The sequence below is a fragment of the Prionailurus bengalensis genome, chromosome X, assembly GCF_016509475.1.
Source record: "Prionailurus bengalensis isolate Pbe53 chromosome X, Fcat_Pben_1.1_paternal_pri, whole genome shotgun sequence".
NCBI lineage: Eukaryota > Metazoa > Chordata > Mammalia > Carnivora > Felidae > Prionailurus > Prionailurus bengalensis.
Window position 1 is genome coordinate 112,443,835 of NC_057361.1, and position 53,062 is coordinate 112,496,896.

The following is a 53,062-nucleotide window of genomic DNA, read 5'->3' on the forward strand; positions in this document are numbered from 1 at the left end:
TATTCCACGCCCTGGTGAGCAGGACCGGCAAATGTCATCCAAAGGGTACACGAACTGCTCTTACATCATGCCTTGTGCTTTCCTTGTGCTTTATTCTTGTTGATGCTGTTCGCTTTTTTCTAGAATTTCATCTCCATATTCTTTTTTTAATGTTTATGTATTTTGAGAGAGGGAGAAAGAAAGAGAGAGACAGAGCACGAGCAGAGGAGGGGCAGAGAGAGAGAGAGAGAGAGAGAGAAAATCCCAAGCAGGCTCACACTCAATGCAGAGCCAAAGGTGGGGTTCGATCTCACAACTGTGAGATCATGACCTGAGCTGAAATCAAGAGTTGGACGCTAAACTGAGTGAGCCACCCAGGCGCCCCTTATCTCTATGTTCTTTACAATTCCACTGTTGCTTGTAAAAATCCCGTCTGTTTCAGGCCAAAGGCAAACCTAAATGTGAAATAGAGGCTTATGCAGAATATCAGTTAAGGAAGTAAGTGTTCATTAGTTCCAAGTTCCATATATTATATTACCTTCCTATAGTATCTAAGAGCACTATTTGCACGACATCAGCCAGAAAATATGATGAAGACTCAAAAATGCTGGCTATTTGCTATGAGAATGGTACTAGGACTCTGCTCTCAGGATATACAGAGAGCAAAGGTCATGAATTTTGACTGCCCTCTATCCTCACAACATTGGGCTAGCAACCTATATCCACTATCTCATTCAATCCTCAAAAGCATGGTCAGAGTTTGGGAGCCCTTCCCCTGACATTTTTTTAAATTAAGATTTTGTTTTTAAATAATCTCTACACCCAATATGGGGCTCAAGCTCCCAAGCCCAACATCGAGAGTCGCATGCTCCGCCAACTGAGCCGGCCGGGTGCCCCATTTGACTGATGTATTTTATTTTATTAATTTTTTTTATTTTAGAGGGAAAGAGTGCATGAGCGCAGGAGAGGAGAAGAGGGAGAGAGAGAGAGAGAGAGAGAGAGAGAGAGAGAGAGAGAGAGAATCTTAAGCAGGCTCCACGCTCAGTGCAGAGTATGACACGGAGCTCAATCCCATGACCTTGGGATCATGACCTGAGCCAAAATCAAGAGTTGGCCACTCAACTGACTGAGCCACTCAGGCACCTGTTGACTGAAGTATTTTAAAACAAATTCAAGACATATTATTTTATCCATGGTCACCGTATTATGTGTCATTAAACCATAAGGATATACCAATCACAATTAAATAATAATTCCCAGGCCAATGAATAGAAATCATCTAATTTCATCTAATTCCAACTTCATGTTCAAATTTCTCTCAATTGTTTTGTTCACATGAAGATCCAAATAATACCCACATATTTAATTGGTTTTTTATATCTCTGACGTATCTTTTATTCAGTAGTCCCCTCCTGACACCCCTTTTTATTGATTTGTTTTAAGAGTAAGTTTCTCTCTTTTTTCTTGAAGAATCTTCCACATTCTGGGTCTGGCCAGTTACTTCGTTGTGCTATCATTTTATTTGTGCCTCTCTTTCATGTATATCTTAAAACCTAGGAGTTACAGGTAGATGATACTGCTTTTTTGCTCTCTTCTCTTTAAATATAAAAGGGGAGAAAGAAGAACCTCTGAGAATCCTCTCACCTCACAGACAGTGAGAAAGACATATTATACCTTTTGATCCAAACTTTCCTTACCTCTTCTATAATACGGATTCTCTGATTACTTTGCTGGTTTATGTCTCTACCAAGGTATAGGGGCCTTTCCTGATATAGGGACCCTCAATTTTCTGCATATGTACCTATGCTGAAGAGCGTGTAGGCTGTGATATAATACATTCCATATCCTGCACTGAGACAATGTGCATGGAGTCATCTGGCACAATACCAAAGACGTGCCAAGTTCATACATGTTAGCTGATGCCAAAGCTAAGTAAATTCCTCCCTCCCTCCCAATAATTGTATCTCTAGTTATTTAAATAATCATTTTCTGGATTGCGGTAAACTAAATCCTCTAGAATCCACCACATTATATAAACTAAGATATTTTCTGTATTAGGTGTGGAATGAGAATACCTCTTCTTACTCATTGGCACAGGCAATTTCAACTTCAAGAGAATTTTGTGATTGTCTAGTACCCAAAACTTGATCAGAAAAAAACAACAAATAAATAACCAAACAACAACAAAGATAGTCAAAAGGCTGAAGGCCCAGCACACAACTTAGGAGAGTGAAGTTAATGTCTTAAGTTGGTTCACATATAACAGTTGTAGGAAACATGAACACTCCGTGTAATTACCACGAGTTTGTCATTACACATGCTGACCAGCTATATTCTAAAATACATAGTGAACGCCACGCTGTGAGGTATAGAACATTAAATGCATCTTAGAGTAGATTATCATCTTGACCTGAAGAATATAAATAGAGTAGATTTTTTTCCTCTTTCTTGAGTAGAGTCAAAATTTGCTGCTTGGATGGGAATGCGAGCTGGTGCAGCCACTCTGGAAAACAGGATGGAGGTTCCTCAAAAACCTAAAAATAGAACTACCCTACGACCCAGCAATGGCCCTACTAGGCATTTATCCAAGGGATACAGGTGTGCTGTTTCGAAGGGGCACATGCACCCCCATGTTTATAGCAGCACTATCAGCAACAGCCAAAATATGGAAAGAGCCCAAATGTCCATCGATGGATGAATGGATAAAGAAGATGTGGGATATATATACAATGGAGTATTACTCGGCAATCAGAAAGAAGGAAATCTTGCCATTTGCAACGACGTGGATGGAGCTGGAGGGGATTATGCTAAGTGAAATTAGAGGAAGACAAAATCATATGACTTCACTCATAGGAGGACTTGAAGAGACAAAACAGATGAACATAAGGGAAGGGAAACAAAAATAATATAAAAACAGGGAGGGGGACAAAACAGAAGACTCATAAATATGGAGAACAAACTGAGGGTTGCTGGAGGGGTTGTGGGAGTGGGGATGGGCTAAATGGGTAAGGGCATTAAGGAATCTACTCCTGAAATCATTGTTGCACTAGATGCTAACTAATTTGGATGTAAATTTTAAAAAATAAAAACTAAAATTAAAAAAGAAAAAAGAAAATAAAAAAATTTGCTGCTTGGAGAGAACTAAGGATTACTATTATAAACTTTGTATTATATATATATAATTTATATATATATATATATATATATATATATTACAGACTTTGTAGACAAAACCCAGTGAACCCTGACGTGAGGAATGCATTCAGCAAACCACAAGCACGTCAGGCATCAGCATCTAATTTTGTGATTAACTGACCTCGTGATATCTCTTTTATTCTATTTTCTTTTGTTTAACTTTTTGTGCTCCCCAAGCATATTTCTAAGCTCCTTGAAAGCAGAGACTACTCCAGTTGAGTGAATGAAGGAAGACATGGACTGTCTGAGAATACATTAACTTAAAAAAAACCTTTTAATGTTTATTTATTATTGAGAGACAAAGAGGGACAGAGCATGAGCAGGGGAGGGGCAGAGAGCCAGGGAGACACAGAATCCAAAGCAGGCTCCAGGCTCTGAGCTCTCGGCACAGAGCCCGAAGCGTGGCTCGAACTCACCAATTGTGAGATCAAGAGCTGAGCCAAAGTCAGGTGCTTAACCGACTGAGCCACCCAGGAGCCTGTCATTAACATTTTTTTTTTTTTATAAGTAGGCCCTATGCCCCATGTGGGGCTCGAACTTGCCACCCTGAGATCAAGAGTCACAAACTCCGTGACTGAGCCAGCCAGCCACCCCTCATTTGTTAACTTTTTATTTTTATTTACTTTTAAAAGTTCATTTATTTCTTTATTTTGAGAGAGAGAGAGAGAGCGCTAGTGTGCGTGTGCAAGCAGGGGGCGGGGGACAGGCAGAAAGAGAGGGGGAGAGAGAATCCCAAGCAGGCTCGCACAGGGCTCAATCCCATGAGCTGTGAGATCGTGACCAGGGCCCAAATCAAGAGCCAGGTGCCCAACTGACTGAACCAGCCAGGTGTCCCTCATTTGTTAATTTTTTAAAGCAATATTGTTACATGGCTCAGCTAATGCTGGTGAAACGGATGAAAAGGCACAGTTCTTGTCCTAACTGGGCTCACTTCTTTGAATCCCTCATCAACCCATTCCTGGGAGCTGAGGAGAAGCCCCCAGAGCTTCATGTGCTCTGAACCCAAAGTAACAGCCCCCAAGATTGACTCTATCCAGAGGAGGGTCCACTCTGCCCCAAGACGGTGAGGAGGACACCCAAGAACTCTGTATGTTCCTGGCAAGTACTCCAACCTTTGCCTTACATGCCAACACTTCCTGCCTCACCACCATGATCTATTTTGAGACCTTCAGATCAATCACCACAAAAAACCCCGGAGAACCCTTGGACCTCATCAGCCCCTCATCAGTCCATTCATAGGACTCTTCATATCCTCTTTTCTAAATCCATCTTCTAAACAACTCAACTCCTGTGACCTTCCACTGTGTTCTCTTCCACTGTTTCATAGAAAGACTAAGAAAGAAATTCCAAAGATGTTCATTAAGGACAAAATGAATGAAAGGACCTTGAAATACAGGTAGGAACGTCATGGTCAGACATAGAGGCAAAGTGTATTCCACACAATGGGACTACAATGGCTGGGTATTGGGGGAATGAATGTAGACATCAAAGTGTATGATTTGTATTTTAACATTAAGGATGGACTCAAATAACCGGTTTAATAATCTTCAAAGTGTATGAAAAGTGAATTGATATATGGATTATTATACCCACCTCAGAAATAATATCAGTGAATGAAACAGTGTAAAGCAACACAAAGCCTATAAATCCTAGCAGGAAAGCATTTATGAGCATTCGGAGTGCAGTTAGAAGATCGCAGTACATGGGGTGCCTGGGTGGCTCAGTCAGTTAGGTGTCCGAATTCGGCTCAGGTCATGATCTCATGGTTTGTGGGTTCGAGCCCCGAGTCGGGCTCTGTGCTGACAGCTCGGAGTCTGGAGCCTGCTTCAGATTCTGTGTCTCCCTCTCTCTCTCCCGGTCCCCTGCTTGTGCTCTCTCTCTCTCTCTCTCTCAAAGGTAAATAAACATTAAGAAAAAAAAAGATCACAGTACAGCTTGCACATGCCCCTTCGGCAATCACACGAGACAGCCTACAAATGCTGTATATGTGGGGGAGCACACTTTGTCACGACTCCTTCAAATCAAGTGTTTGAACAAGGTAAGGATACATTTACATGCTTAGTGCAACTTGCAAGTCTTCATTTTTTTATGTATTCTGCTTTGTCAAAACCAAATTATGACTATAAACTCCTTACGTCTTCTAAGGCATCATATTTAGTTTAGGAAGAGGGTCCTCAATTAAAATATCAGTTGCATCTGTCCCCAAATGTCATAGGTGACTTTTTTGTTGTTTTCAATTGGCTTTATTTTATTAATTACAACGGCATCGACATAATGTAAAAAAAAAAAAAAGGACCATATATTTCTGCAAAGCCATGTTGAGTTTTTATTCTACATACAATACTTGGTGCATGTATGGATTTGCCTGCACAGATGAATTTTTTGAGGTTTCCATATATTGCTTTACACTCTTGCTTTCAGCTTTTATTACGGACAGATTTCATTAATTGTCAGCCGGGTGGTAATAAGCTTTCGAAAAACAAATGCATCTTTGTTAGGGATTCAAATGGCAGAACGCACATGCTGATATCGCTTTCATTTGACAGAAACAGTTCTCTGCAGCTTTAGCCTCACACAAAGACAGGTTTAGTCACGACAGTGTGAACACAACATCCGCTAAGCTCTAGGCAAACCATAGGAGCTCAACATATTTTACATTTAGATTGGGCATTATTTTTCTGTTTATACATGTCTGCACTCTCTATGAGGCCTTGCACATACCTTGTGATGATTATTTATGGGATGAATAAGGATATTATAATAAATAGGAGATAGAAAAAAAGCTAAAACCGAGTAAAACCTCTGTTTCCAATCCCTGATAATTGGGAGGGGAAGCCATTCAGAGAGTAGTCCAGTAGGGAAATCACTCACAAAGGAAAACCCTGCATGAATGATATCAAATCCATGTTTACATTTAAATGACTAGATTATGACCTCATCCTGAAGGACAATGTGAAAATTAATTAAAGAAAATCTCACTTATTTTTTTTTTCAACGTTTTATTTTATTTTTTGGGACAGAGAGAGACAGAGCATGAACGGGGGAGGGGCAGAGAGAGAGGGAGACACAGAATCGGAAACAGGCTCCAGGCTCCGAGCCATCAGCCCAGAGCCCGACGCGGGGCTCGAACTCACGGACCGCGAGACCGTGACCTGGCTGAAGTTGGACGCTTAACCGACTGTGCCACCCAGGCGCCCCAAGAAAATCTCGTTTAGAATGGAGTCTGGGGGTGAGCAGGGAGAGGTCTCATGACCTATTATTGATCAATTACAGACTCAACAGGAAGAGAAAGGCCTTGCACATAGCTACTGCTTTACTACCCCTACACCCCTGCAACAGCCCAACCAATGAGAGGCAGTCACAGCTCAACCAATGAGAAGCCACTTTACTTCCAACTCCCAGTTTACTCCAATGGACTTCTTGTTTACAACCGCCCTCCCAACTGCCCCCTTTCCTCTATAAAACAGCCCTTCCTCTGCTTTGTTCTCTGGACTTGCCCATGGTTTTGCCCTAGCTTGCTTGTTCCAGACTGCAATTCTGTGCTATTCTCGAATAAACCCATTTTTCCCGCTAGGATAACCGGCAGTTTTATTTTTAAGGTTAATAATGATTATCATAGTACACAAGATAAGTTAAAGAGCAGAAGTATCATTCAGTTTGGAATCAACACACCCTGGGAGATAACTATTTGTAATTTTTGCATGAGAACAGGGTAACCATATAAGGTGCAAGCAGAGAACTTGATTCTCCCCTCCTACATTTCACCTCCAAATTTGCTTAAACCTTCTCTGTGGGTCCAAACTGGGTCTCCACTCCTTGGATAATGATGATGATGATGATGATGATGACGATGATGGTGGTGGTGGTGGTTACTCTTATTATTTTGATTACTTTTAGATAGTAAAAAGTTCTATGGTCACTATAATCATACAGATAAGATAATTTCAGTAATTAAAATGTCCCGTTTCTTTTAACAGATTATTATTTGTAGGGATTATTGTATAATCCCAAACAATTTTGGGGGCCAAAGTCAGACTTCCCCAAAATGTGCCACTTTGGCACTTGATTATTTAAAACAAAACTTGCTTAAGAGCCTATGCAAGAAGGACACTCAGAATCTCCTCTGTCTCCCCCAAAACAGGAAATAAATTTCTTATGTGAAAGGTGCCCTTCCCATACCAGGAGGTAAAGAGACATACTTATCACCAGAGGGGGGAAATTCAGAGCCCAGAAGACTGTAGAAACAACTCTTGTTACCTTTTATTGATGTACTACCCCAACCCAAATTCTGTTTAGAATTTCTTACTAACTGAAGCTCCCAAAGTTAAGTTTTCTTTGTCCTGTCAATCCTTCACAGACTTACTGTCTCTTTGTCTAAAAGGGAAACTGCCTTAGTCATTTTCGAGGGTCTCAATTTCAATATTGGGCCTTCGTGTGCATGTAATAAAACTTTGGGGTTTTTTCTTTGTTAATTTGTATCATACAAATTTCATTCATGTTTGTGAAAGTAGGCTTCATGCCCAGCACAGAGCTCAGTGTGAGGCCTGAACTCAGAACCCTGGGATCAAGGCCCGAGCTGAGATCAAGAGTCCGATGCCCCACCGACTTGAACCACCCAGGTGTCCGTCATATAAATTTAATTCTCAATCCAGCTGGAAGACCTGGAGGGTAGAGGGGAATTTTGCTTTCCTTCACTATACACAAAATTAAGTCATGTCTCTGTACCAGTTTGGATCTACTTAAGTTGGAAATTCTCTAGCAGCAAAGTGGAGACGTGGTTGGCTTCTAATCTATTTTCCTGCCTCGCAATCTTTTTCTTTACACCTGTGCTTGCTGAATGGGGTCACACATCTCCAGGGTCAAAGTGGATAGGGGAAGGGTGAGTGTTGTGGATGGGAGAGTCTTATTTGAAGAGTTAGTGTCATGACTTGGCCTTGATGCTGTCTGGTCTGGAGGGATGTTGAGAGTTGCCGTTCATGGATTTCCTTGAGATTCTTCCTCTAGAGACATCTGATGGCCCCTCTTTCAACAGGGAACCTGGGCCAACACCTCTCCTCTGTTCCTCCCATAAGACACCCCCACTCCCTGTATCTGACAGTGCACCTTCAGCCTGTTTTTACTAAGCTTTTCCTGATCCTGGCAGTTGTCTTGGGTGGGGTTGTTATGCCCAGAATTCGTGATCCCCAAAGACCGCCAGGGAGCCGAGTCCGATGTAAAAGCAAAAGAGCCTTTATTCGAGCTAGCTCGAGCTCAATCCCCTACCTGCGCCGACGCAGCGGTGAGATACCGGGGAGAGAGAGCGAGTTTCAAAAGGACAAAGGTTTTATTGGGGCCTGGGGGCAGTTGGTGAGGTAATGGCTGTGGCCTCAGCCAATTGGCTGGGGAAGGGTCCGAGTCCTGTTAGGCAGGTGGGGGGGGGGGTGTTACTCAAGGGGAGGAGGCGTGGTCAAGGTGAAGGACGCAGAACAAGATGGAGACGGCCGGCGTAGGCCCGCCCTTTCAGGGTCCTTTCCCAAATGACCCAGTAAGGCTCCCACTCACATTCAGCCCAGGTTGGGAAACACCTCTCTTTTCTCCCTGCAGTCCCAACGGCGGGACAATTTTTCCTTCTTGTGGCCCTCTGCTGCTGACCCCTTTCCCCAATTTCTTGGCTAGAGGCCTTGTGTAGGCCTGAGTCCATGTATAAATTGGTGGAATATTTATGTGAAAAGAGAGTTGATCCTTTTATGAAAACTAGATTGAAAGTCTTTGGAGAGTCTGTTTACTATGCTGGAATTAAAAAATTTTTAAATAAATAATAAAAAAAGAAAGCCTTTGGAAAGTCGTCATCTAAAATTGTTGAATTGTGCGTGACAAAGAAAATGGCAAAAGATGGAAAGAATCCTAAAAAAAAATCAAGGAGGCCTTTGTGTTTGAGTTGTTTCCCAGGGGCTATAAGGTCTGCCTCCGTTTAAAGAGACCCACGCTGGAAACGGTGAGGTTGTATTATGAACGCTGGTTATGCAGGCAAACAATGAGGAAACACAACCGCAGGCCCTCAAGCAAAGCAGTGGCCTTGGCTGCCTAGCAAAAAGTTGGTGAGTAAATGAATATTTATATGTTTCAGGTTAAAATAAAATGCTTAATGGGGCACCTGGGTGGCTCAGTTGGTTAAGCCTCCGACTCTTGTTTTCGGCTCAGGTCATGATCTTGCGGCTCCTGAGTCCCAGCCCCCGCGTGGGGCTCTGTGCTGACCGCTCGGATTCTGTGTCTCCCTCTCTCTCTGCCCCTCCCCTGCTTGTGCTCTAGCTCGCCCGCGTGCTCTCTCTCTCTCTCTCTCTCTCTCAAAAATAAATAAACATTAAAAAGTTAAAATAAAATGCTTAATGTAGGCAGGTATCATTAGTTATATGATTTTGCATTTGAATCTGCATTTTCAATTATCGATCATCTACCCATCAATTCTGACTTTGTAAGTACAAAGTGCTTTCACTTTGCACAGAATACCCTTGCCTCAGGCGGTAGAATCAGGAAAAAGGTCTGTGAAGCAGCAAGAAAAAGACACAGCCTTCTCTTCAATTTCGGCTTCTCCCTTAAGCCATCCTCTTGTATCTGCTTTTCTTTTCATGCTCCGAATTTTGAAGTACAGTTGACCCTTGCACAACATGGGTTTGAACTATGCGGGTCAACCTATATGCAGATTTTTTTTTCTCCAATAAATACAGTACAGTACCGTAAATGTATTTTCTCTTCCTTGTGGTTTCCTTCTTTTTTTTTTTTCTTAAAAAGATGTTTCTTTATTTTGAGACAGAGAGAGAAAGAGAGAGCACATGAGCAGGGGAGAGGGGCAGAGAGAGGGAGAGCGAGAATCCCAAGCAGGCTCCACTCTCAGCGTGGAGCCTGATGCAAGGCTTGACGTGGGGCTAGATCTCATGAATTGTGAGATCATGACCTGGGCGGAAATCTAGAGCCGGATGCTTAACCAACGGACCCACCCGGGCGCCCTCTTGTGATTTCCTTCATAACATTTTCTTTCCTCTAGGTCACTTTATTGTAAGAATACAGTCTATAATACAGATAATATACAAAATACGTGTTGACTGTTTATGTTATCAGTAAGGCTTCCAGTCAACAGTAGGCTGTTTGTAGTTAAGTCTTGGGGGAGTCAAGACTGATACACAGGATTTCCACTTCACGGAGGGGTGGGCACCGCTAACCTCCATGTTGTTCAAGGGTCAACTGTTGGGGCGCCTGGGTGGCGCAGTTGGTTAAGCGTCCGACTTCAGCCAGGTCACGATCTCGCGGTCCGTGAGTTCGAGCCCCGCGTTGGGCTCTGGGCTGATGGCTCAGAGCCTGGAGCCTGTTTCCGATTCTGTGTCTCCCTCTCTCTTTGCCCCTCCCCCGTTCATGCTCTGTCTCTCTCTGTCCCAAAAAATAAATAAACGTTGAAAAAAAATTAAAAAAAAAAAGGGTCAACTGTATATTGGTTTATATATGTCTTCATATTTGCCCTTCACATTCTCTTAAAAAGTCAAGAGAGGCTAGTTGTTAGGAAGATAATTAAATTACACCAAAAATTATAAAACTTAGCAGCTCTTCTCAATATTCTTTCATTTAATTATTTTCTGGACCACTTGACAGAGTTGGCCACTCGTTCCTCAGTTCGTTTGCCCCCTGCATCGAGTTTTCTTCCAATTTCTCTGACTACTTATTTTTCCTCTTCTTGAGTGTTGTCTACTCATGTGCCCAACCCAGGATTCTTAGCTTTCGCCTCCTCCCTTCCTGTTGCTCACACTTATTGATTCAAGTCCATTGTTTTAATTTTCACTTCTAGGGTCATGCCACTGGCTTTTGTGTACTTGAAACTCAGAGCGCTGTACTTGGACTTTGGCAGGAGTTCAATAAAGGCTTATGGAATAAACTTCCAAATTTACTTTGTTAGCCCTGATTTTCTTCCAAGCTCCAAATCTACATATGAGGGAGCTACTACAGGGCGGTGGCCAGTTGGGCGGGCCATATGGTAAGATTGTTTAGGTTTAAACCTTGTTTCAGTTAGTCACAAGGATGTGGCTTAGAGAAAGCTACTTAGGTTTTCTAAGGCTCATTTTCTTGATCTAGAAGAGAGATACGGTAACAAAACCTGCCTCACAAAGATGACGTGAGTTTGGGGCAATGTAATGCATGTCAAGTGCTTAGCAAAGTGCCTGACACATAGCAAACCCTCTATAAATAGTAGCTTTGTTTAAGTGCTTGGTAAATACTGCCTCACTGACGTCTGTCCAAAACTTAATCCACTACCTTAAACTCAAAAGTTGTTTCTCTTTTTCTGCGTCCTACTTCAGTTAACAAAATTTCTACTGTTTCAGCCAGTGAGGCCAAGAATTGATTCGAGTCATTATCTACTTCCTTCTTGATCATCACATCTAATGAATTGCTAAGCCTTGTCAAAAAAAAAAAAAAAATCCAAAAATTAAATCTTCCAACTGAGCTGTGCTTTTCTTTCTTTTCACACAGTCATCAACCTAATTTGGGTCCTCATCATCCTTCACCTGGACCACTCCAATAGGCTCCAGACTGGGGTATTTGGGAAACTTGGGTTGATTCATAGAGTGCTAGCCCATAATAGTTTCCCTTTGCCTCTAATATGTCCTTTGTTAACGTTAAGAACAAAACTGCCAGTTATTTCACCAGCAAGGAAATGGGCTTATTTGGGAATGGGAGAGAATCGCAATTTGGAACAAGTAAGCTACAGCACAACCGTAGGCAAGTCTAGGGAACTAAGGCCAGGAGGGCTCTTTTATCAGAGGGAAGGCGCAGCTGGAAGGCTGTTGTAAACAAGAAGCCCATTGGAGTACACTGGGAGTTCCAAGCATAGTGGCTCCTCATTGGCTGAGCTGTGACTATCTCTAATTGCCTGGGCTGTTGCCAGGGTGGGAGGAAGCCTTCCTTGCTCCTGCTGGGATAGTAAAGCCCATCCATGTGCAAGGTCCCTCTCTTCCTGTTGGGTCTGTAAACGCTGATGAGTGGTTGGGAGTCAGAGGCTGCCCCTGCCAACCTCCCGACTCCATGTTAGTGAGGTTTCCCTTTATTAATTTTCACACCGTCCAATCGTTGCCAATAATGTTCCTATACAATATTTCTAAATGGCTCAAACTTTCAATGAATCCTTACTGCCTAGAGAATCAAGTCCAGGTTTCCAAACACTGAATGATCTGACCTCAACCCACCTTTTTAGTCTCTTGTCTCACTGCGTGGGCTTCTTAGGGGCAAGCAAATAACTGTGAGACCGTCACAGCTCAGCCAATGAGAAGCCACTATACTTCCAACTCCCAGTTTACTCCAATGGACTTCTTGTTTACAACCGCCCTCCCAACTGCCCCCTTTCCTCTGCAAAGGAGTCTTCCTCTAACTTGTTCTCTGGACTTGCCTATGGTTTTGCTGTAGCCTGTTTGTCCCAGATTGCAATTTCTCTGCTAATCCCAGATGAACCCATTTTGCTGGTACAATAACTGGCACTTTTATTTTGTAAGGTTACCAGGACAAAACCAAGAATCTGTCTGGATATGTTTAAAGGTTCTCTCTTTCACACATGTATTTGAGTAGAAGGGTGTAGGCTGCTGGGTGACCTGACTTAACTTGCACGTCTGTTGATGTTCTGCTAAGCAATTACCATGTCTGTGAGACTTCCTGTTGAAACAATAGATGTATGGCAGAGAGGAAAGGTGCTTTTCCTGCTTCTTTTTTTTTTTTCTCTTTCTTTTAACTTGTTTTATTTTTTATGTTTTAAAATTGACATCCAAATTCGTTAGCATCGAGTGCAACAATGATTTCAGGAGTAGATTCCTTAGTGCCCCTTATGCATTTAGCCCATCCCCCCTCCCACACCCCCTCCAGCGACCCTCAGTTTGTTCTCCATATTTATGAGTCTCTTCTGTTGTGTCCCCCTCCCCGTTTTTATATTATTTTTGTTTCCCTTCCCTTCTGTTCATCTGTTTTGTCTCTTCAAGTCCTCCTAGGAGTGAAGTCATAAGATTTTTATCTTTCTCTGACTGACTAATTTCACTTAGCACAATACCCTCCAGTTCCATCCACGTCGTTGCAAATGGCAAGATTTCCTTCTTTCTGATGGCCGAGTAATACTCCATTGTATATACATACCACATCTTCTTTATCCATTCATCCATCGATGGACATTTGGGCTCTTTCCAGACTTTGGCTACTGTTGACTGTGCTGCTATAAACATGGGGGTGCCTGGGCGCCTGGGTGGCGCAGTCGGTTAAGCGTCCGACTTCAGCCAGGTCACGATCTCGCGGTCCGTGAGTTCGAGCCCCGCGTCGGGCTCTGGGCTGATGGCTCGGAGCCTGGAGCCTGTTTCCGATTCTGTGTCTCCCTCTCTCTCTGCCCCTCCCCCGTTCATGCTCTGTCTCTCTCTGTCCCAAAAATAAATAAACGTTGAAAAAAAAATTAAAAAACAAAAAAAAAACATGGGGGTGCCTGTGTCCCTTCGAAACAGCACACCTGCATCCCTTGGATCAATGCCTCGTCGTGCAATTGCTGGGTCGTAGGGGAGTTCTATTTTTAGTGTTTTGAGGAACCTCCATACTGTTTTCCAGAGTGGCTGCACCAGCTTGGATTCCCATCCTACTCTCCTTTTAATATAATTGTTCATCCAGTCCTAAATCATTTTCCTTGATTTAGGTCATGATGGACTATACTTTGCCTTTAAGACAAATTTGCGAGACGGCTTTGTGGGTATCTGCATTTCCCCTGACAGTGCACATTCGAGAAGATTTTCTTTTTTTTTTTTTTTTTAATTTTTTTTTCAACGTTTATTTATTTTTGGGACAGAGAGAGACAGAGCATGAACGGGGGAGGGGCAGAGAGAGAGGGAGACACAGAATCGGAAACAGGCTCCAGGCTCCGAGCCATCAGCCCAGAGCCCGACGCGGGGCTCGAACTCACGGACCGCGAGATCGTGACCTGGCTGAAGTCGGACGCTTAACCGACTGCGCCACCCAGGCGCCCCTCGAGAAGATTTTCTATTGCCTACAACCTAGGCAAACAACCTTGTTATGTAAGCCCAGGAGGCATTATTCACATAGAATGGTGATGCCTCCAGAGGCACAAGGTAATACACATTTCCACCATACTAATTCTGAAAAACTCACTGATATGCTTTCTGTTAGGGGTTGAAATGTGCCTCCAACAATTCATGTTGAAATCCTAACCCCCAGACCCTCAGAATGTGAGTTTACTGGAAATAGGGTTGTTGCAGATGTAATTAGTTAAGATGAGGTCCTTCTGGACTCGGGTGGGCCTCTAATTCCATATGACCTGGTGTCCTTGTCAAAACGGGATGTGCGCACACAGGTATGTATACAGGGAAACCGACATGTGAAGGTGAAGGCAGAGATCACGGCGATGAAGAAGTAAGTGTGATGCTTAATGTTATGTATCAACTTGACTGGGTCACAGGGTACCCAGATGTGTCACCAAACATTATTCTTGGTGTGTCTGGGAGAGTGCTATGAATGAGATTAACATTTGAATTGATAGACTGAGTAAAACAAATTGTCCCCTAATGTGAGTGGGCCTCTTCCATTCCCTGGAAGATCTGAAGATAAAAAAACAGCTGGCCCTCCTATGAATATGAGGCATTTCCTCCTGCCTGCCTGAGCTATGAATTGGATCTTTTCTGGGCTTCCAAATTGGACTGAAACATTGGCTTGTCTGGGGTGTCAAGCCTGCTGCCTTTCAGACTACAACCTATACCTATGCCGTGAGCTCTCGGCTGACTGGACTTCTCAGCCTCCATAAGAACACAAGCCAATTCTGTTTCTGTTGCTTTTTGGTTTACTGTTTTAATTTATGCTTTTTTCTAATTGGGCTCCATGCCCAATGTGGGGCTCAAACTCACGATCCTGAGATCAAGAGCTGCACGCTCTACCGACTGAGCCAGCCAAGCATCCCATAAATACTGTTTATTAAGGCTCCCCACGACCTAATTCTTTCTCATAAATCTGACTCTATCAACCTACCTACCTACCTGTCTGTCTGTCCATCCTATTCGGTCTGTCTCTTCAGAGAACCCTGACTAATACTGTAAGAAATGCCAAATCTTGCCAGCAAGCTAGGCAAAGGCCTGGAACACGTTCTCCCTCCCAGCCCTCAGAAGGAACAACCCTGCCCACTCATGACCTCTGACTTCTCATCTCCGGAACTGTGACTCCATACGTTTCTGTTATTTCCTCCACCGAGTTTGTGGCAAACTAATGAACCTTCTGATGCTACAAGTTGCAGAAGAGAATTTAAAAAGCGGAGCCTGCTCCGCCCTCTCTCTCCCTGTCTCCTGGCTGGTCCCCGGGGCTGGCCATGTCGCCAGGGCACCCTCCCCGCTTAGCTTGCTTCTCGATGCCAAAGTCCTCACTCCCATGCCGACTTACCCAGGGGACTGTCGCGCCCTGCACCCTCTCCCCAGCATCTCTTCCAGGGGACCCCGCATCCCAGAACTGCCGAGATGGGCTGGGGCCTTCAGTCCAGTACATTCTCAGCTTCCAGCCACCACCACCACCGACTGCCAGGTTTTCCCCACCCGGCCAGATAAGGGCTTGGCCGGTCCAGACTTTGGGGACAGTGAGAAGAGTCATTCCCTTCAGGGGGCCCAGAGGGTGTGACATTCCCATATTAAAATGCCCTGTGCTCTGACTTTTAAAATATGAAATAGAACCAACAATGACGCAAGGCTGTCGTGTCTAAATGATAATCTGAGCATCAGAATAAGAAACCCCAAAGGAGTGTCCTCAACTTCCCGCCCTGCTGGTGGCCTGTTCTGAAACAATGTGTGTCCCTAGGCTAGTACCTGGGTTTTCCAGGGGAACCCAGAGGGTGTCTCAAAACCGCCTAGGGAGAGGAGTCTCCCTTCCTGGAGGGACCCTCCTCCACATCGAGGTTCCCTTTTGTCCCGGGTGAAAGGTGGAAGAGACCTGCCCCGCAGTGTGACCTCGCCATCCCCCGGTGTGGGAGAGCTCCTGCACTCCGTGTGACCATGAGTACGATCCCCTGTCCAGTGTAACTGACCTAAGAAGGCTGTTCGGGCAATAAGAACACATCGAACCAAAAGGAGGAAAACGCAGCTTTTATTTCAAGAGCTGACACGAGAGAGGTGTTTGTTATTTTAAATCAATTTTTCTTTCGCATTTTCAAGAGGTGGGGGCGGGGGTGGGGGTGAGCAGGCAAGACCCATGGTTGTTTGGAAGGGGCCACCTGCACCGGGGCGTGGCTCAGTCCAGCATCCACACCCACATGGACAGGTCCACGTCACTTCTGTGCCTCCCCAGCTGCCTATTCAGTAAAAAGCACAGGACATTTTGGGAAGGCCTGGGGCGTCTTGAGGGTCTAGTTGTCTTCTCCTCGTTGCTGGGTGCGGGTGTGCTGGGTTTCACTTCAGGTTTTTCTTTCTCCATGACTCGCTGACGCCACAGACGGCTTCACGAAGGAGCACGACTCCTGGAAAAGATGATGAAAGTCAATCGACCCAGGGGACCCGGGGGGCTCTTCCCCCCCCACCCCCCCCACCACATGCACCTGTTTCCAGGGTAGTCCTCAGAGATCGCTTTATCTGCCTTGTTCCCTGCAACAGGCGAGAACAGTTAAAGAGAATCCACTCCAAGCATTTCAAGAAGGAAAGGATCTAAGGCTGGGAACTAGGTGCTGACAGATCTAAGGCCCGGAGGAGCAAAGGACAAGGGCTGTGAGTGTGATGACAAACTGCGTTTGGAGACCGCACTCACCCCTAATACCTGACCTTGACCCCCACACCCCTGATCCCTACCACGACCCCCAGACTGCCCCCCCCAAAAGCTTTGTGCTGTATTTCTGAACCCGACGCAGTGCCCGTTTTATCCAGTAGGGTTGGGGGTCGTCAGGTGGGTGGGCGAGGTAACGTCACAAAGAACTATTACATGTTATTGGTGGATATGGACGTCTTACCTCTCAGACCACCGAGCTCGCTTCAGGAACGTCTGGAAGAGAGGTCAAGGAGTGAGAGAGAGGATTCTTCTCCTCCTTGTCTTATCCTTCCTGCCCTGAGCCCCAGGGCCTGACTGGCTAAGCCCAGAGGTGTCACGGTGACTCACAATGGCTCTCAGAACCTTTTGACCACACGCAAGTTCCGAGCGCGGGACACGATCACCTTGGTTACTACCGGTTCACGGCTGAAAACTGCAAGTGGGCCAGTGGTGCCGGGGCCGGGGGAGGGGGGGGGGTCAGTTGTCACCCACATTCAGTGACACCTGGATTAGTTGAGGACTATGAGAACCAGGTCAGACCTCCTTTGCCTGAGAGGCAGGGAGGGCCCAGCCTCCAAGCTATCGTCCCAAACCTAGTAGAACCACGTCAAGACACTAAGATCCAGAGTTCAGTCTCTAAAAGACCTCAGAAAGGGATGAGAACTATTATTAGTGTCCGACTAACACAAGACAGTGGCAAAACTGCCTTTGTCTTAATGGATTTCCTTAGGAGAACCAAAGTAAACACCCAGGAAGTAGATCAGGAAAGGTTGGCTGACATCAGTTAAACACATAAGAAAATAAGTTTTGTAGACACTTGTATTAGGAAATACAATACAAAGAAAATGTCTTATTCAAACACGTCATGAGCATTGTAAAATACCTACAAATATAATTAACTTAAAAAAAAAAAACCTAGGGAAAATGTCCATGAACCTTTTCATGAGCTTCCTGTTTGGACACTGAAATAACATTTTTATTTATTTTGGGGGGGGGGGAAAGGAAGGCTAATCTTTGAAATGTTATCGATTCTGCTCTAAATTCCCCTCTAAATGTGTGATTTCAGTGTGATCGCAATCATAAACCACAACAGGAATTTGAGTGTATACTTGGAACCAGTACCTGGGGTATACAATGACCTTGAAGAGAAAATGCGAGGGATTATCCAAACGGGGGAGTTTTCCCTACTGGATATTAAAACTTACTCTATAGGATTAGCAATGAAACAGGAATTGACAAACACGTCAGTGGAACAAACTGGAGAGTCTAGACATATTTTCATATAGATGTGGGGATCAAGTAAGTGATAAAGCTGGCGTTTCACATCAGGTGTCACCTTTAAGCAGTATGTCATGACTAAGTTGGTGTGTGTGTGTGTGCGTGCGTGCGCGCCCTTGCGTACCCATGTTGCGTGTATTCTTAAAGTGCGGAGGAGCTTCTGGGGCCACTTGTTATCTCTCCTAGAGGTAATTCTCGATCCCGTCAACTTTTACGGGCTTTTTCAGTCGTGCTTCTTCCCGAAGCCGGCTCTGGTGTCGACCAGTCATGGAGACAGGGCACGGAGAAGTCGGTCCCAGCGCGCCCTCGCCGAGCATCAAGAAGGCAGGCGAATACCTGAAACCCACCTGGGCCTGTTAAAACGTGCTGAGCTTTTTACTGGGGCGGCAGCTGGGGAGGCACAAGAAGGATGAGGCTCTGACCCGGTGGCCGTGGACACTCACACAACGGTCACCAGGGTGGACGTGGCCTTTGCCAAAAAGCCATGGGACTGACCCACCCAAGATCCTCGGGGGTCGTGAAAAATCCCAGGAGATGGTGTGGGTCCACGAATCCTTCCCCTGAGGAAACCACTCAAGTTGGAACATTGATTTCACTTCTCGTGGGTTCGTGTGTTGCTTGTTCTCGTGCTCTCCGTGCTTCCGACTCTGTGCCAGCCAAAGGCCACCAACGTGTCAAGTCCTGCTATTCACCCTCAGACGGCGTTTCCTAACTAACACGGCAGCGTCTGGGGGATTTGGAATCGAGAGGGGCCCCCTTTGGAGAGGCTGGAAAGGCTGCTGAGTTTACGAGCGAAAAGGCCTCACACCTCCAACTTACTAAGGAGACGGGTCTTGCAGGAGGCCGCTCGGAGGTCTCAGAGTGTGCGGGGGACAGTGGGAAGAAGTCAGAATCCAAATAAGTTTCGAAAGGGGGGGGCTGGGGGGAATGAGGACAGTTCTCCATGTGGGGGTCTAATGGTTGGAAACGGGGAGGGAGGCATATTCTGGCTGAGTCGCAGTGGGATGAACGTGCCACACCTGGTCCCCCTTTCCTACTTAGGCCTTCAGCCCGGGCCAGGCCCGAGCTGGGAGGCAGCGGAGGCATAAACATTGGCTTCTCTGGGGTGTCAAGCCTGCTGCCTTACAGACTACAACCTACACCTACATTGTCGTGGGCTCACTGCGGACTGGAGATCTTGGGACTTCTCAGCCTCCATAAGAACACAAGCCAATTCTGTTTCTGTTGCTTTTTGGTTTACTGTTTTAATTTATGCTTTTTTCTAATTAGGCTCCATGCCCAATGTGGGGCTCAAACTCACGACCCTGAGATCAAGAGCTGCACGCTCTACCGACTGAGCCAGCCAAGCATCCCATAAATACTGTTTATTAAGGCTCCCCACGACCTAATTCTTTCTCATAAATCTGACTCTATCAACCTACCTACCTACCTGTCTGTCTGTCCATCCTATTCGGTCTGTCTCTTCAGAGAACCCTGACTAATGCTGTAAGAAATGCCAAATCTTGCCAGCAAGCTAGGCAAGGGCCTGGAACACGTTCTCCCTCCCAGCCCTCAGAAGGAACAACGCTGCCCACTCATGACCTCTGACTTCTCGTCTCCAGAACTGTGACTCCATACGTTTCTGCTATTTCCTCCACCGAGTTTGTGGCTACAAGTCGCAGAAGAGAATTTAAAAAGCAGCCTGCTCTTTCCCCCTTGTAAAACTGAGTTCCCCAGTTCCCAATTGTTGCGAGGATAACAAACACCCAGAGGTTAACGCACTGTTCTTTTCTTCCACGTTTATGGCCGTTTTTAAAGCGGCTGTTATCTCTTAGGTGTTTTTTCTTTCCTATTCTATTTGCTTGTACCAGTTCATTCTGATTCCTGACGTTTCTAATGTGGCTTCATTTCAGCAATGGCTTTATTTCTTACTGTTTTTTTAAGAAGTATTTTTTATTTTATTTATTTATTTTTTTTTTATTTTAGAGAGAGAGCATTGCAGGAGGGGGAAAGGGGCAGAGAAAGGGAGGGAGGGAGAGAGAGAGAGAGAGAGAGAGAGAGAGAGAGAGAATCCCAAGCAGGCTCCATGCTCAGCACGGGGTCCAGAGGCATGGTTTGACCCATGACCCTGGGATCATGCCCTGAGCCAAAATCAAGAGTCAGACACTCAAACGGACTGAACCCCTATTTCTTCCTATTTTTACATGAACTTTGCCAGCTCATTGTTATCTGTTTATTTCCTTCTTTATCTTATCATTTCTCCTTTATTTTCATTTTTTCCATTATTTAAAATTTCTTAGTGCTATTAAAAAAAGAGTATGCGTAACTTTCTCTTACACTACCTGGTAGTGATTCTTTTCCCTAGAATGATACTTTCTCTGCCTTTTGTATTTTTTTGTTGTGTTACTTTGTTCCCTTTCTTCTTTCTTCCTTTCTTACTTTCTTCTGATAGCATCAACCCCCCATCTCATTTATTTAAACTTCTGCTTACTACTTGATTTCAATTACAGCAACCTTAACTCAGCCCGACACTGCTTAATAACAGATTGCGGGGCGGGGAGTGTGAACACAGGGAGGGTCACTGGTAGTTAAACAGGTAGTTCTTATGTGATTCCCACTTCTGATTTTACTCCCCTTTATGTTTTTATTTTTATTTTTAAGAGACAGAGAGAGTACTTGCATGCACGAGTGGGGGAGGGGCAGGGAGAGGGAGACAGGATCCAAAGGGGGCTCAAACTCACAAACCCTGAGAGCATGACCTGAGCCAAAGTCGGACACTTAACGGACTGAGCCACCCAGGCGCCCCCGATTTTGCTCGCTTTTGTTGGCGCTAGAATCTAGAGGGCTCCCTGCCCGCCCGCCTGCCTGCCCTAATGTCTCCTTCTCTTGTTTTTTTTTCAAAGTTTATTTATTTAAGTAATCTCTACACCCGACGTGGGGCTTGAACTCCCAGCCCCGAGATCAAGGCTTGCATGCTTCTCCAACTGCGCCAGCCAGGCGCCCCCTTCTTGCATTTAATGACATCTGTACGTCGTATAATACCTGCAGATCTTGTCAGAGCTCCGCATCCTTCCTCTATATGTGGTTTGTGTCTGATTCTATTCCTACTGTTATTGCAAATGGAATTTCATTCCCAATATTTTAACTTTTGGCCCACAGCTATCACAATGAGTCTCTACTCCCTAGTCTACAAAAAGCCACTGGGAGGCAAGTTGGGGAAACTAAAAATACCTGCTGAAACCTCATGGAGGAACACAGTATACAGCTCTAGGCAGCATGACTGAGTGCTTCCATCAGGACGTTTGAGCCACAGACCAGGGACAGCCCCAAGTCACTACGCCCTGCTCAGGTCTCAGCTTCCTTGCGTGTAACATGAAGGGGTTAGAGGAAGTCCGTTCTAAGCCTTCCACAGTTCTAAAATGTTACAACAGTAAATGTGATTGCATGAACCACAATTGAATTATTTCAGGGAAGAGGGACACTTTTTGAAAGGTTTCTCTAAGTGTGCTATGTGTAGGAGATTGAACAGGCAAAAGTATGTTGCCAACGTTTGTTTGTTTGTTTGACTGATGGCCTCACGTTGACCTGTGTCAATGAGAACTGCGTGTCCCAAGGAACAAAGTACTTTTTTTTTTCAACGTTTTTTATTTATTTTTGGGACAGAGAGAGACAGAGCATGAACGGGGGAGGGGCAGAGAGAGAGGGAGACACAGATTCGGAAACAGGCTCCAGGCTCGGAGCCATCAGCCCAGAGCCCCACGCGGGGCTCGAACTCACGGACCGCGAGATCGTGACCTGGCTGAAGTCGGACGCTTAACCGACTGCACCACCCAGGCGCCCCTGGAACAAAGTACTTTTTATGGCAATTTTGCTTCCAGAGAGAAGTCATAGTGTCAGAGTCTGTATTTGATGCTAATAGAACTTTTGTTCCTGGACAGATGTATGTTTTCTTTCACAAGATTCCTTCCGATTATAAGTGTATTCATAATGCACAAGCATCGTGTCCATTCACCATTCTGTTAAAGGGTCTCTGGTGTCCTTGAGAGCACAGGCCCCTTTACACACACAGGCCCCTCCTCTCTCCTTCCGGCCACTCTAATGTGGGGGGGGGGAGGGGAGGAGGGCAGCCAATTGAGTAGAGGGAAAGAGAGGTGGCCCACCCCTTGCTGGTTACATTTTCATTTCCTGTTCCTGTCCCCACCCCAGGAAGACAGAGGAGGGGTGGGCATTGTGTCCCCTCTTCCAGAGCATTTGGGAACGATGGAGGGTCTTCCCTGGCCATTTGGCGCTGCTTCTCCAGGCACTAGACAGGGGATGCTGTCAAGCTCCCCAGGAAGGACTCTTCTAGAAGAGGGTCTGAGCCCCTGGACAAACCAGAAGGCGGGAAGCTCCTAAGGGGGATGGGTGTGGACTTGGCTGGTCCTGTGCAGGGGGCCCAGGATCGACTTCTGGGGCCAATCTCTCTTTCCTTCCCCCTTTCTGGCTCCCTCTCCTCCTCCGTCTCGGTCTCTCTCTGCCCGCCGCCGCCCCTTTGGATGTCTTACTTGTGCTTCTGACTTCTGGAGACACAAATGACGCTGAAATGCATCCCTCCAGTAACATTGTGGTGGAGGGATGTCCCTCCAGTCCGATCTGCACACCATGGGGGCTCATGGGGAGGCCTCTGTGACCTCCAAGCCCCCCCTCTTCCCCCCTCCCCCTCACAGCAGGCCCCTCAGTGGCGGACCTGTCACATTTGCTACCGCAGTGTCACTGCCCAGGGCTGGGCCTCTGTGGAGCCTCAGCTGGGCTGCTGCTTGGCTCAGGCACCCCCGGGAGATGCAGGGTAGGCGGTGCCAGCCGCTGCACGGGGTCCCGAGTCCCAGGAGCGACGGTGCCACCTGCTGCACCGGGTCCAGAGGGTACATTGCGACGTCCCTCTGCGCCGCTCGTGCTGTCGCTCAAGGTGCTATCCGTGAGTTTCCTCCCTGTTGGAACGTGGCCCCCTGCGTCCCAAGGTTCGCGGCCCATAGCAGCTCCATTTGCTGTGAGTCGTGAGAGGTAGGATGCCAGAAGCCGCCCTCCAGGAACACTAGAGGCCGAGTCACGTTGCACTCGGGGAGGGCACAGGCTCGGGGCGGAGGTGGTGGGATGCAGAGGGCTTGAGTTGTCTTGCGTAACCCAAGGTCGGAGGCGAGGGGAGGAGCAGGCGCCCCGACCTGCGGGCAGGTGGGGGGAGGTGGGGGCCTTCCCCTACCAGCAGTGGGGCTGGGGTCAGGCAGCTGTCCTCACTGCCCGGGACAGTCTTGCCCGTGCCTCGCTGCTCCTGCACCTTCTCTCGCTGGTCCCTGGCTGGTCCCCTGAGCTGGCCTTGTACCCAGGGCGCTCTCCCCTGGGCCTCAGCTTGCTTCTCAATGCCCAATGTTCTCACTCCCATCCGACTTCCCTGAGGGACTGTCGAGCCCTGTAGGCTCTTGCAGGGGATCCGGGGCCCCGTACTGCCAAGATGGGCTGGGGCCTTCAGTCCAGTACATTCTCGGCTTCCAGCCGCCACTGCCTACCAGGTTTTCCCCACCCGGCCAGATAAGGGTCTGGCCGGTCCAGACTTTGGGGACAGTGAGAAGAGTCATTCCCTTCAGGGGGCCCAGAGGGTGTGACATTCCCATATTAAAATGCCCTGTGCTCTGACTTTTAAAATGTGAAATAGAACCAACAATGACACAAGGCTGTCGTGTCTAAATGATAATCTGAGCATCAGAATAAGAAACCCCAAAGGAGTGTCCTCAACTTCCCGCCCTGCTGGTGGCCTGTTCTGAAACAATGTGTGTCCCTAGGCTAGTACCTGGGTTTTCCAGGGGAACCCAGAGGGTGTCTCAAAACCGCCTAGGGAGAGGAGTCTCCCTTCCTGGAGGGACCCTCCTCCACATCGAGGTTCCCTTTTGTCCCGGGTGAAAGGTGGAAGAGACCTGCCCCGCAGTGTGACCTCGCCATCCCCCGGTGTGGGAGAGCTCCTGCACTCCGTGTGACCATGAGTACGATCCCCTGTCCAGTGTAACTGACCTAAGAATGCTGTTCGGGCAATAAGAACACATCGAACCAAAAGGAGGAAAACGCAGCTTTTATTTCAAGAGCTGACACGAGAGAGGTGTTTGTTATTTTAAATCAATTTTTCTTTCGCATTTTCAAGAGGTGGGGGCGGGGGTGGGGGTGAGCAGGCAAGACCCATGGTTGTTTGGAAGGGGCCACCTGCACCGGGGCGTGGCTCAGTCCAGCATCCACACCCACATGGACAGGTCCACGTCACTTCTGTGCCTCCCCAGCTGCCTATTCAGTAAAAAGCACAGGACATTTTGGGAAGGCCTGGGGCGTCTTGAGGGTCTAGTTGTCTTCTCCTCGTTGCTGGGTGCGGGTGTGCTGGGTTTCACTTCAGGTTTTTCTTTCTCCATGACTCGCTGACGCCACAGACGGCTTCACGAAGGAGCACGACTCCTGGAAAAGATGATGAAAGTCAATCGACCCAGGGGACCCGGGGGGCTCTTCCCCCCCCCACCCCCCCCACCACATGCACCTGTTTCCAGGGTAGTCCTCAGAGATCGCTTTATCTGCCTTGTTCCCTGCAACAGGCGAGAACAGTTAAAGAGAATCCACTCCAAGCATTTCAAGAAGGAAAGGATCTAAGGCTGGGAACTAGGTGCTGACAGATCTAAGGCCCGGAGGAGCAAAGGACAAGGGCTGTGAGTGTGATGACAAACTGCGTTTGGAGACCGCACTCACCCCTAATACCTGACCTTGACCCCCACACCCCTGATCCCTACCACGACCCCCAGACTGCCCCCCCCAAAAGCTTTGTGCTGTATTTCTGAACCCGACGCAGTGCCCGTTTTATCCAGTAGGGTTGGGGGTCGTCAGGTGGGTGGGCGAGGTAACGTCACAAAGAACTATTACATGTTATTGGTGGATATGGACGTCTTACCTCTCAGACCACCGAGCTCGCTTCAGGAACGTCTGGAAGAGAGGTCAAGGAGTGAGAGAGAGGATTCTTCTCCTCCTTGTCTTATCCTTCCTGCCCTGAGCCCCAGGGCCTGACTGGCTAAGCCCAGAGGTGTCACGGTGACTCACAATGGCTCTCAGAACCTTTTGACCACACGCAAGTTCCGAGCGCGGGACACGATCACCTTGGTTACTACCGGTTCACGGCTGAAAACTGCAAGTGGGCCAGTGGTGCCGGGGCCGGGGGAGGGGGGGGGGTCAGTTGTCACCCACATTCAGTGACACCTGGATTAGTTGAGGACTATGAGAACCAGGTCAGACCTCCTTTGCCTGAGAGGCAGGGAGGGCCCAGCCTCCAAGCTATCGTCCCAAACCTAGTAGAACCATGTCAAGACACTAAGATCCAGAGTTCAGTCTCTAAAAGACCTCAGAAAGGGATGAGAACTATTAGTGTCCGACTAACACAAGACAGTGGCAAAACTGCCTTTGTCTTAATGGATTTCCTTAGGAGAACCAAAGTAAACACCCAGGAAGTAGATCAGGAAAGGTTGGCTGACATCAGTCAAACACATAAGAAAATAAGTTTTGTAGACACTTCTATTAGGAAATACAATACAAAGAAAATGTCTTATTCAAACACGTCATGAGCATTGTAAAATACCTACAAATATAATTAACTTAAAAAAAAAACCTAGGGAAAATGTCCATGAACCTTTTCATGAGCTTCCTGTTTGGACACTGAAATAACATTTTTATTTATTTTGGGGGGGGGGGAAAGGAAGGCTAATCTTTGAAATGTTATCGATTCTGCTCTAAATTCCCCTCTAAATGTGTGATTTCAGTGTGATCGCAATCATAAACCACAACAGGAATTTGAGTGTATACTTGGAACCAGTACCTGGGGTATACAATGACCTTGAAGAGAAAATGCGAGGGATTATCCAAACGGGGGAGTTTTCCCTACTGGATATTAAAACTTACTCTATAGGATTAGCAATGAAACAGGAATTGACAAACACGTCAGTGGAACAAACTGGAGAGTCTAGACATATTTTCATATAGATGTGGGGATCAAGTAAGTGATAAAGCTGGCGTTTCACATCAGGTGTCACCTTTAAGCAGTATGTCATGACTAAGTTGGTGTGTGTGTGTGTGCGTGCGTGCGCGCCCTTGCGTACCCATGTTGCGTGTGTTCTTAAAGTGCGGAGGAGCTTCTGGGGCCACTTGTTATCTCTCCTAGAGGTAATTCTCGATCCCGTCAACTTTTACGGGCTTTTTCAGTCGTGCTTCTTCCCGAAGCCGGCTCTGGTGTCGACCAGTCATGGAGAAAGGGCACGGAGAAGTCGGTCCCAGCGCGCCCTCGCAGAGCATCAAGAAGGCAGGCGAATACCTGAAACCCACCTGGGCCTGTTAAAACGTGCTGAGCTTTTTACTGGGGCGGCAGCTGGGGAGGCACAAGAAGGATGAGGCTCTGACCCGGTGGCCGTGGACACTCGCACAACGGTCACCAGGGTGGACGTGGCCTTTGCCAAAAAGCCATGGGACTGACCCACCCAAGATCCTCGGGGGTCGTGAAAAATCCCAGGAGATGGTGTGGGTCCACGAATCCTTCCCCTGAGGAAACCATTCAAGTTGGAACATTGATTTCACTTCTCGTGGGTCCGTGTGTTGCTTGTTCTCGTGCTCTCCGTGCTTCCGACTCTGTGCCAGCCAAAGGCCACCAACGTGTCAAGTCCTGCTATTCACCCTCAGACGGCGTTTCCTAACTAACACGGCAGCGTCTGGGGGATTTGGAATCGAGGGGGGCCCCCTTTGGAGAGGCCGGAAAGGCTGCTGAGTTTACGAGCGAAAAGGCCTCACACCTCCAACTTACTAAGGAGACGGGTCTTGCAGGAGGCGGCTCGGAGGTCTCAGAGTGTGCGGGGGACAGTGGGAAGAAGTCAGAATCCAAATAAGTTTCGAAAGGGGGGGACTGGGGGGAATGAGGACAGTTCTCCATGTGGGGGTCTAATGGTTGGAAACGGGGAGGGAGGCATATTCTGGCTGAGTCGCAGTGGGATGAACGTGCCACACCTGGTCCCCCTTTCCTACTTAGGCCTTCAGCCCGGGCCAGGCCCGAGCTGGGAGGCAGCGGAGGCATAAACATTGGCTTCTCTGGGGTGTCAAGCCTGCTGCCTTACAGACTACAACCTACACCTACATTGTCGTGGGCTCACTGCGGACTGGAGATCTTGGGACTTCTCAGCCTCCATAAGAACACAAGCCAATTCTGTTTCTGTTGCTTTTTGGTTTACTGTTTTAATTTATGCTTTTTTCTAATTAGGCTCCATGCCCAATGTGGGGCTCAAACTCACGACCCTGAGATCAAGAGCTGCACGCTCTACCGACTGAGCCAGCCAAGCATCCCATAAATACTGTTTATTAAGGCTCCCCACGACCTAATTCTTTCTCATAAATCTGACTCTATCAACCTACCTACCTACCTGTCTGTCTGTCCATCCTATTCGGTCTGTCTCTTCAGAGAACCCTGACTAATACTGTAAGAAATGCCAAATCTTGCCAGCAAGCTAGGCAAGGGCCTGGAACACGTTCTCCCTCCCAGCCCTCAGAAGGAACAACGCTGCCCACTCATGACCTCTGACTTCTCGTCTCCAGAACTGTGACTCCATACGTTTCTGCTATTTCCTCCACCGAGTTTGTGGCTACAAGTCGCAGAAGAGAATTTAAAAAGCAGCCTGCTCTTTCCCCCTTGTAAAACTGAGTTCCCCAGTTCCCAATTGTTGCGAGGATAACAAACACCCAGAGGTTAACGCACTGTTCTTTTCTTCCACGTTTATGGCCGTTTTTAAAGCGGCTGTTATCTCTTAGGTGTTTTTTCTTTCCTATTCTATTTGCTTGTACCAGTTCATTCTGATTCCTGACGTTTCTAATGTGGCTTCATTTCAGCAATGGCTTTATTTCTTACTGTTTTTTTAAGAAGTATTTTTTATTTTATTTATTTATTTATTTTTTATTTTAGAGAGAGAGCATTGCAGGAGGGGGAAAGGGGCAGAGAAAGGGAGGGAGGGAGAGAGAGAGAGAGAGAGAGAGAGAGAGAATCCCAAGCAGGCTCCATGCTCAGCACGGGGTCCAGAGGCATGGGTTGACCCATGACCCTGGGATCATGCCCTGAGCCAAAATCAAGAGTCAGACACTCAAACGGACTGAACCCCTATTTCTTCCTATTTTTACATGAACTTTGCCAGCTCATTGTTATCTGTTTATTTCCTTCTTTATCTTATCATTTCTCCTTTATTTTCATTTTTTCCATTATTTAAAATTTCTTAGTGCTATTAAAAAAAGAGTATGCGTAACTTTCTCTTACACTACCTGGTATGTAGAGAATGATACTTTCTCTGCCTTTTGTATTTTTTTGTTGTGTTACTTTGTTCCCTTTCTTCTTTCTTCCTTTCTTACTTTCTTCTGATAGCATCAACCCCCCATCTCATTTATTTAAACTTCTGCTTACTACTTGATTTCAATTACAGCAACCTTAACTCAGCCCGACAGTGCTTAATAACAGATTGCGGGGCGGGGAGTGTGAACACAGGGAGGGTCACTGGTAGTTAAACAGGTAGTTCTTATGTGATTCCCACTTCTGATTTTACTCCCCTTTATGTTTTTATTTTTATTTTTAAGAGACAGAGAGAGTACTTGCATGCACGAGTGGGGGAGGGGCAGGGAGAGGGAGACAGGATCCAAAGGGGGCTCAAACTCACAAACCCTGAGAGCATGACCTGAGCCAAAGTCAGACACTTAACGGACTGAGCCACCCAGGCGCCCCCGATTTTGCTCGCTTTTGTTGGCGCTAGAATCTAGAGGGCTCCCTGCCCGCCCGCCTGCCTGCCCTAATGTCTCCTTCTCTTGTTTTTTTTTTCAAAGTTTATTTATTTAAGTAATCTCTACACCCGACGTGGGGCTTGAACTCCCAGCCCCGAGATCAAGGCTTGCATGCCTCTCCAACTGCGCCAGCCAGGCGCCCCCTTCTTGCATTTAATGACATCTGCACGTCGTATAATACCTGCAGATCTTGTCAGAGCTCCGCATCCTTCCTCTATATGTGGTTTGTGTCTGATTCTATTCCTACTATTATTGCAAATGGAATTTCATTCCCAATATTTTAACTTTTGGCCCACAGCTATCACAATGAGTCTCTACTCCCTATTCTACAAAAAGCCACTGGGAGGCAAGTTGGGGAAACTGAAAATATCTGCTGAAACCTCATGGAGGAACACAGTATACAGCTCTAGGCAGCATGACTGAGTGCTTCCATCAGGACGTTTGAGCCACAGACCAGGGACAGCCCCAAGTCACTACGCCCTGCTCAGGTCTCAGCTTCCTTGCGTGTAACATGAAGGGGTTAGAGGAAGTCCGTTCTAAGCCTTCCACAGTTCTAAAATGTTACAACAGTAAATGTGATTGCATGAACCACAATTGAATTATTTCAGGGAAGAGGGACACTTTTTGAAAGGTTTCTCTAAGTGTGCTATGTGTAGGAGATTGAACAGGCAAAAGTATGTTGCCAACGTTTGTTTGTTTGTTTGACTGATGGCCTCACGTTGACCTGTGTCAATGAGAACTGCGTGTCCCAAGGAACAAAGTACTTTTTTTTTTCAACGTTTTTTATTTATTTTTGGGACAGAGAGAGACAGAGCATGAACGGGGGAGGGGCAGAGAGAGAGGGAGACACAGAATCGGAAACAGGCTCCAGGCTCGGAGCCATCAGCCCAGAGCCCGACGCGGGGCTCGAACTCACGGACCGCGAGATCGTGACCTGGCTGAAGTCGGACGCTTAACCGACTGCACCACCCAGGCGCCCCTGGAACAAAGTACTTTTTATGGCAATTTTGCTTCCAGAGAGAAGTCATAGTGTCAGAGTCTGTATTTGATGCTAATAGAACTTTTGTTCCTGGACAGATGTATGTTTTCTTTCACAAGATTCCTTCCGATTATAAGTGTATTCATAATGCACAAGCATCGTGTCCATTCACCATTCTGTTAAAGGGTCTCTGGTGTCCTTGAGAGCACAGGCCCCTTTACACACACAGGCCCCTCCTCTCTCCTTCCGGCCACTCTAATGGGGGGGGGGAGGGGAGGAGGGCAGCCAATTGAGTAGAGGGAAAGAGAGGTGGCCCACCCCTTGCTGGTTACATTTTCACTTCCTGTTCCTGTCCCCGCCCCAGGAAGACAGAGGAGGGGTGGGCATTGTGTCCCCTCTTCCAGAGCCTTTGGGAACGATGGAGGGTCTTCCCTGGCCATTTGGCGCTGCTTCTCCAGGCACTAGACAGGGGATGCTGTCAAGCTCCCCAGGAAGGACTCTTCTAGAAGAGGGTCTGAGCCCCTGGACAAACCAGAAGGCGGGAAGCTCCTAAGGGGGATGGGTGTGGACTTGGCTGGTCCTGTGCAGGGGGCCCAGGATCGACTTCTGGGGCCAATCTCTCTTTCCTTCCCCCTTTCTGGCTCCCTCTCCTCCTCCGTCTCGGTCTCTCTCTGCCCGCCGCCGCCCCTTTGGATGTCTTACTTGTGCTTCTGACTTCTGGAGACACAAATGACGCTGAAATGCATCCCTCCAGTAACATTGTGGTGGAGGGATGTCCCTCCAGTCCGATCTGCACACCATGGGGGCTCATGGGGAGGCCTCTGTGACCTCCAAGCCCCCCCTCTTCCCCCCTCCCCCTCACAGCAGGCCCCTCAGTGGCGGACCTGTCACATTTGCTACCGCAGTGTCACTGCCCAGGGCTGGGCCTCTGTGGAGCCTCAGCTGGGCTGCTGCTTGGCTCAGGCACCCCCGGGAGATGCAGGGTAGGCGGTGCCAGCCGCTGCACGGGGTCCCGAGTCCCAGGAGCGACGGTGCCACCTGCTGCACCGGGTCCAGAGGGTACATTGCGACGTCCCTCTGCGCCGCTCGTGCTGTCGCTCAAGGTGCTATCCGTGAGTTTCCTCCCTGTTGGAACGTGGCCCCCTGCGTCCCAAGGTTCGCGGCCCATAGCAGCTCCATTTGCTGTGAGTCGTGAGAGGTAGGATGCCAGAAGCCGCCCTCCAGGAACACTAGAGGCCGAGTCACGTTGCACTCGGGGAAGGCACAGGCTCGGGGCGGAGGTGGTGGGATGCAGAGGGCTTGAGTTGTCTTGCGTAACCCAAGGTCGGAGGCGAGGGGAGGAGCAGGCGCCCCGACCTGCGGGCAGGTGGGGGGAGGTGGGGGCCTTCCCCTACCAGCAGTGGGGCTGGGGTCAGGCAGCTGTCCTCACTGCCCGGGACAGTCTTGCCCGTGCCTCGCTGCTCCTGCACCTTCTCTCGCTGGTCCCTGGCTGGTCCCCTGAGCTGGCCTTGTACCCAGGGCGCTCTCCCCTGGGCCTCAGCTTGCTTCTCAATGCCCAATGTTCTCACTCCCATCCGACTTCCCTGAGGGACTGTCGAGCCCTGTAGGCTCTTGCAGGGGATCCGGGGCCCCGTACTGCCAAGATGGGCTGGGGCCTTCAGTCCAGTACATTCTCGGCTTCCAGCCGCCACTGCCTACCAGGTTTTCCCCACCCGGCCAGATAAGGGTCTGGCCGGTCCAGACTTTGGGGACAGTGAGAAGAGTCATTCCCTTCAGGGGGCCCAGAGGGTGTGACATTCCCATATTAAAATGCCCTGTGCTCTGACTTTTAAAATGTGAAATAGAACCAACAATGACACAAGGCTGTCGTGTCTAAATGATAATCTGAGCATCAGAATAAGAAACCCCAAAGGAGTGTCCTCAACTTCCCGCCCTGCTGGTGGCCTGTTCTGAAACAATGTGTGTCCCTAGGCTAGTACCTGGGTTTTCCAGGGGAACCCAGAGGGTGTCTCAAAACCGCCTAGGGAGAGGAGTCTCCCTTCCTGGAGGGACCCTCCTCCACATCGAGGTTCCCTTTTGTCCCGGGTGAAAGGTGGAAGAGACCTGCCCCGCAGTGTGACCTCGCCATCCCCCGGTGTGGGAGAGCTCCTGCACTCCGTGTGACCATGAGTACGATCCCCTGTCCAGTGTAACTGACCTAAGAATGCTGTTCGGGCAATAAGAACACATCGAACCAAAAGGAGGAAAACGCAGCTTTTATTTCAAGAGCTGACACGAGAGAGGTGTTTGTTATTTTAAATCAATTTTTCTTTCGCATTTTCAAGAGGTGGGGGCGGGGGTGGGGGTGAGCAGGCAAGACCCATGGTTGTTTGGAAGGGGCCACCTGCACCGGGGCGTGGCTCAGTCCAGCATCCACACCCACATGGACAGGTCCACGTCACTTCTGTGCCTCCCCAGCTGCCTATTCAGTAAAAAGCACAGGACATTTTGGGAAGGCCTGGGGCGTCTTGAGGGTCTAGTTGTCTTCTCCTCGTTGCTGGGTGCGGGTGTGCTGGGTTTCACTTCAGGTTTTTCTTTCTCCATCACTCGCTGACGCCACAGACGGCTTCACGAAGGAGCACGACTCCTGGAAAAGATGATGAAAGTCAATCGACCCAGGGGACCCGGGGGGCTCTTCCCCCCCCACCCCCCCCACCACATGCACCTGTTTCCAGGGTAGTCCTCAGAGATCGCTTTATCTGCCTTGTTCCCTGCAACAGGCGAGAACAGTTAAAGAGAATCCACTCCAAGCATTTCAAGAAGGAAAGGATCTAAGGCTGGGAACTAGGTGCTGACAGATCTAAGGCCCGGAGGAGCAAAGGACAAGGGCTGTGAGTGTGATGACAAACTGCGTTTGGAGACCGCACTCACCCCTAATACCTGACCTTGACCCCCACACCCCTGATCCCTACCACGACCCCCAGACTGCCCCCCCAAAAGCTTTGTGCTGTATTTCTGAACCCGACGCAGTGCCCGTTTTATCCAGTAGGGTTGGGGGTCGTCAGGTGGGTGGGCGAGGTAACGTCACAAAGAACTATTACATGTTATTGGTGGATATGGACGTCTTACCTCTCAGACCACCGAGCTCGCTTCAGGAACGTCTGGAAGAGAGGTCAAGGAGTGAGAGAGAGGATTCTTCTCCTCCTTGTCTTATCCTTCCTGCCCTGAGCCCCAGGGCCTGACTGGCTAAGCCCAGAGGTGTCACGGTGACTCACAATGGCTCTCAGAACCTTTTGACCACACGCAAGTTCCGAGCGCGGGACACGATCACCTTGGTTACTACCGGTTCACGGCTGAAAACTGCAAGTGGGCCAGTGGTGCCGGGGCCGGGGGAGGGGGGGGGGTCAGTTGTCACCCACATTCAGTGACACCTGGATTAGTTGAGGACTATGAGAACCAGGTCAGACCTCCTTTGCCTGAGAGGCAGGGAGGGCCCAGCCTCCAAGCTATCGTCCCAAACCTAGTAGAACCACGTCAAGACACTAAGATCCGGAGTTCAGTCTCTAAAAGACCTCAGAAAGGGATGAGAACTATTATTAGTGTCCGACTAACACAAGACAGTGGCAAAACTGCCTTTGTCTTAATGGATTTCCTTAGGAGAACCAAAGTAAACACCCAGGAAGTAGATCAGGAAAGGTTGGCTGACATCAGTTAAACACATAAGAAAATAAGTTTTGTAGACACTTGTATTAGGAAATACAATACAAAGAAAATGTCTTATTCAAACACGTCATGAGCATTGTAAAATACCTACAAATATAATTAACTTAAACAAAAAAACCTAGGGAAACTGTCCATGAACCTTTTCATGAGCTTCCTGTTTGGACACTGAAATAACATTTTTATTTATTTTTGGGGGGGAAAGGAAGGCTAATCTTTGAAATGTTATCGATTCTGCTCTAAATTCCCCTCTAAATGTGTGATTTCAGTGTGATCGCAATCATAAACCACAACAGGAATTTGAGTGTATACTTGGAACCAGTACCTGGGGTATACAATGACCTTGAAGAGAAAATGCGAGGGATTATCCAAACGGGGGAGTTTTCCCTACTGGATATTAAAACTTACTCTATAGGATTAGCAATGAAACAGGAATTGACAAACACGTCAGTGGAACAAACTGGAGAGTCTAGACATATTTTCATATAGATGTGGGGATCAAGTAAGTGATAAAGCTGGCGTTTCACATCAGGTGTCACCTTTAAGCAGTGTCTTATCACTAAGTTGGGGTGTGTGTGTGTGTGTGCGTGCATGTGCGCCCTTGCGTACCCATGTTGCGTGTATTCTTTTTTTTTTTTAAATTTTTTTTTCAACGTTTATTTATTTTTGGGACAGAGAGAGACAGAGCATGAACGGGGGAGGGGCAGAGAGAGAAGGAGACACAGAATCGGAAACAGGCTCCAGGCTCTGAGCCATCAGCCCAGAGCCTGACGCGGGGCTCGAACTCACGGACTGTGAGATCGTGACCTGGCTGAAGTCGGACGCTTAACCGACTGCGCCACCCAGGCGCCCCTCTTGCGTGTATTCTTAAAGTGCGGAGGAGCTTCTGGGGCCACTTGTTATCTCTCCTAGAGGTAATTCTCGATCCCGTCAACTTTTACGGGCTTTTTCAGTCGTGCTTCTTCCCGAAGCCGGCTCTGGTGTCGACCAGTCATGGAGACAGGGCACGGAGAAGTTGGTCCCAGTGCGCCCTCGCCGAGCATCAAGAAGGCAGGCGAATACCTGAAACCCACCTGGGCCTGTTAAAACGTGCTGAGCTTTTTACTGGGGTGGCAGCTGGGGAGGCACAAGAAGGATGAGGCTCTGACCCGGTGGCCGTGGACACTCACACAACGGTCACCAGGGTGGACGTGGCCTTTGCCAAAAAGCCATGGGACTGACCCACCCAAGATCCTCGGGGGTCGTGAAAAATCCCAGGAGATGGTGTGGGTCCACGAATCCTTCCCCTGAGGAAACCACTCAAGTTGGAACATTGATTTCACTTCTCGTGGGTTCGTGTGTTGCTTGTTCTCGTGCTCTCCGTGCTTCCGACTCTGTGCCAGCCAAAGGCCACCAACGTGTCAAGTCCTGCTATTCACCCTCAGACGGCGTTTCCTAACTAACACGGCAGCGTCTGGGGGATTTGGAATCGAGAGGGGCCCCCTTTGGAGAGGCCGGAAAGGCTGCTGAGTTTACGAGCGAAAAGGCCTCACACCTCCAACTTACTAAGGAGACGGGTCTTGCAGGAGGCCGCTCGGAGGTCTCAGAGTGTGCGGGGGACAGTGGGAAGAAGTCAGAATCCAAATAAGTTTCGAAAGGGGGGGGCTGGGGGGAATGAGGACAGTTCTCCATGTGGGGGTCTAATGGTTGGAAACGGGGAGGGAGGCATATTCTGGCTGAGTCGCAGTGGGATGAACGTGCCACACCTGGTCCCCCTTTCCTACTTAGGCCTTTAGCCCGGGCCAGGCCCGAGCTGGGAGGCAGCGGAGGCATAGACTTGGAAAATCCATCAGAGCTGTGGTTATTACCTTGGACAGGACCCTGACCCCCTGACCGTGTGGAATACTAAGCTCACCAAACACATTCTATCACCGCATAGTGATCACAAAAATCATGAGGCCTGATCCTGCAGTTGATGATGGGAAATAGTGAAGAAGGAGGCCGGCAGAGGTTTGCTGGGGCATCCAGAGGGGTCAGGAAACACCATGTTCGTGGTTTGGCCCCTGTTTGCTCTACATAACAGTCACACAGACATGGGAGATCCCAGATTCAGGCTGGTGCTCACCCCAGGGCAGATAGATTCCCTGTGTTGCAAGTTCTATTTCCCTAGCTGGGAGGTGTTCACACAGTCATTCATTATGCTCTTCCCTATATGTTCTATACATTTCTGTGTTCCTGGTACACTTCATCAGTTGGGAAAAAGAAAAGGGGAGATAATGAAGCAAGCAACAATGACCGAGAGAAAAAGAATGGTGTAGAGCCTATCTTTCTAATATTGGTAAAAAATAACTTTGAGTGTAGAACTCTATTTCCAACCGAATATATGAGTTTCAGAGTAAAATAAACACATCTAAAAATAAATTTACGTATAGTTGGGGCGACTGGGTGGCTCAGTTGGTTGAGCATCTGACTTCGGCTCAGGTCATGATCTCCCGGTTCGTGAGTTCGAGCCCCACGTCGGGCTCTGTGCGGACAGCTCAGAGCCTGGAGCCTGCTTCGGAATCTGTGTCTCCCTCTCTCTCTGCCCCTCCCCTACTCATGCTCTGTTTCTCTCTGTCTCAAAAATAAATAAAAACATTAAAAAAAATTTTTTTTAATTAAGTATAGTTGACATATAATATTAGGTTAGTTCAGGTATACAGCGTAAGTGATCAAACAATTCCATACATTACTCAATGCTCAGCAGAAGTATAGCTATCATCTGTCACCATGGAGTTATTACAATATTACTGATGATATTCCATATGGGGCACTTTTCATCCCCATGACTTATTTATTTTATTATTATTTTTTTAATGCTTATTTATTTTGGGGACAGAGACAGAGCATGAACGGGGGAGGGGCAGAGAGAGAGGGAGACACAGAATCGGAAGCAGGCTCCAGGCTCTGAGCCATCAGCCCAGAGCCCGACGCGGGGCTCGAACTCACGGACCGTGAGATCGTGACCTGAGCTGAAGTCGGACGCTTAACTGACTGAGCCACCCAGGCGCCCCATGACTTATTTATTTTATAACTGGCAGGTTGTACCTCTTAATTCCCTCCACCTATTTTGCCCATCCCTCCCCCACGTCCTCCCTGGCAACCACCAGTCTGTTCTTTGTATCTATGAATGTGTTTGTTTGTTTGTTCAGTGTTTTTTTAGGTTCCACATATAAGTACACTCATATGGCTTCTATCTTTCCCTGACTTATTTCATTTAGCATGATATCATCTAAGTCCATCCATGTTGTTGTAAATGCAAGATTTCCTTCTTTTTTATGGCTGAGTAATATTCCACTCTGTGTGTGTGTGTGTGTGTGTGTGTGTGTGAGTTGTGTGAGCATGTGTAATGTCATATCTTTATCCATTCATCTATTGATGGACACTTGGGTTTCTTCCATATCTTGGCTATTGTAGATAATGCTGCAATAACCATAGGGGAACATATATGTTTTTGAATCAGTGTTATTGAATTGCATGCATTTTTAATATACAAGGTGTCCAAGTCCTGGTTTCCAGGAAGCGGACCCTGAGGCCAACCATCAGTACAAATAGCTTTCTTGAAAGGAAGTACCAGGTAACACCGGTAAGGGTGTGTGATGAAGTGAGACTTGCAAGGAAGGCAGCCAATTAAGGGGGGGATGATCTAGAAAGTTACCACTTTGGGGGCGCCTGGGTGGCGCAGTCGGTTAAGCGTCCGACTTCAGCCAGGTCACGATCTCGCGGTCTGTGAGTTCGAGCCCCGCGTCAGGCTCTGGGTTGATGGCTCAGAGCCTGGAGCCTGTTTCCGATTCTGTGTCTCCCTCTCTCTCTGCCCCTCCCCCGCTCATGCTCTGTCTCTCTCTGTCCCAAAAAAAAATAAATAAACGTTGAAAAAAAAAATTAAAAAAAAAAAAAAAGTTACCACTTTGGCAAGTGGAGCTTATTCAGTGGGGGGACTATGGGAGACTGGGTAGAATACATTTCACATCCATCCCAAGTATGGGATGTGGAACCTAGAGTATGTAGCTGCCAACTACCCAAACATTATTTTTTAAAGTTTATTTTATTTATTTTTGAGAGAGAGAGAGAGAGAGAACAGGAGGGGCAGAGAGAGAGAGAGGGAGAGAGAGAGAGAATCCCAAGCAGGCTCCACACTGTCTGATGGGGGGCTTGATCTCACAAACTGAGATTGTGGCCTGAGCCGAAATCAAGAGTTGGACGCTTAACTGACTGAGCCACCCAGGTGCCACCCCCCCCCCCACCATTATTAATAAAGGGCTCGCTACTTGCAGAGGCAATAAATATCTGACACTTCCAGTGGCCTTGGGTCATGTCCAGCATGCTCCAAGGGTAAGAAAAAACACTCAGGCAGAGAATCATGGGTGATTGTAGTAAGCGGCCTTGTGGGTATAGACGTGAGACCTGGTTTTGAAAGGCGAGAATCAAAATACATGTCAGTGTCCTAATCTTTTTGACATAGTCTGCTCCTTAGATATGTCAGCATTCTATCCACTGTTTGTGTAAAGTTCTCAATGAACTGCAATTACATTTCTTCTCTAAAGCTGATCATGCATTAAAACCGATTAGCATTTATAATTGGAATCGGGTTTCAGGAGCCCCAGTCCCGGAAAATGTTGTAAGGTTTCAGCTGTCTAAAGACCGTTTGCGTTGCAGACATTAAAATCTTCTCTCAGGGGAAAAGAGAGCAAGACTTTTGTATTCTGTTCTACCTACAGATACGCACCGCTGGGCACGTGGGCACCTATCTCTCCCTGGGATCTCAGAAGGATCTTGGGCTGCGGATGTCAGCAGCTCTGTTCTTGCCGTCCAGTCAAGAGGGGCCCAAGCTGCAACGTCTGACGTCCTGTGTGAGGGGCTCCTGAGAGTGCAGAGTGTGCCAGGAACCTCCTCTCCTGGTCTCCCATGGCAGCTGGAACTGTATTTATATCCTTGTTATTAACCTCTCTTAGGCTGCTCCTTCCCCCACCCCGGCGCATCCATGACCACCCCTGGCCTAGCATCCTCCTAGTGTGTGCTTCCTGGCCCAGGGGTCTCAGAAAGGCTGTTCTCCGTGGTGACTCCATTAGGTCCCCAGCACAGTCCCACGTGGCCACAGCGGCCCTCTTCAGCTTTGATGGGAGTCCAGCTATGAATCTTTGTCATGGTTCAGATTAGGCTTTCAGCGTCCAGCTCCCTTGTTTGTTGTTTTCTGTCTCCAGTACCACCAGTCATCGACTGTCGGCAAAATGCCTAAGAGCTATCACAACTTCAGGCTGCAGTTGTAAATGACTGGGGAGTCCTAGTGGCTCACAGGGCCCCAGATGCTCGCCCTCTGAATGAACTCTAAAAGAGCTGCTCCCTTTAAAAGAGATCCAGTGCAATCCCTGTTTACAGTAAGACAGGCTAAGGGACCATGACCAGCCCAGGGGCACTCAAAGCAAATTTGAGAGGGGCAAGTGTCTTCCACGTGCCACTGCCTCTCCGTTAGGGACCCCCATCCGCCCCCATCTGTGCCCTAGGCCCAGATATTCTGTTCGCCTCTTTATAGAGCCACATTTCCCAAACTCTTTCAGGGAGTACTGGATCTAGGAGATAGGAGTAACTGTGCTGTAAACAAAGTACTCCCTTGACCAGTATGTCTGGGAAAGTCTACACCATGTTATATCCTTATATAGGTGATGCACAGTATCCACCAGCACTGAAATCTTCAAGAAGAGTTCTTTACTCCTCTGCCTCTCCTACTCTTCCCCTTCCTCTTCTCTTTCCCCTCCTCTTTCCTCCCATCTTCTCCCTCTTACCCACCCTCTTCTCTCTCCCCAAGAAGATATCTGGATACAGATGCTTACACAAGATGATTGTGGCCAAAGGACAGACTCATTCCCTTTGCTTTCTTGTCTTCCTTGGTGTTTGAATGTTGGCCATTGGATTACTGGTCCTGGCTGGCTGTGAGCACATACCAGCATCTGATTCTGGTGTCTGTGGTTGCTGTTGTGGCTCCCAATAAGGAGAGCTGTCCATCTTGGGCCATCCGCTTCCCTACCCCACGCCTCTTCTTGTTGACCCAGGCTCCCCTGGGCGTCTCTATGGAGTCTTTCTGAGGCCTGCAGCGGGAATCGTTCATGCTACAAATGAGCCATGCGGAACCCAAGGAACTAATCTCAGGCCTCTCCTAAGTGCCAGGCTGGCATTTCTGGCCTCCTCTTGCCTCCTTCTGTTGGTGTGGGGCACTGAGAGGGTGTCTCCCTCCCAGAGCTCCAGGTAGCATTTGGGGCCAGGTGCCATTCTGCTCTAGGGTTTCCAACCTGTCTTGAATGTCTGTCCTGTTCATGTTTCCTATCCTGATACTCTCCCCTTCCTTTCCAAGTCTCTCAACACGTAGCCTTTTCTCTCCAGTACCATTGCATACAGTTATATAGGTGTGTGTACCTGGGGACAACCTCCTGGGAGAGCCTGGAGGTTGAGGAGGGATGTGACGGGAGCCACAAAGCCACCAGGAGAGGAGTCAGGCAGAACTGGGAAAGCTGCGGGCTTGGGTGGCGGAGCGAGGCAACGGGGTAGGGATGTGGGTCAAGCAGGTCTACACCCCTGCAGCGCCCCTGCTGGGGAGCTCCTCAGGGGAAGGGGACTGAAATCCAGAGGGAACGAGTGAAGAGAGAGAGGCGGCATTCACAGCACTAAGGTTGCCAAGCAGAAAGCAAATTCTCCCTATGTTTAAAATGTTTCAAAATGTAAAAGGTGGGGGATGAATAAAAAATAAAAGTCGGCAGCCTGGCTAAAGACAAAGCACTGTCCTCAGCGTGGTACATTCTCATGGGGGTATAGACGAACATTTCAGAAATGGCCGTACAGGTATAGTTTACGGAGGCTGGATGGTGGGAGCCACTGCTGGTGAGGAAATTTACAGTTAAGCAAGAAGGAAAGGCTAGGATGACCCATGTGGCAATGGACTAAAGTCATATTTATTCTAATAGACACAAATGGATAGATATAGGAGTATTTATAGATTTGTGCATATACAAGTTACGTTAGTTTCCTATTGCCGCTGTAACAAATTAGCACAAACCCAGTGGCTTGAAACAAAAGAATTTTTTTTTTCTCCTAGCCTTCGGGAGTTCAGAAATCTAAACTCAAGTTGTTAATGGGCTGCATTCCTTCCAGAGGCTTCAGGCAAGAATCCATTTCCTCGTCGTTTTCAGTTTCCAGAGGCCACCTGCGTTCTTTGGTTCATGACCCCTTCCTGGCATCACTCCAGCTACTGCTTCCATAGTAATATCTCCTATTACTAACTCCACCCCTCCTGCCTCTTCCTTATATAAGGATGCTTGGTGAGCAGAGGGATTTTGGCGGGGGGGGGGGGGGCGGTTGGTGATCAAGGAAGACACAGGACAATGAGAGGGAGTAGCACACAAACCTTATTTGGGCAGCACAAGGACAGGGTTCTATGAGAGGGGAAATCCCTCCCAGCAAGAGACCTTCCAGAGACAGAGGTATGGGGGCCACCACCCACATGGGGAATGGGGCAAGGAAATTTCCAGAGAAGAAGGGACAATGAGAGAGGAAACGGTTTCATGTCTCTTAGCGGCTTAGTGGGGAATCTCTGGGTCAGGCAGTTCCAAAGGGTGGCAGCAGTCTGGGGTCTTTTGTAGCTCCAGTGTTTGACTTATCTGCGGTTGGCAGATGATGGGTGAAGTTTTGTGGAGTATGTAAATTAGGTAGGCTCCAAATGGCTTTGGAAATACGTTTTTTGGACTATTTAAAACAACTGGACGTATGAGAATTTGGGTTTGACACCAGTGGGCTTTGGGCCCCTTTGGTCCTAGCCTGCTATGACGAAGTAAACAACAGAGGGGTTCATCATGAGGAGTCACCCACAGCTAAGGACACGACAAAATGAGAAAGAAGGGACAGCAGTGGTTACCAGAGGCCATAGTTACCTCCCTTAACTTGCTTACGTTCTGCCGAAACCATAAAGCAGCACATCCTAATCTTTTGGTAGTTTTGAGAAGCTGATGGACTCACTTCCTAGAAAAACACACACATACACATCCAATTTAAAAATTGTACAAAATGTTCTAGAACATCCGCGGACCCTCTAGAATTGTGTTGCCCAATATGGTGGTCATAAGTCCCATGTGGCAGATTCAGTTTAAATTAATTATTATTAAAAAAATTCAGTTTCTCATTCATACTGGCCACATTTCAAGTGTTCCATAGACATAACTGTTCTATTATAGTTCAAAGCCACAACTGGGCTTTGAAATTCCATGGGCACAAGGCTAAGAACCCCATCCCTTAAATGAACCCCTATACATCTGGTGGCCTGTCACCCCACTCCCAGTCTAACATGGGCTGTCCTGTGTTTCTGAATATATACAGGCCACAAAAGAAATAGGGATCAATACTTAAAACACTGGGGAACACCCTGAAAGTCCATACGGCTCTGAGTAACCCTTGGTCACTGTCAATCACAGGCATCTTGGCTACAGCCACGCCTCCAAAGACTAGTAGTATGCCCTAAATACAGATGAGGGGACTGAGGACAGAGGTTTAGGAGGACTGAATAATCTGTCCCATGTCACCCAGGAAATGCCAGAGGAAAATGGTGACAAAGCTAGAAGGGATAGACCCTTGCAATGCTCATGTCTAAAAACATCCAAATGTTCTAGGGCAATCCCTGAGGCCACCCACGTGGTCACACACGAGTCTCAATACCAGCACCCACCCTAAGCTATGGGTCCTCTCTCTGCATTTGCCAAGATGTCTTCTGTACCTGTCCTCTTCCCTGGAGTGGGACAAAGAAAAAAATACTCATGATCTTCCTAATCATCCCAAATCATCCCTTCTAGTCATCCCAGATGTACACTGTGACCCTATCACCCCTTATCGTGATGGTAACCTGGACTTCAGCGGCAGACCATCCAGGCGGGATAACCTGCTCGCTTTGTGAGCCTGACACCCAGCGCTTCTGTCTGTAACATGAAAATGATGATAGCGTCGATTTCACAAAATTTCCTGTGTCGGATGCAACTGCACGGAAGCGAACGACAGCACGCGGGGCACAGAGGAAGCACTCAGGAAAGGTTATTGTCCCGAGCACTGATTCCTAGAAAGCTTCCCCATCTCCCGCCTAGAACCTAACCGTCGCTGGAGGGCATCCAGGAACTCGGCCGGCTGGGGCTGTGGACCCGCCCTTACCGTGCTCAGCCTCGCAGCCCGCAGCCCTCCCCAGACGCGCCCAACCCTCCACCACGTCCACCAGGGTCCTGACCGTCCCGCTGTCCCCCCATCCGCCCTTCCGCAAAGAAACGTCACTGCACCCCGGGACTCACGGCTTCTCCCCAAAAGCCGCCAGAGCGAGCCTGCTCTCGCCCGGCCCACGGATAGAGAGGTGTTTGCAGAGCGGGCACTCGGAGAAAGGCGAGGGGGGACACGTCGTGGGAACGTCTAAAAGCCAGTCACAAATCGGCTGCCTGGGGCGCGAGCATGGCCCCAGCGCGCTCCCGCCCACGATGTCCCGCCGCCCCGAGGGATAATCCCCAGGGACCGATCCCGGTCCGGGACAATCAAGGGAAGGCCCGGCCGGGTCGTAGGGAGCTGCAGCGGCGACTGACCGGGTCAGGTCTGGCGGCGGCCAGTAGGTGAAGCCCCAGCGGGACCGGCCAGCCCCTTCACACCGCCCGCGGGACGACCACGCCCTGTGGCCACTTAGGGACTCCCCATCTTTGCACAAGGCTCTATCAGGCTCCCCGCGGCAGCTGCGCAGGGCGCAGGCGCGCGCCCGCACTCCCTGCGGACTACATTTCCCGGCAGGCCCCGAGACGTCCGCCCTGCCATCTGGTTCCCTTAGCAAGCCGACGTGGGAGAGGACGCCACTTCCTTGGCTTCCTCCGGGCCCCCAGCCACTTTGGGAGCGTTCCGGTTTCCGGTCTTAAGCGCTTCTGGAGCCCGGGAACTTGGGTGGGACGTTCCCGGTTTCTGATCCTAGCAGCCCTGGAGAAATCGGAACGGTGGGGACCCCTTTTAACTCTTAGGACTGGGTCACGGATTCCCAAACCTCTCTGTGAGGCAAGAATTTCTTGGGAGATCTTGGTAAAAATTCAGATTTCTGGGCCCCTTCCCGACACCCTGATGCACTACATCTCGCATGAGCTCAAGAATTCTCATTTTAATAAACTTTCCTGGGCTTATGACTCTGGTCTTGGTCTCGCGGGTGACAGTGGCCTTGGGCTACCTTTCTAGTTTCTTCTTTTGAACACCCCGAGCTTCGACCTCGCTACCCCGAGTGCTCGTCTCTACTTTCCGCCGCCACTAGAGGGCTCGTGGGACTTTGGGTTCGTCCAGTGGCCCTGCCTCTTGTTTTCTGATTGGTCCCTCGCGGGCCCCGTGCTGGGGTCACATTTTCCGTGCTGGGTGAGTTGGCGCGAGGCCAGAGGCGATGCTGTTTCTGGGAGACCTAGTCCTCACGTTGGTCCCCAGCTAGTGCTGATGGTGTTCGGACGCCAGACTTTAGAGCTGGTACTTCCCTCGTGGGACCAGGACGGAGAGCCACCTGTGATTGTGCCTCCCAGACCTGGGCGGAAGTGAGATGAGGGACCAGGCGTCCCACCGCCCCGAACACGCAGAGGCCCGGGCACTGGAGACAGCTCCCCCCGGGTCGGAGTTGGGCTGGTGGGCTGGGACTGGGGGCCAGGGGCATGCGGATCCTGCACATGCTATTTATTGTCGCACGGGGCTCCGGACACCTTTGCCGGAGGTCGCGGCTGGTTTCGGGGTCAGGATGTCTAGGAACCTGACCATGGCATCTGGCCCAGGCTCCCAGGAGCAAAAAGGGCCCCTGTTGTGACACCCCAGGAGTTACTGTGCCTACAGTGAGGACCTGCCCTGCCCACCCACCCGCTTGCCCCCCGCACCTGATGGCCCAGACTGGTGGCCTCCCACTTGCGTTTCTGTGGCTCCTGGCGCTAGGTCCCTGGAAACCGTCAGGCGGCTCCTGGAGCTGTGTCACTCGTGGGTGGCTTTGGCCTGAGACGCGCACCCTGGAGCAGGCCCTAGATCTGTTGGTGTCCGAGCGGTCCCTGGCCCTCCTGTCCCCGGACATCCACAGCCAGGTGCAGAAGCTGTTTCTGCCTCTTGCAGCGTCTATGCAGAGAGCTTGAGAGATGAGGGAATAGGTGAGAGAGAGGGACAGAGAGAGTGCTTTTATCTGGTGTGGTTGGCCCCGAAGACTGGGACACCACGGAGACTTACTTCCCCATTCGGATTTTCTTGATTCCCCGGAGTAGAGCTTACTTGGGCAAGTGACTTTTTCTCCTTTCGTCTGGAACTGTGATCCTCCAGATTTTCCCCAGGCGCAGAGTGAACGGGGAAGAGGGCTTGTTCCACAGGGAGGCAGTGTTGCTGCTACAATGGTCAGTGTCCACTCGAGGTAGATCCTAGGGGTTCAGGTCCTGGCTCTGCTCACTGCCCACTGACGATGTGACTTTGGGCAGGTGACCGTTGCCCCTTGGGCCTCGCTTCCCGCGTGGCTCAAAGGCTTATGTGGTGGTTTTGAGGACTAAAGGGGGAGCACCGTGTACATTTGACGGCACTGCTGGCATGTTGGTGCTTAAAACTGTTAGCTGGCCTGGCCTGGTGGCCAAACCTGTAGGTCCAGCTGCCCCGGAGGCTGAGCCAAGGAGGATCACTGGAGCGCAGGAGTTCTGGGCTGGAGAGAGCTATGCTGGCGGGGTGCGTGGGCCAAGGTCGCCATCTCTTTGGTTAATCTCTCAGAAGCGAGAGACCACCAGGTTACCCGAGGAGAGGCGAACCCACCCAGGCCGGAAACTGAGCAGGTGAAAATTCACAGGTGGACCAGCAGTGGACTTGTGCCTGTGAATGACCTCCGCCCTCCATCCTGGGCAACATAGGGAGACCCGTCTCTAGACAAACACAACGGTTAGCTGTTGTTACCTTAGGGTCAGCAGTCCGGTCCCGTCCGCAGAGCTGGGTCTCAGTTGACGGTGAGCCCAGAAAAGCAGTTTGGCTTGAGGCGCTGAAGTCATTACCACCCCCCCCCAAGTCAGGTTATCCAGCAGTGAGGAATGGGAGAACTGGTGGGGGAAGGAAAGAGGGAGTGGAGTACATCGGAAGATGTATGGGGGGAAGGTGTGCACTGGGAACGTCTCCCCACACGCTCCACATACAATCACATGCACACATTTCCACTCTTGAAGCCATTTGAAGCTCTCGTGGGGTCCAAAGTGACAAACCGGTCGTCTGTTATGAAAGTTTGTCCTCAGATCCCTGTAAGAATTTCCCCTGCTGTTTGGCCCTTTGATGATAAGTGATGGCAGGTTGGCTTTTAGGTCACAAACAATGGGCTGGGAACAGACATGCTTTCCAGGGAAACTTTGCCTCAGGGAACAGCGTTAACATCACTGAGCTTCAAGCTGTGGCCAGTGGACACTCAGGGAAGCCCTGAAGCCTAGAGTAGTTGCTACTTCTGGTTCGTTAGGTCTAATCAGCTTATCATCATCAATATAGTAGTTCTTGGTGATGTCTTGTGGAAGGGAAAGTTGATCAAGATTCCTGGAACTAGAGGTGCCTCGGTGACTTAGTCGATTGAACGTCCAGCTCTTGATTTTGGCTCAGATCACGGTCTCGCAGTTCATGGGTTCGAGTCCCGTGTCGGGCTCTGCATTGAGACTTTGGAGCCTGCTTGAGATTCTCTCTCCCTGTCTCTCTGCCCCTCCCCTGCTCGCTCATGCACTCTCTCTCTCTAATATATAAACTTTTTGGGGCGCCTGGATGGCGCAGTCGGTTAAGCGTCCGACTTCAGCCAGGTCACGGTCTCGCGGTCCGTGAGTTTGAGCCCCGCGTCGGGCTCTGGGCTGATGGCTCAGAGCCTGGAGCCTGTTTCCGATTCTGTGTCTCCCTCTCTCTCTGCCCCTCCCCCGTTCATGCTCTGTCTCTCTCTGTCCCAAAAATAAATAAACGTTGAAAAAAAAAAAAATATATAAACTTTTTTTAAAAGCTTAAAAAAAATAAATTTAAAAAAAAGTTCCAGGGACTAAATGAGGACACAGATTTAGAAGTTGACAAATGCCCGAGGTGGGACAATGAAAATGTATTGCTGGCCTTGCTGGCTGAAATCAAATGGCTTCTGGTGGTATTTACTAACAGTTATCGAGGAAACACATTTGCCAGGAGCTGCATACCAGGTACCAGCAATGAAACCACATCTGAAATAGTATCTGTAACTGTGGCCCCCACCTGGGCGAGTTTACGGTAAGGAAGGCACTGTCATCCTCCAGGATGCATCTGGTGTCTACACAGGCTAAATCAGCAAAGTGTATTGGGGCGCAGTGGGAATCGCCATTCCTACGTGTTTCAGGTCCTTGGTGGTGGCACTCACCCCTGAAATCCCTCTAAGAATGTGGCATTGCTTCTGGATTACTACTTTTCGTAAATAAAGGAAGTTCTAGTGGTTTCCACTTGGCCTTTCTCACCATAATAGCTGTCACTCCATAGGTCAGGGAAGAAGTGTGGGTATACCTGTTCCAGTTATAGTCTGAAACGGGGGAAATAATCATAGGGTGCATTTGGGGACTTAATGGGCCCTCTGTGAGACAGTACTAAGCTAAAACTGCATTAATCACCTGACCTCCATGAGCCCCCACTCTGACTGGTGGGCCACAGCAATGCTTCGGGTCTGCTGGAATTAGTGTCAGCTCAGAAGCAGTGTTCATTACTCCCCCAAAGGTCTGCTCATCTCCTTTTCCCTAATGCACAGTCACCCTGGTAATAGGCCGTAGGTCCCTTCGGGGGAAGGCTGGCAGAAAGATTAACATTCTATATTTTTGGCAGTGTAGTGAGGTCTTTCCTTAGGAGCCTGTGTCCCCTTCATTCAAAGGGAGCTGGGTATAAAAACTGGCTCAGGGCACCTGAGTGGCTCAGTCGGTTGAGTGTCCGACTTCGGCTCAGGTCTCGATCCCACGGTCTGTGAGTTCGAGCCCCGCGTCGGGCTCTGTGCTGACAGCTCAGAGACTGGAGCCTGCCTCGGATTCTGTGTCTCCCTCTCGCTCAGACCCTCCCCCGTTCATGCTCTGTCTCTGTCTCTCTGTGTGTCAAAAATAAATAAACATTTAAAAGAATTTTTAAAAAACTGGCTCAAATCTGGCAGTCGGTTGAGGGGCTGTGACTGTTTTGGTCAATCGATTTCCACTTCTGCACACTCAACCGGGAACACTTCCACTTAAATAGCTCAAGTAAGAATTTAGTAGACTGGACATTTGCTTCTCTTCAAGGGACACCATGATCAATTATGACACAAAGCTCATCCCTGGATTTTGGTGGAGGGCATACACTGTGCACTGTCCAAGTTTTCCAACTTTTCTGTGTGTAGACAATCCTCATGAGAAAGAGTTGGGGAAAGTCTTTTAAAAATACCATGGTTCATGCCCACCCAGGGACACACACAAAAAAGGGGAAACCTCATAAAACAAGACCCGTGTACCTTATGATCACAAGCACATTGAAGTACAGGGGAAGGAAGAATCACCCTTCAACCTGCTTTCATGCATCAAGTACACGAAGTGGTCACAACTGTGAAAACATCGACACTAATTCTGCAAAGGGGTCACAGTTTCTGTTTCCTTTTACTGGGACCATCTCCACTGTCACCATGTCACTCTTCAACCGCTGTGGTGCCCAAGGTGGAGCCCAGCCCCTTCAGGGAGCACCAGATACGGAGGGGAGTCCAGATCCCCGCTTCTTGCCATCGGGCTTGTCCGAAGTCTCTGTCTGCAGGCGATGGAGGGAGGTTTGCTGTTTCTCTTTGTAGCATAGCACACACCAGTTGGAGTTTTGATTCTTGACCTCATTTTCCTCTGAACCCCAGGTCCTTTTCTGGTTACCCATCTTTTTTTCTCCTTCTGGAGTTTCCCAGTCACATACAGTTTTGGTTGATATCGACACATGAGAGTTAAGGCTCTTTTATCACATTAAACCCACGCTTCAAGGAACGTACCGTCTCTCCCCACTGTCGCCTCCCCCAGGCAGACCTTCCCCTGTCATCAAACTGATGTGGCTCTTCCTTGAGGCCTTGTGTCTTGAACCTAGAACAGTGAGGAGCCCCAGATACTTGAGAGGCACTAGAAACTCACCCCGATGAGAGGCCTCACCCAGCCCCAATCTTGCGCCGTTACTGGCAAACGTCACAGGCATAGCTATTCTCTGCTGTTTTCATGAGATGATGTCACTACAAAACATCACATGTAAAACATGCCAGGTGCACACGTGTGTCTGTGCTGACCGGGGACAAGTAAGCTGGCCGATTGATTTCCTTTCTTATTAGTCCCTGGCCCTGGGGTCAATGTCAGATAACACTGGCCAGACTTTGTGGTGATAACCAGCTATGGGAAGGCAGGATCGATGGGCCCCATGCTCTCGTAGTGGTATTTCATACAGCAGGCCCAAGCCCCTTCCTGGAGGATCCCATGAGGTCCCTGCGACGGTGTTTTGTTTTGGGAAGCAAATTGTGCTCAGAGACTGAGCAATGTATTTAACACAGGTTCGCTTGGGAATTTCATAAGCCACTCGCACACAGGGTAATGTCTTTTAAAAAGTTTTTAAATTTATTTTTGAGAGAGAGAGAGAACACAAGTGAGGGAGAGGCAGAGAGAGAGGAGCCACAGACTCTGAAGCAGGCCCCAGGCTCTGGGCTGTCAGCACAGAGCCGGACGCCGGGCTCGAACTCACTGACCACGAAATCACGACCCGAGCCGAAGTCAGACGCTGAACCAACGGAGGCCCCCAGGTGCCCCCAGGGTAATGTCTCTTAATAAATGAATACAGAAGCATCATGATCCAAATCGATCACACTGCTGTTCCAGGTAAGGGAGATGAGAGGAACCAGGCGCAGATTTAGTTGAGCTGTACCTTTCTATGAGTTGGTACTAGGCAGAGATGACTTAGCCAGCTGACAGCTGGCATGCAGCTACCACCGCAAAAGCAAAAGCCCCCGTGGCTAGAGCAGGTTGCTAGAGAACCAATGCGGCTACCGGTGTTGCTGGGCAAGAGGATGGCCTTCCCAGGGCCAGTGGGTGGCTTTCATCACTGTTGGAAAAAGAGGCGCCTTTACTGTGGCAGTAGCTAATTGCCCCCAAGGTCTCTGGAGAACTGTTTAGATCAGCAAAGTGTGGCCTGGCCCAGGCCAAACACTTTTGGATTGCCCTCCCAAACTCTGCGTAATGATAGCCAAAATGTTCCTTATCTGGACATGTTGCTTCTTCGTACGTTTTTTATAGATAAGCCCCCAGCGAGGGCTTTCAGCAGCTGAGCTGCTGCGTGCTTATCAGTGAGAACAGACAGATGATGACGTCCCGACACAATCTGCCCATTCTTCTCTCAAAACAACTCTTTTGTCTTGTCAGAAGCAAGTGGATTTGAGATAATACCAAACCACTGCACAGCAAAGAGGCAGCTGAGTTCATACCTTTTATGTTCCTACGTTTACATCACGTACTACACGCTGTTATGCTCTGACATGTCTGTAAAGGAAACCAGAACAGATTTCAACTGGTTTTATCCAAAAGTGAGGTTGATGCTGGGGACAGTAAGGACCCCTGGCCCCTAAGACCCAGAGGCCACAAGAGCGTGTCTGTGAGACATGGGCCGACCCTGAGCAGGAGCCATGCCCCTTTGCGGCAGAGGTAGTGTGAGAGAGGGGCGGAAGGCTGCTGGGTAGAGAATCAGTGCCACATTTCTACACTGATGGAAACAAAGTCCTAGTACCAGACCTGGGGCAGGGAGGTTATATTGTTGTATAACAACAATAACCGAATTGTTTTTTTTTTTCTTCCAGGAAATAACTTTAAAATGTTTACTGCTGTAATGAAGGACCATATGGTTCTAAACATCATAATAAGAAATTTGAGGATTTAAAGTCAGGATCCTCAGGGGAGGGGCACGGAGAGAGGGAGGCAGAGAATCCTAAGCAGGCTCCACGCTCAGTGCAGAGCCCAACGTGAGGCTCAATCTCATGACTCTGAGATCATGATCTGAGCTGAAATCAAGAGTCACTCAACCCACTGAGCCGCGCCAGTGCCCAGAGTTAGCGTCCTTTTGAGAAAGATTTCAGAGCTGACAGTGGAATCGCTATATCAATTTATATGCTTTTGGAATGTGCGAAATCACCACCACTGCTTAGGAGCCACGGTTTGTCTATATGTTTCGCAAGTGCCTGAAACGGTTAAGTCTTAAATATGTGTTATAAGAAAACCAACTAGCAAATTTGTTAGCACTAACAGAATTTCTAACTTTTCTGTCTCCCCAGGAGCTCAAGCATATCAAGATCAGTGAAAGGAAAAACGTTTGTTTTGAAGCATTATTCCTTTATCCTTCAATCTAGCTTACAAGCACCTTTGAATAAAAATTGACTTCCATTCTGGAAAAGAAGACTCATTTCCTTGTGATCATGTAAGTCTTTACAAAGAAGGGATTATATGCATTTCTTCTACAAGAAGAAAGGTTTAAGATCGCCTCTTGCCTGACACAGGTACACAGAAAGGAGGCAGGTAGGAATGACCTAGGGAAGTTAATGTTAGGTAATGGCTGTTGAAAATTTGCTCATATCACACCCATAAAATAGTTGATAAATCTTGTAGTTAACATTAATATCCTTATACAAATGGCCAGTAAGCACATGCAGATATGCTCGATGTCATTACCTATCAGCAAAACGCACATCAAAACCACAGGGAGGTACTATGTCACAGTACTGTGATGAGTATAATAGAAGAGACAGATTATAACAAGTGTTAGTGAGGATGTGGAGAATTTAGAACCCTCATACACTACTGGTGGGAATGTAAAATGGTGTATCCCCTTTGCTAAACAGTCTGGCAATTCCTCAAAGGGTCAAACATAGAGTTACCATATGGTCCAGCGATCATACCTTTACATACAGATGCCAAAGATATGAAAACATATGTCCAAACAAAAATTTGTACATGAACGTTCCTAACAACATTAGGTATAGTAGCTAAAAGGTAGGGAAAGACCCCAATAACCTTTAACTGGTCCATTTTGTTTATCCATACCATTGTATGGAAGTACCACATTTTGAAACACGAAGTAAAAGGAGAAAGTATGCAAAATTTAAAGGCATCTTCGTTTTCCTGGACACTTCAGTGTCTATATTCATGCCCTGTGCTATACCCATACAATGGTATAGCATAGCTATACAAAATCATTCAACAGTAAAATACAATGGAGTACTGATATATGCTACAAAATGGATAAAGCCTGAAAATGTCAGGCGTAATGAAAGAAGCTAGACAGAAAAGGCCACGTGTTGCATGATTCCATTTATATGAAACATCCCGAATAGGTAAATGTGTACGGACAGAAAATAGATCATTGGTTGCTCTCGTTGGTGGAAGAGAATTACAGGAAATGAGGAGTTACAGGTTGAGGGTTTGGTGTTTCTCTTTGGGGTGATGTAAATATTCTGTAATCACTTTCCACGTTGCTGGTACGACTTTGTGAATATACTAAAGACTACTGACTTTTAGCATATTTTAAATGGGTGCATTGTATGATTTGTGAGATATAGCACAATAAAGCTGTTACAAAATCTAATTACTAGAACCAGAAGTCTAAGTCATGTTTAATAGCTCATTAATATTGTCAGGCCTCAGTTTCAAAAGTTACCAATTTTAGAACGGAATCTACTCTGCAACCATTAAAATTTTTTTTTAATGTTTATTTTTGACAGAGAGAGAGAGAGAGAGAGAGAAAGAGAGCATGAGTGGGGGAGGGGCAGAGAGAGGGAGACACAGAATCCGAAGCAGGCTCCAGGCTCTGAGCCGTCAGCACAGAGCCCGACGCGGGGCTGGAACTCACAAACCGCGAGATCATGACCTGAGTTGAAGTTGGATGCTTAACCGACTGAACCACCCAAGCACCCCTCTGCAACCATTTTTTAAAAGGTGTATTTTATTTTGAGAGAGGGAGAAAGAGAGAATCTCAAGCAGGCTCCACACTCAGCACAGAGCCTGACTCAGGGCTCGATCCCACAACCCTGGGTTCATGACCTGAGCCAAAATCAAGAATTGGACGCTCAACGGACTGAGCCACCCAGATGCCCCACAACTGTTTTGTTTTTATTACTACTTGTTGCATCTCCTTCAGCTCAAAATGAAATCTTTGGAATTCATTTGTAGTATCAACAAAATCAAGGAGATAGTCCACTGTCTTACAGTAGATACTCGAAATACTGGAGTCTGTTTTTCATTAGTCTCTCTTTACTGGACAACTGCCTTTGTAGTCTTCATTCCCATTTAGCCACATCCTATC

The 53,062-nt window shown here is 48.3% G+C and overlaps 3 protein-coding genes across 5 annotated transcripts; all 3 read right to left on the minus strand.

The window, feature by feature from the left end:
• Positions 1-16,274: 16,274 nt before the first annotated feature.
• Positions 16,275-17,553, minus strand: ETDB (embryonic testis differentiation homolog B). Its single transcript, XM_043571660.1, has 3 exons — positions 17,144-17,553; positions 16,739-16,784; positions 16,275-16,660 (listed from the first exon to the last, which is right to left on the minus strand). Exon 3 carries the CDS (start codon positions 16,615-16,617, stop codon positions 16,435-16,437), a length of 183 nt encoding a protein of 60 aa, XP_043427595.1. The 5' UTR covers positions 16,618-16,660; positions 16,739-16,784; positions 17,144-17,553; the 3' UTR covers positions 16,275-16,434.
• A 6,727-nt stretch (positions 17,554-24,280) lies between these two features.
• LOC122476897 (embryonic testis differentiation protein homolog B-like) lies at positions 24,281-25,545 on the minus strand. The gene is made up of 3 exons (XM_043569786.1): positions 25,151-25,545; positions 24,746-24,791; positions 24,281-24,666 (listed from the first exon to the last, which is right to left on the minus strand). Exon 3 carries the CDS (start codon positions 24,621-24,623, stop codon positions 24,441-24,443), a length of 183 nt encoding a protein of 60 aa, XP_043425721.1. The 5' UTR covers positions 24,624-24,666; positions 24,746-24,791; positions 25,151-25,545; the 3' UTR covers positions 24,281-24,440.
• A 6,720-nt stretch (positions 25,546-32,265) lies between these two features.
• Positions 32,266-43,465, minus strand: LOC122477018 (embryonic testis differentiation protein homolog B-like). Of its 3 annotated transcripts, none has more exons than XM_043569951.1 (6): positions 43,336-43,465; positions 41,659-41,746; positions 38,469-38,660; positions 33,134-33,165; positions 32,730-32,775; positions 32,266-32,651 (listed from the first exon to the last, which is right to left on the minus strand). In XM_043569951.1, the coding sequence occupies exon 6, from the start codon at positions 32,606-32,608 to the stop codon at positions 32,426-32,428; it is 183 nt and encodes a 60-aa protein (XP_043425886.1). In that variant the 5' UTR covers positions 32,609-32,651; positions 32,730-32,775; positions 33,134-33,165; positions 38,469-38,660; positions 41,659-41,746; positions 43,336-43,465; the 3' UTR covers positions 32,266-32,425. The 3 variants fall into 3 exon arrangements, with proteins under 3 accessions (XP_043425886.1, XP_043425887.1, XP_043425885.1); XM_043569952.1 differs by lacking the exon at positions 43,336-43,465 and adding an exon at positions 43,054-43,305; XM_043569950.1 differs by lacking the exons at positions 38,469-38,660; positions 41,659-41,746; positions 43,336-43,465 and having other exon boundaries at positions 33,134-33,728.
• Positions 43,466-53,062: the final 9,597 nt, after the last annotated feature.

Excerpts from the sequence above, each read along its gene's own strand:
- LOC122476897 (XM_043569786.1), bottom strand. The coding sequence starts at position 24,623 with ATGGAGAAAGAAAAACCTGAAGTGAAACCCAGCACACCCGCACCCAGC.
- LOC122477018 (XM_043569951.1), bottom strand. The coding sequence starts at position 32,608 with ATGGAGAAAGAAAAACCTGAAGTGAAACCCAGCACACCCGCACCCAGC.
- ETDB (XM_043571660.1), bottom strand. The coding sequence starts at position 16,617 with ATGGAGAAAGAAAAACCTGAAGTGAAACCCAGCACACCCGCACCCAGC.